At 39.4% G+C, this 50,840-nt stretch overlaps 6 protein-coding genes and 1 pseudogene across 11 annotated transcripts; 5 read left to right on the top strand and 2 right to left on the bottom strand.

The window, feature by feature from the left end:
* The first annotated feature begins 217 nt into the window (after positions 1–217).
* LOC125592561 lies at positions 218–2,888 on the top strand. Its single transcript, XM_048767799.1, has 2 exons — positions 218–1,828; positions 1,935–2,888. The coding sequence occupies exons 1-2, from the start codon at positions 218–220 to the stop codon at positions 2,886–2,888; spliced, it is 2,565 nt and encodes an 854-aa protein (XP_048623756.1).
* Positions 2,889–22,146: 19,258 nt separating this feature from the next.
* Positions 22,147–25,557, top strand: LOC106406525 (annotated as a pseudogene).
* A 261-nt stretch (positions 25,558–25,818) lies between these two features.
* LOC106403051 (probable ADP-ribosylation factor GTPase-activating protein AGD13) lies at positions 25,819–28,214 on the bottom strand. 3 transcript variants are annotated; one of them, XM_013843893.3, is made up of 9 exons: positions 28,076–28,214; positions 27,667–27,744; positions 27,490–27,571; positions 27,274–27,349; positions 27,030–27,193; positions 26,776–26,929; positions 26,561–26,683; positions 26,376–26,471; positions 25,819–26,299 (listed from the first exon to the last, which is right to left on the bottom strand). In XM_013843893.3, exons 2-9 carry the CDS (start codon positions 27,704–27,706, stop codon positions 26,018–26,020), a joined length of 1,017 nt encoding a protein of 338 aa, XP_013699347.2. In that variant the 5' UTR covers positions 27,707–27,744; positions 28,076–28,214; the 3' UTR covers positions 25,819–26,017. The 3 variants fall into 3 exon arrangements, with proteins under 3 accessions (XP_013699347.2, XP_013699348.2, XP_048624214.1); XM_013843894.3 differs by lacking the exon at positions 28,076–28,214 and adding an exon at positions 27,981–28,052; XM_048768257.1 differs by having other exon boundaries at positions 27,667–28,133.
* A 1,842-nt stretch (positions 28,215–30,056) lies between these two features.
* LOC125592822 lies at positions 30,057–32,810 on the top strand. 3 transcript variants are annotated; one of them, XM_048768256.1, is made up of 4 exons: positions 30,057–30,373; positions 30,463–30,561; positions 30,889–31,754; positions 31,834–32,810. In XM_048768256.1, the coding sequence occupies exons 3-4, from the start codon at positions 30,891–30,893 to the stop codon at positions 32,590–32,592; spliced, it is 1,623 nt and encodes a 540-aa protein (XP_048624213.1). In that variant the 5' UTR covers positions 30,057–30,373; positions 30,463–30,561; positions 30,889–30,890; the 3' UTR covers positions 32,593–32,810. The 3 variants fall into 3 exon arrangements, with proteins under 3 accessions (XP_048624213.1, XP_048624212.1, XP_048624211.1); XM_048768255.1 differs by having other exon boundaries at positions 30,057–30,561; XM_048768254.1 differs by having other exon boundaries at positions 30,057–31,754.
* A 2,447-nt stretch (positions 32,811–35,257) lies between these two features.
* Positions 35,258–37,626, bottom strand: LOC125592560. The gene is made up of 2 exons (XM_048767798.1): positions 35,652–37,626; positions 35,258–35,562 (listed from the first exon to the last, which is right to left on the bottom strand). The coding sequence occupies exons 1-2, from the start codon at positions 37,624–37,626 to the stop codon at positions 35,258–35,260; spliced, it is 2,280 nt and encodes a 759-aa protein (XP_048623755.1).
* Positions 37,627–43,792: 6,166 nt separating this feature from the next.
* LOC106404935 (AAA-ATPase At1g43910-like) lies at positions 43,793–46,248 on the top strand. Its single transcript, XM_013845576.3, has 3 exons — positions 43,793–44,462; positions 44,961–45,519; positions 45,615–46,248. Exons 1-3 carry the CDS (start codon positions 44,014–44,016, stop codon positions 46,011–46,013), a joined length of 1,407 nt encoding a protein of 468 aa, XP_013701030.1. The 5' UTR covers positions 43,793–44,013; the 3' UTR covers positions 46,014–46,248.
* A 677-nt stretch (positions 46,249–46,925) lies between these two features.
* On the top strand, positions 46,926–49,413 carry LOC106404726 (uncharacterized protein At3g43530-like). Of its 2 annotated transcripts, XM_013845411.3 has the most exons (5): positions 46,926–47,114; positions 47,612–47,793; positions 48,009–48,707; positions 48,786–48,947; positions 49,036–49,413. In XM_013845411.3, the coding sequence occupies exons 3-5, from the start codon at positions 48,180–48,182 to the stop codon at positions 49,411–49,413; spliced, it is 1,068 nt and encodes a 355-aa protein (XP_013700865.1). In that variant the 5' UTR covers positions 46,926–47,114; positions 47,612–47,793; positions 48,009–48,179. The 2 variants fall into 2 exon arrangements, with proteins under 2 accessions (XP_013700865.1, XP_048624210.1); XM_048768253.1 differs by lacking the exon at positions 46,926–47,114 and having other exon boundaries at positions 47,500–47,793.
* Positions 49,414–50,840: the final 1,427 nt, after the last annotated feature.

The raw sequence follows: 50,840 nt of genomic DNA, 5'->3' as shown, positions 1-50,840 counted from the left end.
GTGGCGCGTCTGCGTCGACTTCACCGATTTGAATAAAGCCTGCCCAAAGGATAGCTACCCTCTTCCCAACATTGACCGTTTAGTCGAGTCTACGGCCGGAAACGAGATGCTGACCTTCATGGACGCCTTCTCTGGATACAATCAAATAATGATGCACCCGGATGATCGCGAGAAGACAGCCTTCATCACAGATAAGTGAACCTACTGCTATAAGGTCATGCCGTTCGGTTTGAAGAACGCCGGAGCAACCTACCAACGACATGTAAACAAGATGTTCGCAGATAAGCTGGGCATCACTATGGAAGTGTACATCGACGACATGTTGGTTAAGTCGCTCCATTCCATTGATCACCTCCGTCATCTTCAAGAATGCTTCGAAACTCTCAACAAATACGGCATGAAGTTGAACCCAGCAAAGTGCACATTCGGAGTCTCTTCAGGCGAATTCCTCGGCTACATAGTCACACAGCGAGGAATCGAGGCAAACCCAAAGCAAATATCCACGGTCCTGAACCTCCCAAGTCCGAGGAACAGTAGAGAAGTACAACGGCTCACTGGCCGGATAGCTGCTCTAAATCGTTTCATCTCCAGATCCACCGACAAGTGCCTCCCCTTCTACGATCTCTTGCGAGGAAATAAGAAGTTCATTTGGGATGAGAAGTGTGAGGATGCATTTACTCAACTCAAGCAATACCTGACAACACCTCCAGTACTCGCTAAGCCGAACGTAGGTGATGTTCTATCTCTCTATGTCGCGGTGTCACAAGCTGTTGTCAGCAGCGTTCTGATAAAGGAAGACCGCGGCGAACAAAAGCCCATTTTTTACACAAGCAGACGCATGACCGGACCAGAGACGCGATACCCGACTCTGGAAAAGATGGCTTTAGCAGTTGTCGAGGCAGCAAGAAAGCTTCGACCGTATTTCCAGTCACATTCAGTGGAGGTACTGACTGATCAACCTCTCCGAACGATACTCCAAAACACCAACAGATCTGGCAGACTCACGAAGTGGGCCATCGAACTCGGCGAGCTCGATATTACCTACAAGAACCGCACAGCGGCGAAGTCCCAAGTCCTCGCGGACTTCCTGGTCGAGTTGGCCCCAGAATTGGAACAAGATCTTATACTCCCAAGCTCAACCTGGACGCTTCACGTCGATGGATCATCGACCAACAAGGGAGCAGGAGCCGGAGTCCAACTACAGTCCCCGACCGGAGAGCTAATCAGGCAGTCTTTTAGCTTTGGCTTTCCCGCGTCAAACAACGAAGCAGAATACGAATCTCTGATCGCCGGACTCCGCTTAGCAAAAGCCGTAAAAGCTAAACGACTAAGCGCCTATTGCGACTCTCAATTAGTCGCCAGTCAGTTCAGCGGCGACTACGATGCCCGCAACGACCGAATGGATGCCTATCTCAAAATAGTGCAAAGCCTGACAGCAGAGTTCGAGTTCTTCGAACTCATCAAAGTTCCCAAAGGCGAAAACGTCTGCGCCGACGCCCTCGCGGCCCTTGGCAGCAAGCTTCGTGATCAAGTTAAACGAACCATCCCGATACATCGTATCGAGAAACCAAGCATCGATATTCCTATCGACCAAACCCTCGTTGCCCCGGTCATCGAACCCGCTACTCCAGATGACGACGGATTTGGTCCTGATTGGAGAACTGAGTTTATCGACTACCTCTCGAAGGGAGAACTCCCAAACGACAAATGGGAAGCTCGCCGACTAAAAACACGCAGCGCCCATTACGTCGTTCTTGACGATGAACTACACCGCTGGACCGCGAGTAAAGTACTCCTAAAATGCATTCATGGCGACGAGACAGCAAGGGTTATGGCAGAGACGCACGAAGGCGCTGGCAGAAATCATTCGGGCGGACGTGCATTAGCAATCAAAGTAAGGAGCTTGGGCTTCTTCTGGCCAACAATGAACGCAGATTGTGAGTCTTACGCGAGAAGCTGCGACAAGTGCCAACGGCACGCACCTAGTATCCATTGTCCAACCGAAATGTTGCGAACAACCTCCATACCCGTTCATGCGATGGGCAATGGACATCATTGGACCACTTCCCTGTTCCCGCCAAAGACGCTTCATCCTTGTCCTCACCGACTACTTTACCAAATGGATCGAAGCTGAAGCATACGCTCAAGTCACGGACAAAGAAGTCCGCGGTTTCGTCTGGAAAAATATTATTTGCCGCCACGGTTTACCTTATGAGATCGTTACCGATAACGGATCGCAGTTCATGTCAGGCAACTTCAAGGAGTTCTGTGGCAGATGGAACATTCGACTAAGCCCCTCCACTCCTCGTTACCCGCAAGGTAATGGCCAGGCAGAATCCTCCAATAAACTCATCATCGATGGCATTAAAAAGCGCATGGATCTGAAAAAGGGTTACTGGGCCGACGAGCTCGATGGGGTCCTATGGAGCCATCGCACAACGCCGCGAGGATCGACTAAATCGACACCTTTCTCCCTCGCCTACGGTGTAGAAGCCATGGCTCCCGCTGAAGTCAACGTTTCAAGCCTCCGACGCTCCAAGATGCCTCAATACGTCGAACTCAACAAGGAAATGCTACTCGACGCCCTTGATGAGATAGAAGAACGACGAGATCAAGCTCTGCTGCGCATCCAGAACTATCAACACCAGATCGAGAGTTACTACAACAAAAGGGTCCGTGCCCGACCTCTGGAACTCGGTGACCTCGTCATGCGCAAGGTGTTTGAAAACACTAAGGAGCTAAACGCCGGTAAACTCGGCGCCAGGTGGGAGGGACCTTATAAAATCATCAAAGTCGTCAAACCCGGAGTATACCGACTTCAAACTTCACGTGGCGAAGAAGTTCCCCGATCATGGAACTCGATGCACCTAAGACGTTTCTACTCCTAGGTGCATCCCAAAAAAAAAAAAAAAAAAAAACCGAGTAGATGCACCCCGTGGTCACTTCTACTCGACCGAGTAAATGCGCCACTCACGGCCACTTTTACTCGGGAAAAACGAACTACGAATGGCTTGATCCTCAACCGAGGTACGTAGGCAGCCTTAAACAGGTCCAGCTGTAACAAAATCAAAGTCAAAATCTTGTTCTTTGTCTCAACTTCTACTGAGTGGATGCCTGTTATCAAACCCAACGGCTCCCGTGTCTCCAGCAGAAGATACGCGGACACTATCGTTCCATTTCCTGGCTATGTCCTGATCAGACACTTAGCCTGAGGACCCAACAGTCGCTAGTCACCTATGCCCAAGGAGCATTGACCGACTAAACGGAGTGAATCTTTAACCTTTCCTCGACTAAACGCGTAATGGACTAGCTACCCAATTACTCGATTGTCATTGAGGAAACGGACGAAAGAACCTTCCACTCTTAGATCCAGTCCCTTGTTTTCGATATAGAACGATGCGCCTAAACGTCGTCTCGATCGAAACGCGACAAGAGCTGAATAAATCCCCTAGCGGTTCGTTTCCTCATCTATTTGCAAAAGCCAAAGGTCGGGAATCTATTGTCTCTAAGCGAACACATCGCGAGACACTAAAGATACTGACATTTACTTTAACAAAGTTTGCAAGTACAGATGAGAAACACAACCCACAAATTTAAAGTCCGGTTAAAACAGCGACTTCCCAAAAAAAAAAAAAATAAATAATAATAAAATCATGTCTAATCGTACAACAACAAGGTCTATCAAGACCACGACAGATAAGAACATAAGTGAAACGTCAAAGAACAGAATCTTGATCGTCAGGACCCTTGGTAGCAGCAGCAGTTGGGTCCTCCGCCCGAGTAGGAATAGAAGCAAGAGAGTCTACAACGGGACGTGGAGGAACATCTGTATCCCCAGCTTCGTAGATCGTCTCCTCCTCAGCGGGACGTGGCAACGACGCCTCCTCGATCCCATCGTTATCCTCCTCCCCATCCTCTCGTCCTTCGGAGGAAGAATCCGAGACGAGCACAGGATCCTCGACACCCGCGTTCTCGGTCTCTCCCTCTTGAACTAGAGTGTCGCCTATCTCGAGGCCGTCCTTTCCAGGAAACCCCTTCAGATTCTCATTCTCTGGGCGCTCGTCAAAACCGCTTCCCACCTGGGACTTGACAGGCTCGGTAGGGATAGACGTGACATCAACAAGTGGTTCCTCTGATGGCTCCTCAACAACTTCGAGCGAGGTAACGAGCCGAGAAGCCGTCTCTGGCCCGATCAAATTTACGTTCGACCCATAGGGATCGAATGACGTTCTGAACCGGTCCTCGGCGAAACGAGAAGGAAGGACCAGCGGAGAAAGTGTAAGGTCATTATCGGACAGCGGCTCTACTCGGAGCTTCATAACCTCCGCCTCGTAAAGTTTCTCCTGCTCAGCAAAGACATCGATCATTTCTTGGGGGATCTCCGTCCCACTCGCCTTTATAACCTCGAGGCACTTCTTCGTTCCCGAAGCTTGACCATACAGGTTCTTCGCCTTCTCAAAAGCCTCCAGACGAGTAAAATGGTCGCGCACGCGATCAAAACGGCGACTTGCCTTCTCAGCCATAGCAGCCTCGACTCTTTCCCTCTCACGAGTAACCTCCAAACCCCGGGAGTCCCTCAAGCGTTGCCTCTCTCTGATTAGTTTGTCTACCGCGGCATCTCTCTCTTCGACTAGCTCGGTCTTCTCCTTCTCCAGGTTCGCAGCCGTTTGCTCCAAATGACTTTTCTCTCGAACGAGCTCTTTCCTCGCCGCGCTGGAAGACTTAAGCTTGCCCTCCAGTTCTTCGAACTTTACTCGAAGAATCTCTTTCTCCTCTGCGGCCTTCTCGTTGGCCTTCTTATGCTCCGCCCTTACTCTCTCGATGACCTTCAACCTCGTCTGGGCAAGCTTCTCCGAAGATCCCAACTGGATCATCGTCTGTTTCAGAGCACTATCGTATTTCTCAACCAGAAAGTTCATACTCCCGTCACTCTGCAAAAACGACAAACACAGACCACGTGAGACGAGTAAACCCGACGAATCGAATAATGAGATAAAGTATGAAGGGTAGCGCAGTTACCCGAGCTCTCGAAGAAGCAGCGTCTATGTATTCATTCCTAAAGTAAAGGTCGTCCAACTGTGGCATCTCCTTCGTCCCACCACGAATTTGGCGCGTCAGCTCCGCGCATCTAAGAGGATTAAGGATTAGGGGGGTCGTCTCGTTGTAGGAAAACTCGACGCGATCGGGGAACTCGATCTTCTTCCTCCTCGCAGTAGAACCCTCTGAACGAGACCCTTTCCTCGCAGACGGATCAGGAATAGATCTCTCACCCGTAACAGGATCACTGCGCCGCGCTGAGACCTCTCTCTCCTTAGGAGGGGTTTCAAGAGAAACGTCTTCTCCCGCGACAACATCGACGAGGCCCGTTTCCGCATCAGAAGGACGCGGCTCTGCCTCGACGGACTTCTTCTTCTTCTTCTTCTTTCTGGAACGATCTTCAGGCGCCGCTTCGGAACGGTCAGACTCGACGGAACCCCTTGTAGCGCCTTCTCGTCCTACTGCCGGCGCCTCGCCGCGATCAATGGAGGAAGTAGCCCCTTCGTAAGGCCTCTTCCTTCCTCTCCCTCCCTTCCTTGCTTCCAAACCCTCGGAGGTTTCGTCGAGAGAAGCGATCTCTTCAAGAGGAAGCTCTTCGGTTGCTTTCCTCCTGGGTTTCTTGCTCTTCTTCTTCTTTTTAGGACTTGAGGCAGGAGGCTCCGCCCCAACGTCTTTGTCGACTAAACCAGGAGCTCCTTCCTTGGAAGCTCGGCCTGCGTCAGAACTGGTCGACCCTTGCACATCGGCAGGAATCGATTTCTTCGAAAGCAATTGCAGCTTCCCCTTCAACAGTGCACTCAAATCCGGCACTCCGTCCATCTTCCTAGCTTCGTCCAGAAGTTTCTGCTGTTTCCGAGTAAAAAGGGACAGACGCGACTTACGGGGCCCGAGCACAACAGGAAGCCTCGATTCCCAATCAGCTGTAAAAAAAAAAGAAGAGAGACTAAGTTGTTGATAGAACTTCTGGGAGAAAGATCGATGAACCCACCTCTAGCAATCCGAGCTTCTTGGCGTCTTATCCACTCTCGACTAAGATCAGGCCAACGAAGATGACTGTGAGCCGCGATCACCTGAGCACTCTCAAAGAATTTCTCCGGGTATGCGATCGTATTCGGGTGACGAACTGCAACAACAAGAAACACGCCGTTAGGATACTCGAATAAGGCATGATAACAACGAACACTATCTACCAAGCGTTTTGTTCCATAGAACGCGGTAGTCGTCCCCAGGTGGCTCCGAGAAGGCATGCTCGTCAGATTTGACGTAAAAATATGAGCGCTGCCAGTCCTTCGTCTTGTTCGGGTGCCCTGACAAGACGTTGTAGCTCGAGCGCATCTTCACTGAGAATATCCCATGTGGCTCCGCCTTCGTAAAAGTTAACTCTTCGAATACTCTCACACTCATCGAAACATCTATCTCCGCTGCCATCACCATTAACATAACCGCGATGCGCAGCGACCCGTTAAGCAACTGACAGATGGCGATGTCCCGACGGAATGCGTACGACGTGATCAGTCGGGGAATTGGAAACCAGAGCTTCGTATGGTCTCCAAAATAAGACTCATAGACACACTGATAGCCAATCGGAGGCGACCAAGGACGCTGTCCCTTGGAAGGAATGATGTATGTAACACCGGCACCTCCACTTCGCCTCAATAAATCCCTCACCGTCTTGTGGGAGGAGCAAGAATCAAAGACATTCCCCCACGACTGAGCCCGCGGGTCACGAAGCAATTCGGACGGGAGTGGGCCGAGTTCTTCGAAGATCCCACCAGGATGATAGATCGTGGGTCGGCAGTCTATCTGGTCGAAAGGAATCTCCCGACTAGCTCGTCTCAAAGACCTTGAGGCTTGGCTAGACGCTTCAGAGCCGCTACCGCTCACGTCACTGCTCCCGACTTCAACGCGATCCGTGCGTTCGTCACGGATCATCTTATGAGCATCAGCGACCAAAAGGCGTTGAGATAGGGTCATATTGTCTAAATCCCGAAGAGCGTCGCGATGAATCAAGTCGAAATCATCCAGCGGGCTGTCAGCTGCCCGTTCATCTCTGGTAGGACTCGGAGAATCTGCGACGCCCTTCCCTTTTTCTTCTCGCGACAAACGACCTCTCAGAGGCATGATCCTGGATTTAGGGGACGACTACAACCGCCGGACGATACCGACAAGCCTCTGTGAGGAGAAACGTACCTAGAGAGAGAAAGTAAAAGTAGAGAGAAGGGAGAGAAAGCGGAATACCTGAACTTGCAGAGAAGAATGACGAAAGCGAAAGGGAGGAGCCTATTTATAGCAAAAACAAGGGCACATCCTCCGAAGCGCAATCATTAGGTCTAAAGAAACCTAAATGGGCCTCAAAGGCCGCCTAAATACCCAAAGGCTTACTCGCGACGGTTCGGTTTCTCGTTCAAACCGATCTCTAAGCGGCCAAACCGAAATTAATCCCTGATTTCGGTCTAAACCGGTTTTCTGACAAAAACCGATGAGATAAGCTTGAGCTCTTATATCGAAGTAATTCGCCTACCGAGTAAAACGTGCCTCCGTGACAAAAACCTCGGCGAGCAAAATAGATCATGAAGAAGTACTACTCTAAGCGACTAGAAACGTCAATAAAGCGGCATGCGACTAAACACGCTAGGACCTGATATACAAACGAACCTGACCCACAAATTCACTGAGATCGTTACGCCGCTCACAAGTGAACTGGGGGAGGGACTTATTGTAGGAGATGGATTACATCCCTCCACAAGGCCCATCGAATAACAGGCCCTAGCCCGGCAAGCTTGACCAGTTTAGTCGGCTTAAGCGGCTAAAGGTGTCGGCTCGACCCAGAGTACTTTTAGCCGATCAGCTAAGCCGACTAAATACGCTCGGCTTATAAAGAACAGTACCAAGGCCCGCATACTCGGCCTTTGACGACAGGGCCCAAAGGACGACACGATTAGGGCATCACAGACGGTTACACTATAAGAGGGGGATGAGGAGACAACGAAAGAGGACTTTTGGACAACACATACAGAAGCGGCTAGATCTAGGGTTTCCTAATCATCTCTTTGATCCTGTTGCTTAAACCTTTGATCTTGTCTCCTTATTTCTCGTCAATCTTGGAACCTCTTGTTTGATTCTAATAAAAGCATCTTTAGTCACCTCATTCCTACGTTCATTATTCTAATCAACCGAATCCTGCATAAACATCGTGGTTGCTACAGAGGGTAGCACAGACAATGAAGTGCAAGAATGGGAGTCTCCAGGCGCCAGATGGTTGAGATGTTATATTGGAATCGCCTGGTGTAAGCACACACTCATCAATTGAGTTTCATGGATTCATAGTAGAAGCTCCTTTTCTAATGCATAGTAGAAGCTCCTTTTCTAATGCTCCGACCGCTACTGAAGCAGAAGCAAATGGTTGGTTATGGGCCACTGAAAGCATGGGAAGCCTGAGGAAAAACAAGATTGTCTTTGGAGTGGAGTCAACAGAGTTGGTAGGTGCTGTTCTCTGACCGCCAGCTTGGCCCTCCTTCAAATGGATCTCACAGAAGATTTGGAGTTTCCTTCATTTTTGGATCTGTGGAAGCTACAACTGACCAACAGAAAGGCAAACAGCCCTGTCGTTTTGATTGCTAAAAGTGTCATCTTTTTTTTTTGGTTAATTAAGGAGCTGGACGTGTGTTTGTCCTTTTGAGTGGATATGATTGAGTTTAATTCTGTTAACTTGATATTGTATGCTTATGGGTTAGTTCCACATTTGAATGAAAATCATTTTTAGTGTGAAAAAAAAAACATCTTAACGTTTTATTAAAAACAAGAAGTCATTTGAGAGGATTTCATTATATACAAAACTCAAAGGAATTTCTAAAAACTCTGGATTTAAACAAAATCTTAGGAGGTGATTAAAAAGGGATTTTAAGAGTTTTGAGATATAAATAATTTTTTTTTTTATGAATTAAACATATAAAATCACGACACTAGAAACCTTTCTATCACGATTAAACAGAAGCTTTCTTAATATCTTAAGAGGCTCATAAGCACACTGAATAATACTCAACATATGACATGACACGTTGTAAGGCAGTGAACACTCATGTCTTCCCTTTGACACGTCCACGTCATTCAAGCTTCAAGTGGAACTACATCAACGAGAGAGCCTCTCTACATAAATAATTCTTCTTCAGCTTCTGAGTTATCACAGTTGAGTACTTGTCCGTTTGAATCATCACCAGATCAAGTAGACAAAATTTTGTTAAAAGAGCAGATCAAAATCATGTCATGGACAAAACGTCTCGGACTAGTGAGAATGGACGGTGGTTGGGGATGACGACGGCCAGGTGATGGCGGCGGCTTAATGGGATCAGAGAGGGTAATAAAGCTACAACTAGTGTTTGTACTTTTTGGCCGACGATAAAACGAAGAGGATGAAATCCTTTTTTTTATTTTTGTGAAATACCATCTCATTAGGTGGTATTTCTTCTAACTGAATTTTGACTACAAATCTTTTTTTAGATAATCCAAAATAATTCTTGATACATATTATTGATGAAATTCCAATTTTCCAATAAGGGAAGATTTAATGAGATTTATACAAATGATAAGTTCAATAAACATGGATTTGTAAAAGGTTTTATAAATACTGAATCCAATAAGGTAAGATTTGCTAAAACACCAGAATTCTATCAAATACCTAATCCAATAAGACTATCTCTAATCCACTTAAGTTAGTTTTCAATATATTAATACTCAATAAATTAACAATCTCTATAAATTAATATTCAATAAATTAATAATCTCTATAAATTAATAATTTTTTTTGGTCTTGAGTTGGGTCAATTCAAAATATTACACGAATCGATAAAATAATAAGATAATATTATTTTTAGAAAATCCTATGTAAATATATGATCCAATTAAAATCATAAATTAATAATATATCTATGTATACATTACATATAAGTGCAAACTAAATGTTATATTGTTGATTTTATATTTACAATGAAAATATCTCTATTTTATCTTAACATTTCAATATATTTTGACAATATTTAGTAAAATTATATCGAAAATCACATATAAGTAATATGAAACATAAATATATAAATCAAGTGATAAAATAAAACAATATGAAAGTCAAATACTCAAATTTATAAAATTTTATTAATGTGTATACGGTAAAATCAAGTATATTTTTATTTTATAAAAAAATAGTTAAAAAAATCTTAAAAAATAGTTTTTTTTAATTAATATTTTTATAAATTATAAAATTTCAAAGTTTCAACATTATTAATTTATAGAGGTTCTACTGTATTCCTTAGTTTAATATAAATATATATATATATATATATATATATATATATATATATATTCTAAATATTAATTTATAGTAGTACTTGAACTATATATTTACAAAAAAATATAGTATTTATAAAAAATATTATTTATTAAATTATGTTAATCTTATCTATCAAAATAGAAGTTACTATGTTGCTTTGCTCTCAAGATTCGGCACGCGTCCCACGCGTCAACTATTGAAGCATCTAGAGAATGGGATCCTTCAACACGACGGAGACAGCTCCTCTGCGAGTCGCATGTCCACCGTCGCCGGATTCATCAATCCTTACCGAGATCCTCTTTCACTTCATCCGACGCCTCAATCAAACCATCCATCATCTTCAGATTATAAACTTGAGATTGACCAAACCGATCCATAAGAAGAATCTTCGTCGGACACCGATCAATCTTATGAATCTATCAATCTTAATCCATTATTTTTTTTATCCTTTCCAATTGAAAATATTTACCCATATGCTGATTCTCCGGCTAACAAGAAGGTAAAGACTTATTTTCTAGGAGAGGAGTTGAAAGCATGTCTTCTGTTGAAGCTAATTCAACTGAAGTTAACCAAGATTTCAATTGACGAATTTGTGAAAGAGGGACACAACGAAACTCCTTTGCCATCCATACTTGTATCAAACTATACAAACAAAATGAAGGCAACTTTATTTAGATCCAACCAAACGAGAGAAGGATAATGAATGAGAATAAAACTAGGTCTCAATGATTTAGAGAAGACTTTCTTATGATACTAAAGGTGCCTTACAATGTATATATACAAACTCGACAACAAGAGAATAGGAAATATACTAAACCGACTTGAAATATATCCTAAATAGATATGGTATATCGTATATTTGCATATATTCCTAATACTCCCCCTCAAGTTGGAGTGTGAAGTCTCTTGACACCCAACTTGGACAGTAACACTTCAAACTGTGGTTTTCCAAGAGCTTTAGTCAAGATGTCAGCGAGCTGATCCTTAGTACGAACATGTTTAGTGGCGATCAAACCAGCAAGGACGGCATCTCGAATACTATGACAGTCTCGTTCTATGTGTTTTGTTCTTTCGTGAAACACTGGATTGGCTGCAATGTATATAGCCGCTTGATTGTCACAAAAGAACGAGACAGGTTTGAGAACTGGAATACCGAGATCCTTAACTAAAGGAACAATCCACTTCATTTCACGAGTAGCTTTAGCCATAGCCCTATATTCGGCTTCAGCTGACGAGTGAGCAACGGTATCTTGTTTCTTGGTCTTCCACGTTACTGGAGAGTCACCGAGAAGGACTACAAATGAGCTCAAAGATCGACGACTAACAGGGCAAGAACTCCAGTCCGCGTCACAGTATATGGAGAGATCAAGATTTTCATCGGAGCTCATGAGTATTCCTTGATCGAGAGAACTTTGAGATATCGAACAACGCGCAATGCAGCCTCCAAATGTCCTTCACGAGGTGACTTCATAAACTGAGACAGAAGATGAATAGAGTAACAAAGTTCAGGGCGAGTCATGGAAAGATAGACAAGACGGCCCACAAGGCGACGATAGATCTTTGGATCAGAAAGTAGAGATGACTGATCGGAAGCGATCTTGTGGTTCTACTCGACTGGTGTGCATGCTGGACGAGCATCCTGGAGATCCATATCATCAATGATATCCATGATATATTTGCGCTGAGATAAGAAGATCCCTTCTTCAGTACGTGCTACTTCTATACCAAGAAAGTATTTGAGCTTACCAAGATCCTTCATGTGAAACTGTTGTCCCAAATACTCTTTAAACTTGGTGAGTTTGTCGAGACTATTACTAGCGATCACTAAATCGTCGACATAGACCAAAACTCGAATCTCAACTGATTCTTTAGTGTATAAGAACAATGAATAGTCGGAGTAAGACTGAACAAAACCGAATTGTAGGAGAGCTTTAGATAACTTGGAGAACCAACACCGTGGAGCCTGTCGAAGGCCATAAATAGATTTCCTGAGACGACATACTTTTGTTGGATCAGAATGAGTAAAGCCTGGAGGTAAACGCATATACACTTCTTCCTCAAGATCACCATGAAGAAATGCGTTATGAACGTCCATTTGGTGAACTTCCCACTTCTTAGCTGCGGCAATACGGAGAAGCATACGAACCGTGCCCATTTTGATAACTGGGGCAAATGTTTCCTCAAAATCTTTGCCTGGAACTTGTTTATTCCCGTTGGCAACTAGACGAGATTTGTGTCGCCGAATTGTACCATCAGGATTGTACTTGATCTTATAAACCCACTGAGAACTCACGGCAGTCTTGCCAGGCGGAAGCGAAGCAATATCCCACGTGCCTTGCTCCTCATGAGCAGTGACTTCTTCTTTCATAGAGTCACACCAAACCTTATGCTTAATGGCGTCATGATATCGCTTAGGTTCAACTCCTGAGATTACAGCTGCTAAGAAAGCTTGATGCGCACTTGAGAAGGCATCAACAGAGATATATGTAGCTAAAGGAGATTGTGTCATACCTGGAGCATTTTCCGAGGACGAAGATGAAGCGCAGACTGGAACGAGATGGGTATCTTCATGACACATGATGTTGTAGTTGACGTAGTCTTTAAGCTTGACAGAGGGAAGACGCACTCGTTGTCCTCTACCTAACACAACCGGATCATTCATGGAGATATCTTGTACTGGCTCAGACCTCTGATCAGTACGTGTTTCAGTACTTGTAACGACTTCTGCAGTAGTTGTAGACCTATCAGCTGGTAGTGCAGAACGAGACTCCGGAGCCTGTGGGCTCTGTGTCTCGGATGTTATCGGTTCAACTCCCACAGTAATATCTGTATTGCCAATGCCATCGCTACTCCCCCTGTCGAGTGAGCTGGGGACAGACTCAAATAACCAATCTGAGTCAGAGTAGTCGAGTGTATTAGTAGGTGGAGCCGGAGACGCAATTCCCTGAACCGGCGACTGTTCTGAAAGAGATGACATAGGAAATGTGTCCTCGTAAAATATGACGTCTCGAGAAATGAAGAACTGTTCCTTGTCGAGATCAAACACCTTCCAACCCTTTTGTCCAAACGGATAACCCATAAATATACACTTACGACTTCGAGAGCCAAACTTGTCTTTGTCACGGGCTCTCAAATGTGTGTAACACAGACTTCCAAAGACTCTAAGATGATCATAACTTGGCTTCTCACCGTACAGTACTTCATATGGTGAAGCACCTCGAAGAACTTGCGTGGGAGTTCGATTTATAAGATGAGTTGCTGTCATGATGGCTTCACCCCAGAACCTCACCGGTAAACTTCCTTGAAATAGTATGGCGCGGGCCACATTAAGTATATGCCGGTGTTTCCTTTCGACACGTCCATTCTGTTGAGGCGTGTCTACACATGACGTCTGATGAATAATCCCACTTTCTCGAAAGAACCTTGCCAAACACATAAACTCTGTTCCATTATCGGATCTCACTGTCTTAACTGTTTTACTGAACTGAGTAGAGGCCATGCTACAAAAATTAGTCAAGATCGTACGAACTTCGGATTTCTCAAGCATGAGATACGTCCATACAGCTCTTGAATGATCATCCACGATTGTTAAAAAATATACAGCACCAGAAGAAGCACGAGTTCTGTATGGACCCCAAACATCACAATGAATCAACGCAAAACACTCATTTGATTTATTGATGCTATCATAAAACACTTCTCTAGTTTGCTTAGCCCTAAAACATGTGTCGCAAGGACTTAGGGCAGCTAGTTTAGTAGACGAAAACATAGGTAAATTAGATAAAACTGAAGATGATGGATGCCCAAGCCTCTGGTGCCAACGAAGTTGATCAGCGGACTTAACAACAGGGGCTGACACACGGTGAACTCTAGCAGCCATGACATCAGTGAAGTAATACACCCCATCTCGTTCCTTACCGGCTCCAATCAGGGTCCTCGTGAAACGATCCTGTAATAGACAAATCGTATCCGTTAGTAATGCGAAACAATTTGTTTGCTTTAACAGTTTTGAGACTGATATCAAGGAACAGTTCAAATTTGGCACAAACAAGACATGATCAAGAGTGATTCGATCAGTTAAGGGAAATGTTCCCGTATGTGTGGCATATGCTTTGTTTCCATCTGCAAAACCAACTGGACATGGCAAAATACTCGTTGTGTTTACAAGAAACGAGATGTCTCCTGTCATGTGATGGGAAGCTCCCGTGTCTAGTATCAAATCACCCAGTTTACTCTTACCAGACAACTTATCGGTGGGAGAGCAAGCTTTCTCGTTGATCATCTGAGTCAACGTTCGCCACTGTTCTGACGTTAGCTCAGGGAAGCTAGACGAGTTGGATGTAGTCGCGTGTGCCTTTGCTCCACTGCCTCTGGATCGATCAGACCCATAATTTCCACGACCACGACCACCTCTGTATGCTCCTCTGTTTCCTCCTCCACTTCTGTTTACTGCACGTTCTTCCCACCAGTCAGGAAAGCCGACTAACTGCCAGCAGTTTGCCTTTTCATGCCCACTACGACCACAGTTTGAACATTGAGGGACGCGATCTCTTCTTCCAGAGTCAGTACGTGAGGCTGCTTGATTAGAGCTTGCCGCACCCGCTTCTTTCTTAACCGTAAACCCGACAGCATTCTGTTGCATCTGTCTCTCTTTGACTGAGTTGAGGCGCTGCTCTTCTCGAATCACCTTAGCATAGATTTCTCCAATATCCAGTGTAGAATCAGAGGATATTATACCTTGACACACTCCTCCAAAACGAGCTTGATCCAATCCCATTACAAACTGGTGGACCTTTTCTTCTTCTCTATCTCTTTCAAACTCTGCAATAGCAGAACACGAACACGAAGGCAGGGGCTTGTACATATCCAGCTCCTCCCAAATCTTGGACAAACGTCCATAGTACTCGATCACAGACGCACCATCTTGTCGGCACACTGCGATCTGTTCTTTCAAGTGATGCACACGAACCTTGTTGCCCACGGAAAACCGTTTTCTAAGGTTCTCCCACAGCTTATGTGCATCTTGAACAAAGGTGACGGTAGAACGGACGCGTGGTTCGATTGAGGTCCGAATCCACCCTACTATCATGGAGTTGACGGAGAGCCAGAGTTCCAGATTTGAATCCGTTGCCAAAGGCTTCGGTATGGTACCCTCGACAAATCCTAGCTTCCGTTTCGCTCGCAGTGCGTTGGTCATCTCACTAGACCATTCGTTGTAGTTCTCTCCTGTTAACGTCACTGACGTAATCATCGCTCCTGGATTGTCGGAGGCATGAAGAGAATATGGAGTTAGACTTCCAGCACTTTTTGTTTGAGAATCTCCGCTTTTGGACACAGCCGAGTCTCCAACATCATCATTAACCATGTTTGCGATGTGTTACACAACCGTTCACACCAAACTTCTTCAACGAGACTACGTACTACGAGTCTCAGACACAAGAGCCAACTGACTCGACTTTGGATTTCGAACTTCGAAACTTTAAGAACAAGTAATAAAACTGAGAACTAGGTCACAGAATTTTGTGCTCTGATACCATGTAAAACTAGGTCTCAATGATTTAGAGAAGACTTTCTTATGATACTAAAGGTGCCTTACAATGTATATATACAAACTCGACAACAAGAGAATAGGAAATATACTAAACCGACTTGAAATATATCCTAAATAGATATGGTATATCGTATATTTGCATATATTCCTAATAGGCTCTGGTTTTGTTGAATATTACACAACAAAATCGTTAAAAAAAAAAAATCGCCAAGCGAAAAACAGAGACCAATCAACAGATTGAGATAGTTACAAACAAAATGAAAGGATGGTAACCGGCGGTGAAGGCCACCAGCCACTGGCATTAATCTTTGACGAAGAAAACTTCTAGAGAGATGTTGGAAAAAATACGGAAGAGAATATATCATATATATAATATGAAAAAAAGGATCTTACAAAGTTGTAATCCTAAAGACAAGGAAGTATTACAGGGAGTATCACAGGTTTTCTAAAACAGAAATTACTCAAACTTAAGTCAAGAAGACAAGAGAGTGCACGTAAACCGGTGATAATTCGAATGTTTCTATTTTATTAATTGATATTGAAAACTGACTTTGTAGATGGAACCAACAATTGAATCATTTGAATAATCAGTGCACGTAACTAAGTTGCTTGAATCGAAATGTGCAGAAGGATTCTTGGATGAGATCGGTTATAATTGGTTCATACCGGTTAGTTCCCTTACGATCGTACGAAAGTTTCATATAAGTGGTAAGAATTTTGTTTTATCACTTGTAAGTCATTGTGTGACTCATTTTGCTGATGAAAAGATCTAAACTATTAATTTATTTTATCTATTATTAACAAGTTATAGTAGAACCAATTAAAAAATTAGTTAATATTACATATTTGATTATTTACGTTAATAATAAAACAACTATAAATTTAATTTTTTTAAATTATAACAATATTTTAATTATAAAAAATCTCTTGAGAAAGAATCTAACAAAATCTTAATAAAATTTTAAATATTTTTATAAAATAACTCATTTAATTAATTTCGTGATTAGTAATATAATATTATTATAAATCAATGTTAATTAAAGTTTTATTCTAAAACAAAAAAATAAAAATTGTAAATTTTTTATAAATTTTATAATTATATTGTTTATTATATAAAAATAGAAATGATTTATGAATTAAATATGAAAATTATATTAAATAGGTAAATTAACAAATTTATTTTTAAAACATTATTTCATCTAAATAAATTATCACTCATCATTAAAATGAGTTAAAATTCGTAAATTATATAATATTTTATTACAAAAATAAATTTTAACATAGGTTAAACTTTTATATGTACAACTATATGTTATCTTTTTATTTATTTTGAAACTATGAGCAATATATTGGTTAAAAAATTTTATATACAAAAATATAATGGTATATAATAACATTTAGTTCATATACTAGTTAAAATATGTTATTAGAAAACTATAAAATATTAATAATTCATTTAAAATATTAATGAAAAAATCAAATTTTAATTATAAATTTATTTTTATTTTAATTATAACAAAATCTGTTGAGAAAAATTTAGAAAACATTACCAAAAGTTCAAAAAAAGTTGTTATAAAATAATGTAAGGAAATTGCCACAAATACCACATTCATAGTACCACTTTTCGTGTTTACACTAATCATTCATAGTACCACTTTTAATGAGGGTAAATTTATACTCATAGGGTTATATAGAGTAAAATATATTATCTTATAATATAGATGTTTGATAATAACGCTTCCGGTGTGAAAACAAAGTTTGTGACGCTGAGATGTGCCCGAACAGGGAAGATCTTAAAGAGAGGGTTAAAAAATATATTTATTCTGATTTCTAGGGCGAAAGGCATTGGAGTACTATTGAAAGAAAGAAAAAAGACTTTTCTAATATGACCTGATTTTTACTTTCCTAGTTTAACTACTACTTTAGTTAAGAGCCCTGTTCTAAAAATCGGCCGCCTAGCCGCCTAGGCGGCCGCCTAGGCGCTACGCGTCACTTTTCCGCTCCGATTTATGCCAAATCGGTTTAAAAATTCGGATATCCGATTTTTTCCGCCTAGACCGCCTAAATGACCGCCTAGCCGCCTAGGCAGCCGCCTAATTTTTTTTTTTTTTTTTTTAAATTTTTTTTTTTAGTTTTAATAATATTTTTATTTGTTTATTTGATCTAAAATTTTATAAATATCATTTATATTCATAATTTTGATGAAAATTACACTATATTAAATTTATATATTCTATTTGTGTGTTTTATACAATCATAAACATGAAAATGTATTAATGTTATACACAATTAAAGATTAACATGTTTTATAACATAGTAAACCATCTAAAAATTCCGCCCTGCATAATTTTCGATTAATCCCCGATTTTTTCTTTAGGCGCTAGGCCCAACCCGACCGCCCGACTAGCGCCTACCGCGTTCCAGAACATGGGTTAAGAGTAGTCATTTTTTTTATTTGTAAATAATACTCTCTCTGTTTCTAAATGTAAGTAGTTTTAGCAAAAATAGTTTGTTTCACAATATAAGTAGTTTACATATTTCAATGCATCTTTTTCATTTATTGGATATTGTGTGACCAATGAAATAATATTAGAATTTTAATAATTGGTTGAATTAATTGGTTAAATGATATATTCTTTTAAATAAAAATTTTCTAAATATTCGTGCTTTTAAGCAAAACTACTTACAATAAAAAACGGAGGGAGTATTATATCAAAAAAATTATAATTTGATGCAGTTTGATGTAATTATACTATTTATATATTAACCTGTTATTTTTTTTTGCTAATTTATTTTAAAATGAAACAACATACTAATTTTTTTAATTTTTTGCATTAGTTTTCTATGAATTATTATTAATTTTATAATATCTTATATATTAAAACAGAAGTCACGACCTTGATTCATGTGTGATTTTTTAAAAAATAGACCTAATGGACCAATTTCTAAAAAGTCATGTTACATTTAATCTTTAATCTTATCATTTAAATTTTGGGACTACCAGAAATTTGTATTGGGCTATCAATAATTGGATTTAAACAATAGATGATTCATTGAATTTATAGATAGTATAAATTAAATAGATATAATTTAATGTTGTAATATTATACCTCCATAAAATTATAAAGATATTTTTTAAATAACAAAATCATATTATATAATAATGATTAATCTTTACTACCTTAAACTAATGAAAATAAATTTTAAACTATATAGTTTATTTTAAAAATTAAACAAAAACTAAATGTTTAATTATTTAATCGATAATACAAATCTATGAAGCGAAAAATTTAATTTTTTAAGAACTTTCTAAATTTGTGAAATGTTACAATATCTTTGAATATGATAATAAAACAATATTTTACTAATCTTTATATATATAGTTACGATTTTAATAATGAAATAATGATCCGAATATATATATATAAGAAGATACAAAAAAATGTGAAAGTTTGAAATAATCTATTCAATGAAAAAATATACCGTAAATTTTTTATGTTTTAAAAATTGATAGACACATATATATTATAATATATACCAATTTAGAATTGAAAACAAAATGTTTATATAAAAATAAATGAAAACAAAAATCTGCGCGGTTGTGCGGATCGAGATCTAGTTTGTTTCCTTAAAAATTGAACTCTCGAAATTTTTATATTTGACTAAACTAAATAGGATAATAAAATATTTAAAAAAATTGTTTTATATAATACATGCTATATATTTCAGTTTATGTTTTTATTTTACCATAAAGAAACAACAACTATTGTAATTAATTAACTTAAATTGATTTTAAATGCAGTGGCAAAATCTGTAAATAAAAAAAAAACCAAAGAAAGTGCTTAATTTATCGTAAATATAATAGCTAAATGTATAAATAAAAGAAAATACTTAATCTGCTATCCATGTTTTCAAACAATTTTCATTTATCTTGTTATCCATATTTTCAAACAGTACCAAAATGTATTTCAGTTTTAATATGATAGATAGATAGATGTTAGAACATATGAAAGTGAAGATTCTATTATGGGTAGTCGAATATTCTTTTTATTAAGATGAGGAAGTTATTTTGCATTGTTAATCTAATTATAATGAATGTTATATTTTTCTAGTGAGAGGTGAATATGCCCAAATTTAAATAACAATTTTTGTTGACAAAAAAGGACATTTTTAAAATAGATAAAAAATACGATTCTAAATTAATAGATTAGATATTGTGTATATATTATTAAGATTTTGTTTTGAGAAATATATTTTTGTTGAAATTAGTGTTAATATCAAATAATTTATGATATAAAATTCTGATAATAATTTTTAATATTCAAACTGCAATCTAGTTGGTTCACATATCATCGGTGTCAGGAAGAGGATCCCCCCGACTCCGTCTCTCGGATCTGAGCGATCTTGGCTCGAGCGGAGGAGACGGACGAAGGATCGGGGCGAGGGCCTAGCGAGGCGAAGACGTGGAGGGTCTGAGTGATTGTGCTGGGGATTGATTCGATCAGCGTTGAGATGACGTGGGGGTTGGTGAGAAGAGGGTAGCGATTGGCGAGGGAGTGTTGGATGGAGAGAGACGGTGGCGCGTGAGAGGCGGGGTCGGAGTGGTGGAGGGCGTAGGAGAGTAAGGGGAAGATCTCGAGATCGTGATCCATCTTTTTATTCTCTGTTTTGTTGGTCAAGGGAGGTCGAGGATCTGGGTTCATGTCTGGTTCGATGTTGGTTGGTGTGGCTGTGACTGATTCGAATCCTTGATCTGGTTCGCGGTGGTGGTTTGAGCCGGTTCAGATATGGGGATTAGATGTTCTTTCGGATCTGGTTTGTAGCTTGTCAATCAATGCTCATGGAGCCCAATGGATTCAGTTCGTCTCTCTCCTCCCTCTTTATCTAGTTAATAGTCAAGTTGTGTTCGTTTGTGGGTTGGTGTTGTCTTGTCTTCTTCGGAGTTCAGCTGTGTGTGAAGCTATATCAACGGGTCATTATATGGCGGGGCTATGTATTCCGGGTATGGCTTTGTCGATGCTGTGCTTTCCGCTAGTCGTAGCTGCGGAACTGTGGGCCTTCTGCTTCTTCTCGTTTTCTCGATCTTTCGGTGGTGTGTGTTTGTCAAAGTCTCTTTTGTGGGGTTCGTCTTTTGGATGGTAAGTTGCTGTGGAGGTATCTACTTGCTTTCTCCTTGCCGTCATGGTGTGGAGTGAGGTTTCAAGACGAAGCAGTGGTTTCGATCTCTGGCTCTTCTCTTGCGAGGAGGTGACCATTCTCTTGCTTGTAGATGGTTGAGTTTGGGTACACGAGTGTCCGCGTGTTTGAGCCGTTGGTCCTTTTTGACGTTATCCCTTCTTGGAGTTTCAAGTCTCGATCTTGTGCTTTGCTCTCGCGAGGATCTGGTTTGTTGTTGTAGATGAGTGGTTAGTAGTTATTGGCTTTATGGTGGCTTTGGTCTTTCGTTCGTTTATGCCGTGACTGTAATCGTGAGTTTGTGGTTTCGACCTGTGGTGGTTTATGGTCCTCTCAAGTTCTGGGTTCTGGGTTCAGCACGTGCTTTTCCATTGTCTTCAGAATGATCGTTTGTCAGTCCTCGCTATGGAGTTTGATTCTGGCTCCTTAAGTTCCTAAGTGTTTCAACTACACCCTCTCTTAGTTTGCTTTAGTTAATTTGGTCTTTTGTTTAATCTCGTGTTTCTTGTTGTCTCCGGGATGTTCGATATGTGAACTCGCCGGCTTAGTCTCCGAAAGGATTGCGATCCTTGCCGGCTTTGCGTTGTACGATCGGTTTCGAAGGTTATAATAAATTCATAGATGACAAAAACAAAAAAAAAACTGTATTTCTCCAAATTTTCTCTAGAAAATATGATATATTTAGTTATTATTTGACACGTGTCCGTGTTATAGCTTCGCCGACTTAGCTTCGTGGTGAACGAGTCTTCTTCATCCTTTAGTATAAATGTAAACCCAAAGACCTCTTCTCTCTCTCACACTCACACTCACAATTTCAGTTTCTCAAAATCCGGAAGAAAAAAAAAACAATCATCTCAAATCGCGAACTACGATCAAGGTAGATATCTGATTTCTTATTACTGTTTCTTCGGTCAGATGTGATCGCGATTGACTCTTCTTATTTGAATTCGATAGATGCGTTGATCTAGGTTTTCGATTAGGGTTTCTTCCAGAATTGCCTTGAACTCGTAGATTTTTTTTGTCCAATTTAGATTATTAATCTTGGGCTTTTGGTGAATAACAGATGCAGATCTTCGTGAAGACAGACCATCACCCTCGAGGTGGAAAGCTCGGACACCATCGACAACGTGAAAGCAAAGATCCAAGACAAGGAGGGTATTCCTCCGGACCAGCAGAGGTTGATCTTTGCCGGTAAGCAGCTTGAAGATGGGCGTACTCTCGCTGACTACAACATCCAAAAGGAGTCAACTTTGCATCTCGTCCTCAGGCTTCGTGGTGGTATGCAAATCTTCGTCAAGACTTTGACGGGAAAGACCATTACTTTGGAGGTTGAGAGTTCGGATACTATTGACAATGTCAAAGCCAAGATTCAAGACAAGGAGGGTATCCCACCAGACCAGCAGAGGTTGATCTTTGCCGGCAAGCAACTTGAAGACGGCAGACTACAACATCCAAAAGGAGTCTACACTTCACTTGGTCTTGCGTCTACGTGGAGGAATGCAGATTTTCGTTCATTTATGTTATTACGATAAAAAATACGATTCTAAATTAATAGATTAGATATTGTGTATATATTATTAAGATTTTGTTTTGAGAAATATATTTTTGTTGAAATTAGTGTTAATATCAAATAATTTATGATATAAAATTCTGATAATAATTTTTAATATTCAAACTGCAATCTAGTTGGTTCACATATCATCGGTGTCAGGAAGAGGATCCCCCCGACTCCGTCTCTCGGATCTGAGCGATCTTGGCTCGAGCGGAGGAGACGGACGAAGGATCGGGGCGAGGGCCTAGCGAGGCGAAGACGTGGAGGGTCTGAGTGATTGTGCTGGGGATTGATTCGATCAGCGTTGAGATGACGTGGGGGTTGGTGAGAAGAGGGTAGCGATTGGCGAGGGAGTGTTGGATGGAGAGAGACGGTGGCGCGTGAGAGGCGGGGTCGGAGTGGTGGAGGGCGTAGGAGAGTAAGGGGAAGATCTCGAGATCGTGATCCATCTTTTTATTCTCTGTTTTGTTGGTCAAGGGAGGTCGAGGATCTGGGTTCATGTCTGGTTCGATGTTGGTTGGTGTGGCTGTGACTGATTCGAATCCTTGATCTGGTTCGCGGTGGTGGTTTGAGCCGGTTCAGATATGGGGATTAGATGTTCTTTCGGATCTGGTTTGTAGCTTGTCAATCAATGCTCATGGAGCCCAATGGATTCAGTTCGTCTCTCTCCTCCCTCTTTATCTAGTTAATAGTCAAGTTGTGTTCGTTTGTGGGTTGGTGTTGTCTTGTCTTCTTCGGAGTTCAGCTGTGTGTGAAGCTATATCAACGGGTCATTATATGGCGGGGCTATGTATTCCGGGTATGGCTTTGTCGATGCTGTGCTTTCCGCTAGTCGTAGCTGCGGAACTGTGGGCCTTCTGCTTCTTCTCGTTTTCTCGATCTTTCGGTGGTGTGTGTTTGTCAAAGTCTCTTTTGTGGGGTTCGTCTTTTGGATGGTAAGTTGCTGTGGAGGTATCTACTTGCTTTCTCCTTGCCGTCATGGTGTGGAGTGAGGTTTCAAGACGAAGCAGTGGTTTCGATCTCTGGCTCTTCTCTTGCGAGGAGGTGACCATTCTCTTGCTTGTAGATGGTTGAGTTTGGGTACACGAGTGTCCGCGTGTTTGAGCCGTTGGTCCTTTTTGACGTTATCCCTTCTTGGAGTTTCAAGTCTCGATCTTGTGCTTTGCTCTCGCGAGGATCTGGTTTGTTGTTGTAGATGAGTGGTTAGTAGTTATTGGCTTTATGGTGGCTTTGGTCTTTCGTTCGTTTATGCCGTGACTGTAATCGTGAGTTTGTGGTTTCGACCTGTGGTGGTTTATGGTCCTCTCAAGTTCTGGGTTCTGGGTTCAGCACGTGCTTTTCCATTGTCTTCAGAATGATCGTTTGTCAGTCCTCGCTATGGAGTTTGATTCTGGCTCCTTAAGTTCCTAAGTGTTTCAACTACACCCTCTCTTAGTTTGCTTTAGTTAATTTGGTCTTTTGTTTAATCTCGTGTTTCTTGTTGTCTCCGGGATGTTCGATATGTGAACTCGCCGGCTTAGTCTCCGAAAGGATTGCGATCCTTGCCGGCTTTGCGTTGTACGATCGGTTTCGAAGGTTATAATAAATTCATAGATGACAAAAACAAAAAAAAAACTGTATTTCTCCAAATTTTCTCTAGAAAATATGATATATTTAGTTATTATTTGACACGTGTCCGTGTTATAGCTTCGCCGACTTAGCTTCGTGGTGAACGAGTCTTCTTCATCCTTTAGTATAAATGTAAACCCAAAGACCTCTTCTCTCTCTCACACTCACACTCACAATTTCAGTTTCTCAAAATCCGGAAGAAAAAAAAAACAATCATCTCAAATCGCGAACTACGATCAAGGTAGATATCTGATTTCTTATTACTGTTTCTTCGGTCAGATGTGATCGCGATTGACTCTTCTTATTTGAATTCGATAGATGCGTTGATCTAGGTTTTCGATTAGGGTTTCTTCCAGAATTGCCTTGAACTCGTAGATTTTTTTTGTCCAATTTAGATTATTAATCTTGGGCTTTTGGTGAATAACAGATGCAGATCTTCGTGAAGACAGACCATCACCCTCGAGGTGGAAAGCTCGGACACCATCGACAACGTGAAAGCAAAGATCCAAGACAAGGAGGGTATTCCTCCGGACCAGCAGAGGTTGATCTTTGCCGGTAAGCAGCTTGAAGATGGGCGTACTCTCGCTGACTACAACATCCAAAAGGAGTCAACTTTGCATCTCGTCCTCAGGCTTCGTGGTGGTATGCAAATCTTCGTCAAGACTTTGACGGGAAAGACCATTACTTTGGAGGTTGAGAGTTCGGATACTATTGACAATGTCAAAGCCAAGATTCAAGACAAGGAGGGTATCCCACCAGACCAGCAGAGGTTGATCTTTGCCGGCAAGCAACTTGAAGACGGCAGACTACAACATCCAAAAGGAGTCTACACTTCACTTGGTCTTGCGTCTACGTGGAGGAATGCAGATTTTCGTTAAGACATTGACTGGGAAGACCATTACTCTAGAGGTGGAGAGCTCCGACACCATTGACAATGTTAAGGCTAAGATCCAGGATAAGGAAGGCATTCCTCCGGACCAGCAGCGTCTCATCTTCGCTGGAAAGCAACTTGAAGACGGCAGAACATTGGCAGTGGCAGACTACAACATCCAGAAAGAGTCGACCCTTCACTTGGTGCTGCGTCTCCGTGGTGGTTTCTAAAAACTTTGCGTCTCTGTTATGGTTTTAAAAGTCTTGATGTTTCGTTTACTGATGATAACTATGTTTGCGTTGTGATCTCTCCTTTCGTTTTAAAGACAAACAAAATTTAACTATTGGAATGTGTGGTCTTTTGCATTTTTATCCTCGTATGTTTCTTCAATTCTTATATGATTGCTAGTTTGTTAGTGGCATCAGGGGGAGAATGGTTCGACTTATTCATGATTCACGTGTTTTCTTTGCTTGAAAGACCATTGGTACCATCTTAGTTCGAACTCTTGTTCCACCGCTTGTCTCGGTATCGAGTAGGATGTGTTGTAAAAAATTTGAAATTAGCTATAATGTCTTTTTTTATCTCTTAGTGATTGTTTGATAATTAGCAGCAGATAGTTTTGGTAGTGTACTTCTCAAAACTCATGTCTCAGGTGATTCTTTAGCTCCTATAATTGGTTTTTTCCAGTTCAAGAGTTGCTCATATTCAATCAATAGTTTGTTTTAAGTCCCATCAAAATGCGTAACTCTGTAAGATATCAAGAGACAGAGTATTACAAACAAACACTTTCCTGTGAAAAGAAATCAGAGATACCAAAAATGTTCCAAGAAAAGAACAAAAGAATGTATTGCAAACTGTATAAAGTGTTCATATAAAATGGAATCTACTGCGTTATTGTTAGTATTATTGGTCAAGTGGCAGCCATTCCATTTCCAGCTCTAACTCTCCAGACTCTACATTCTGAAGCTTGATCTGAACCTCCTGCTTCACTTTCCCATCAACAATGTTAATGATGCTGTCATCTATTAGCGGATTATCATGCGACTTCAGCCATTTCCCAATCTGCATGTCCCCAAACATCTCAGGATCCCCAAATGCCATTGCAGATGTTATCAGAGGCTGGATGTCAAGTTCAGCTTCTCCCATTATGTCATCAGCAGAGAATGTATCATAATCATACACTTGCTGCCATCACACACAAACCCATAAGATATATAACAGATAGCAACATCTGAGGTGGTGCTTAGGATAATAGGCTTACCAATTTAACTGGACCATAGCTCTCAGGCACAGACAGCATGAGTTCTTGATTCCATACCGGATTCAAGTTACTATTCACAACTGTTGTTTGAAGTTTCTGAACAATCAACGAAGATCTTAAAGATACACAAAAGGCCATAGATGCAGAGTAGTAAACAATAAACAGTCAAAAAGAGATAAACTTACTTGCTTCCCAAGATTCAAGACAACATAAGGATCACTTGACATCATGTCTCTGATTGCTAAGTTAGTACCTTTCTTGACAGTCACCTTCAACAATCCAATAAACTCTACCATTCCTTCCTCAAACTATCAAAAATGTATATAAATCTCATCAAGAAGATTATATCAAGAAAGAAACTGTTTTAAGAAAACCGATTGCAAGTTATTAGAAGTTTTACAATCTTCTTTGATGATGAATTTGTGCGAAAACTATCCATGAATTTTGTAGAAAGACTTGAGCTAAGAAAAGATGGCGGTTTCTTTGTTGAGGTAGTTTTCCCTGATGTTATCCTCAAACTTGGTTTCAGAAATTCTTGGAGTTCATACTTTGACCTAAACAAAAAAAAGAAAAAAAAAAGATTTCAAGATCTTTGAGGAACTAACTCATCAAGAAACAAAGATAAGACTTTGTCTTCTTGTAGAATAAGCTTGCCTGATGAATCTCAAACGCTGGTCATGACTAACATCAGGACCAGGCTTAGAGCTGCCTTCAGGTACAAAAGCTTCGTAGATTGAATTAGCAGAAGCATTTCCTCCTATTTCAATCATGGAGTCGACTTCCTCATCTGACCAGTCATCTAGTGTCACAGACAAGACCTGGATAAAACCAAAAACTATATACATATGAGTACACACAACAAAGAAGAGATTCATATATACATAAAAGCTAATATCACCTTTGAGATGTGAGTGCCGAGGCTTCTGTGCACACCGCAACATTTTAAGCAAATGAACACTCCGATATTTGCTGATCTGATAAAGAATTAAACACAAAGATGCATAACTAAAGACACAAGCACATATAAACTTGATTAGACATGACAAATGGCTTTAAAAGGTTTAATAGCATTCAATGTTGAAACCGAAGGAGGCTTGAGGGTTGATGAACTTACGCCCATTTAGGATCAGGAGCGCCACAGTCAGCACAGACTCGGTTATCAGGCTGGTTCAAAAGGTCTCTTATTCTCCTCTTACCTGTTAAACACGCAACCTAATCATCAGAAACCTAAATATCATTTTATCATTACCTAGAGAACATGTAAAATCAAGAAACTAATATTGTTCATTACCTGAGCCAGGCTTACCGAGTCCGGCTGAATAATTGCTCATTGCTCTTCTAAGAAACAAGAATCATCAACACAAAGATCCTTACATTTGAATAAACCCAAAACAAAACAACTCTTATCAGGCACATATTTGTTGAAATATTTTCTTAAGGGTAATCAAATATATTTACGATTAAACACGTAATAAAAAGTCAATGTAGATGATCATCCGTATATGTATTTTCAATTCCCACACGTATTGGAAAAGAGAAAAAAACGATCGTTTAACATTCCTGAAAACATTTCAATGCAAGAAAACTCTGAACAGGACAACGTACAGAGAGTGGATTAGGGATTTCAATGATCCTAAACATGAAACAAAAACACATATACAAAATTGAGAGATAGAGAGAATTTTTTTTGGTGTTCTTACAATCTTTGGGAAAGAGAAGATAAGATGAGATAAAAAGGAAAAAAAGAGAAGGGGAATGGTGACTATATGCAGATGACGAATACGTGCTGACTTTTATTTTTATTTTAAAATAGTTTCCCTTTTTTAATCAATAAATTAGAACAAATTGTTAATTTAAGAAAAAAAGCAGAAAAAAAAATTATTTCCAATTGTTTCTGGTTCAAAGGTTTTCGTCTCCCCATTTTTTTTAAATAAAATGTCGAAATCAAAGAGAGAAACACCTGTTGATCCGGACCACATATTGTTACCAAAAATCATAACAAATCACTTTCATTTGGCGGTCAATTTTTTCTCCAAAAGTAATGTAGCTGATAGGCCTGCGACTTTGGTTTACCAAACCGAGAGACTTTTTTGGTTGACCAAAGTTTTCTAGAGAATTACTGAAATTAATATAATTAAATTTGGTCAAAATTCAAAAAAATAATAATTAAATTTGGTTCAGTTTTTGGATCAATTTTGGTTTTGAATTTGATACCAAATTTTGTTTTGAAAGTTTTGTTAAATTTAGTTTTTTTATTAAATCCAGATATTGATGAAAATGGTGTAGTTTCGATATAAACCAATCTGAATAATTTTGGTTAGAAATAATTGAAAATACAGTTAATCAATCGTTGAACTGTATCTGTAAGTGAATTGATTTTTTTGGAATATTACGGATTGGTTCAACCTAAATAACCAAACTATAACTAAAAACCAATAATTTTGGTTCCGTTCGTTTAGTTCGCTTTGGTTTCACACTGCAGGCCTAGTAGCTGATATTGTAAACTGTTTTCAAAAGTTTAAGTAACTGCTAATTTTAATCGGTCCATACAGTCACAACAAAAAGCATTTAGCAATGTGGGTGGTACAAACATTAAATTGTCTCTCTCAATATCAGTTTCCGTAGGAAATCACGAATTCATCTCGAATCTTCCATTTCCAGAATTAGCAACTGGAAAATTTGCTCAAAAAATGAATAAATAAAAGAAAAAAAACTTGCTCACCAAATTTTATTTTATTTTTGTGTTATAAAATGTGGAAATCAAAGGGAGAAACAGCTGTTGATCAGGACTACATTTTGTCACCAAAAATAATAACAAATCACTTTCATTTGGTAGTCAATATTTCTCTAAAGTAATGTAGCTGATAGGCCTGCGACTTTGGTTAACTAAACCGAGAGACTTTTTTGGTTAACCAAAGTTTTCAAGAGGATTAACAAAACAAACCAAATAAAATTTAGTTCATTTTTGGATTAAACTTGATTTTTAATTAAGTAATCGAAAATAGGAGTAGGTAAAAAAACGAACCCAAAATTCAAACTAAACCGACCCAAAAGATAAATTCAAACAAACCAAATTCGCATAAATGGTCTTGTTTTATAGTATCTCAGATTTTAGGTTTTATCCAAATCTGAACATGTATTTGAAGACCCAAAACATTCAAAAACTCAATAAATCATACCAAACTCAAACTTAATCATAAATAAGTATCCAGAAAATTAATCCTAATTAATACTTAAAATAAATATCCATTAGATGAATTTATATTTTTTAATTTGGTTAAATACTAATACTTTTACATTTTGATAATTTCGTTTAAATTTTAATTATAAGTAAGTATGATTTTGAAGTTTAAACAGTGTTCTTTTATTTTTAAACTTGAAATAAAGTTTCTTACATTACTAGTTAATTTTAACTTGTTAATTTATGTTTCACTATTTTTATTAACCATTGAACCATGTCATCAAGCATTTCTTAGTGTAAGTTGTTTAAATTTGCCAGATTTGTGAACTAAAATTTGTGTATTTTCAATAACAAACAAGTATTTTGATAACTAAAAACTGGATTAGAACCAAACCTAAATTTAAAATAGATTTAACCGGTTTGAAATATGTTATTATTTCTGAACCAAATCTCAACTAAACTCTAAAAATATCTGAATAGACTAAAGAGAAAATTGGAAAATAAAGACATTTTATACTTTGATTTGTGAGAATAGGACTTTTTGAAAATTCTTTAGGTAAGTAGGATTTATAATTTTTTAAATACCATATTGCCCTCAAATTAGCATAGTTAAAATTTATATAATTAATATTAATATTTTGAAATATATTTAACCACTTTTAAAAAACAAAAAAAACAAAAAGTAAAAACAGAAATTAAAAATAAAAGAAAAACAATAAAAAAAGTAGAAACAAAAATTGATTTATCCTAGAGATTAACGAACCTCTCTCTTATTTTCTCCGCCGAAAGCTTGAAGCTCCTCCAATGGCGATTTTGGGTAAGAACAAAGCCAAATCGTTTCTTCACTCTTTAACTTTCATTTTTCATCTCTAATCTAGTTATTTTCGTCTTTCTCTTTGTTATCAGCCTGAAGAATTGGAGATTTGTTCTTACTCTACGACATCGTCGGACGCTCTTCTTCTTCTTCCACCATCAATTTCATCAACTTCTCACGTTTCTAAGAAGGTGAGTTTGCGATTACTTGTTTTGATTCTCTTAACCGTAGATTTCTTAAAGTTTCTCATCACCTAAATCCGATTTCTCTTATTTCTTAATCTAAATTACTTGAATGGGTTGATTAATCTCCTTATACATTACGCAATTCATGCATGTTATTGTTTGGGTGTTTTGATTTTAGTTTCTTATCTTCGATTTTGGTCCTTTTTTGAAAGAGGGAAAATTGACAAATAGATTCGTTTTTGTTGTTTTCCGATTCAAAGGTTTGGTTTTTTGTCAAATCTTCTTCTTTTTTTGTTTGTGCTCTGATTATAAACTTCTTTTCTGTGATTGTAGGTATGTCTGAGGAGTTACCAAAGCGGTTGTTTAAGCCGGGTGAAGAGACCGAAGTGCATCAGATCAATAACAACTGCAAGATGGTACGCTATTTCAAAAGATTGATGGAGTGGTTGCCAAAGGAGTTGGAGACAGTGAAGAAAGATCCTGTTTTTGCTCAGATTTTTAAGCTGTTCGATAATGGTTTGGGATTCTCGGCGAGAGTGATACACGGCTTCTTGTGTAGGGAGCTGTTGACTTACAAAGATCATGAGCTCTGGTTTGTCTTTGCGAGAAGACCTCTCCGATTTTCATTGCTTGAGTTCCACGCAGTTACCGGGCTTCAGTGCGATACTAGTCTCTCACTTAAGGAGTTGGTTGACTGGGATGATGATGGTGGTTTCTGGAGCTTAGTGATCAGGACAAATAAGGGGATTTCTATTTTCGAGCTGTGGGAACATCACAGGGCAGCTGTTAAGAAGTGGAGTAATGCTGATCGAATCAGGCTGGTGTATCTTTGCATCATTGTTTGTATGGTTTGCGGGAGAGATGAGAAGGCACCTATCCCCATCAAGTACGTGAAGTTGGTGATGGATCTTGAGCAGGTTCGAAACTACCCTTGGGGAGTTGCTTCTTTTGACCTTCTATGCGAGTCAATAGCTGAAAAACGAGATAAACTGAAGGAGAATCCAAAGAGTTACGTGTTAGATGGCTTCACCTACGGTCTTCAGATATGGGCTATGGAAGCAATACCAAAGCTTGGAAAGCTCTGTGGAAGAAAACTGAACAAAAGTTTTAAGAACGGTCCTAGATGTGTAAACTGGATGGGAGCTGCAAAGATTTCGTACGAGGAGCTCAACAAGTTGGAGAACATCTTAACACCCAAGGTAAATATTTATTTTAACAAGTAGAAAAACAAACAAATGTTTGTATTAATGATTGACTCTTTTCACCTTTCTTGTGTAGGATGACATATATCCATACATCTCGTGGACTGGGAATTATACAGTGTGTGAAAGTCTTCAATTTAGCAGACGAGATGAGGTGGAGGATGATAGAGTCAAGCTTCTCATGCATATGATAATGAAGCAGTTTGACTTCAGTGGTCATAATTGGGAGTACGAAGAGACACCGGTCTTTTCTTTTGGGGTTGATAACAAAGAAGGTGAGAAGGAGAAAGTAGCTACGCATGAGGGAGAAGGTGGGAGTGATGAAGAGCCTAACGACAAGGATGGTGAAGGTGGGAGCGATGAAGCAAGTGGGAGCGATGAGGAGTTTCAAACTCCAAAAGGATCAGCAACCATAAGGGCGAGAGATACAAAGGGAAAGAAGAGGCTCCCTGATCGTGGAATGGAAAAAAGGAAGCATAAGGTCCTACATACTAGACCACAACAGGCGCCCTTTGATGAAGATATGAAGACTTTTGTGACGCAGTTGTTTCAGCAAGGTTTTGCTGCGATGGAAGAGAGGCTAGAGAAAAAGATGGATGAAAAATTTGAGGGAGTGCAGTCTGAGCTTAAAAATTCCCGTGGGGATTCAACCGTCCAAGCTGAGCATGGAGATCCATCTGCGAGCAAGACAGCGCCTAGCCACCCATCGCCTAGCAAGCTAGCGCCTAGCAAGCCAGCGCATAGCAACCCATCGCCTAGGAAGCCATCTCCTACGAAGCCATCGCCTAGCAAGCCATCTCCGAGGAGGTCCAAACGCTTGGTAAACAAGCACTAGTCTTCATAACTCTCTGCAATGTGTCTTAACTTCTTTTAGTGTTAGTTTCATGTGTTTATCGGTCTTGTGATGTGTTTTGCATTGTCTCGTTTTGGAAGTGTGTTTGGTTTGTAATTGTTGTTCAAAATCAGGCTTAATTATGTATCTGCATTATGATGTGTGTTTTGTTATGTGAACTATGTGTAAGATATTTATATGAATTTTATTAGTTTATAAAATCATGTTTTTTATGAATTCCTTGTGTGTGCTTAATAACTGGTTTTTTATGAATTGCTTGTGTATTTTGAATCTGATTTTTGTTTAAATTGCTTGTGTGTTTTGAATCAGGGTTTTTTATGAATTGCTTGTGTACTTTGAAACAGGATGTAAATTTCAGTCAAGCGGATGATATGGACGAACCAATAGGTACGCAAAGCCTTGAAGGACTTTCTCAAGCCTCGTACGTACCCGATTTTGATCCATCACAGACCAATAACGACAACGATGCAAGTGATTGGTGGACTCCAATGACTAATGTCCGGAAACTACGAAAAGGTGGATCAAAGCAATCAAATGCACCTGTAACATCGGCAAAGTGGGATAGATGGACTGGAGGACCAAGCAAGAAGCTTCAGCTTAGTGACTCACCAATGGCAGCTGACGGTTCTCCACAGGCGTCACTGTATTATTTCACCGAAGAATCGTGGGATAGATTCACGAAATGGTCTACGAATCCAACAGCTTTGAGGATTGGTCCCTCTGTCTTTAATTTGACCTTTGCACAGAGAATAGTTTGTGCTGGAAAATGGCTTGGAAACGAGGTATTATTTTCTTAACATATATTTGTAACATATATTTGATTGTGCATTGGGTAATTGTCCATGTGAATATTCAGGAAATGGATGCGATGATGTATATATGGCGAGAGAAAACATCTTTGAGGCGTTGGAATATAGACCGTGTTGCTTTCATGAACGCCATGTTCTGCCTCCAGATCGAGAAAGAATACGAGAAGTGTAAAGACGACAAAAGAGGCTACGTAGTACCCGATCTTCTTCTTGCTTATGGGAGAGGAGAGCTTCCATCTCATGGGCGGACTAATAGAGTTTGGGGTGTCGATGTTGATCGTCTCTACTTTCCTCTGTTTGTCAATGGTAATTATCCATGCTTCCTCTACACGTCTCCGTTATTCAAGTATTTTTTTTAACAAAATAAGTGATGTCCGTTGCAGGTAATCATTGGGTTGCTGTATGCGTCAACATGATTGAGAAGAAAGTGGAAGTCTATGATTGCAATCGGGGAAGGAATAGGCAATACGTAGAGAAGTTTGCTTGTATGATTCCTAGAATTGTCAAGGCAGTTGGTCCACCAAAGAGCAAATTACTCCTTACATCCTATTCGATTGTAGATATGCCTATGCAGACAAGATTGAACAAGTCTTGTGCTGATTGCGGGGCATTCGCACTCAAACACTTGGAGTGCATCCTTCTTGGTCTCGACCTCAGTTTAGTGGAAGACGGAATAATGCCTGGTTGCCGACAGAAAATTGCTTATGATATATGGGAGGCTGCCCATGATCCCATTTTAATCCAGCTTATGGCACAACACATCCCTTCGGATTTTGAGAGTTCTACTTTTTATGACCTTGAAGAAGACTGATTATGTGTGTTTGTTTAGGTTTTACCAGGAATGTTGTGACAATACTCTATTTTAGAGTTTTCTAGAAATTATGTGACATGACACTATTTTAGTTTACTAGTTATTTGTGGTTTGATTTTGCATGAAATATTTACAACTAAAATATCCAATTACACTAAACCACTAAACTTATCAATCTTTACCCTAAACCACTAATGAACCCAATATTTACCCTAAAGCCTAAATGAACCCTATACATAAGAACCATATTTTGACCTAATGCCTTTTCTTCCTCATTCTTTCACGACAAAGAGAAATCAAGGGGAGAGAACTTGGTAGATCAACTCAATCATGTCTTCGGTCGGTTCTTCTGTCGATTCAAGATATCAGCACACCAAACAAAGGGGAATTCCGAAAAGATGCAATTGCGGCAAGGAAGTGCATCTTTTCACTTCAACAACTGTCAAAAATCCGGGAAGATTGTTCCATTGTTGTCCGATGGGATCTGAGATGGTTAGTCTGTATTCATATAACCTTCACGCACAGTCCAATCTAACTGTTTGTTGATGTTAATGATGAAGGACAAAACTCACTTGTTCAAATGGACTGATAAGTCAGTTGTTGAGGAAATTGAAGACTTTCAGGATCTGTTTGATGTGCTGCTAGTGGACAATTCCGAGTTTCAAAAATCAGTACGAGCTTCTGAGACAATGCTGAAACGACATAAGAGTAGACTTGAAGAGATGGAAGATGCAATTGCTCGTTCTGAAGAAAATTCCATCAAATGCATTAGAGAGTTAAGGATCATCAAAGCTTTGTTTGTGTGTTGTTTTGCTATGGTCTTCATGTACCTTACCTATGCATGATGTTCAATTTCTTGTTCTGTTTTTTTCTAAATAAATGTTAGACTATGTTCTTTGATGTTTTTGCTGATTTGCATCGAATATAACAAAAAAAATTGGAAAAATCAAACTGTCAATAGGAAGATTCGATTTGTCTCAACAATGTTGTAAGCAAACAGCAAATAACAGAGAACACACACAACAATCTAGATAGGTTTATCACATGTTCCTCTCTTGTGTCCCTCCATACCACACCGGCTGCACTTGTGCTTTTTCTTCTTTGTTGATCCTTGAGAAGATCTAATCTTGTCTTCTACTGTTTCATACCTTCTCTTTACTGGTCTACCAGCACTCTTTCTTGACTCTGGTGGTAAGATCTTCGCAAGTTTAACCTCATCTGGGACATTCCATTCAGCCTCTGGAACTGGTATGGGATTAATGGATTCCGCGTAGGCAGCTCTCCACGCTGCAGTGCTATAGACGCCATCAGTAAATCGGTGTACTTCCATACCTGTGTCAAAAAAAAGACCGACCAATGTCTAAACACTGCAAAATGCTGGAATATATAGGTACCAAGATAATGTTTATATACTTCCATACCTCGAGAATATATTGCAGGAATAGCGTGTCTGCATGGAATTTTTCCTAAATCAAATTTCCCACATGTGCATGTTCTGGTTTCCAGATCAACATGACAATCATATATGTCTCCTTTAACAAGTGATCTGAAGTTGTCAACCTTCTGAACCTGAAACCCTCGAGCCTTCACGATTCTCCTATCAATCTTTTTCTCCACCTTATCGGTTAAAGGATCAATATGTTTGGAGCTTAACATGCGACGCTCATAGAACCATCGGGTCATCATTTCTCTTATACTATCTAGCAAAGGAATTACTGGAAATTGTCTAGGAGATCTCAGAGCTGAATTAATCGACTCGGCTGGGTTATTGGTCCTGATGTCATACCTGGATCCAGGGAAGAGAGAACGAGCCCATTTTCTCACATCAGCCTCCTGTAGATATCGTCCAAGTGCCGGACTGATATCAACAATTTCTGTGAAACGTTCCTGAAATTCACTATACCTATATGTGTTTGAAGCCTTCTCGACCAAAGCAGTGAACCCCTTTGTCCTGAAGAATTTAACCACATTGGTCAGCAAGTGGTGTATACAAATTCCGTGCTTTGATCGTGGGTAGACATCCCTGATTGCTTTAGCAATTGACGCATGTCTATCTGACACAAAAGCTAAGTCTTTACTATCAGGAATAACCACACTCAACTGTCTGAAGAACCACTCCCATGATTCTTCATTCTCTGAATCAGCAACTCCAAATGCAATTGGATACAAGTTGGAGTTACCATCTACAGCTGTAGCAACAAGTAGAACTCCTTTATATTTATTTTTCAGAAAAGTTCCATCAACAACAATCACCCTACGCATATGACTGTGAAATCCTCTAACTGATTGCCCAAACGACATAAATAGATACATGAATCTACCATCCTTCTTAGTTTCATAGTGAGTGTGTGTACCAGGATTAACTTCTTTAATCATATGCAAATATTTTGGTATCTTTGCATAACTTTCGTCTGGTATACCTCTAACAGCTGCAATTGCATACTCACGAGCTTCCCAAGCGTGCCAATAAGTAATTTCGCAGCTATGTTCTAGCCTCATAAACTGAATGATGTCGTTTGCTTTGGGGCCATCATTGGCATCATCAAATCGATGTTGTATCAGCTTTCCAATAGTTCTTGCCGACGCCGTTTTTCCGAAGTTGCTTTTCTTTGAAGGAGCACATGAGTGTATACCCACACACTTATTGATCATGAAATATGTAGACCCATCAACACATTCCGCACGCACAGTCCAGTTGCACGTATTATCCTTACATCGTATAGACCACCACTTTTTCGTTGATTTGGTAACAAGGAAATCGTAATTATTCTTCATCGCCCAAATTTCCATTGTTGCCTTTAGGACACGTTTACTTCGGAAAAGTTGATCTTTCTTCACGAAATCTGTGTTCACAGCTCGGCTTTCCTTTTCACTATCGCCATACTTTTCACTCTTTGAACCAGCATGACCAGAACCATCCTCAACGACATGATTCTTCCTTTTATCACAACACTTTTTTGATGGTTCTGCAAAATCTCCCAGATTTATGTCAGGAACTTCACCTTCCTCAACATTACTTGAATCACACGGTTCCTTATTGAGATCGATATTGACTCGTTCCTTTTCCTTTACACCAGTACCAGTACCAGAGAACGTGACACACAAGGTTGTAGAGGAACCCTTCTTTGCGTAGCCCACAAAGTTACACACTTGTCGATCATTACTGATACTAATGGGAGGATTTCCTCTTTGATTGACCATCTCATAACTGAACTCGACATTAACCAAATTAGGGTCGACCCCATAATCTTCACACACCATGATCTTGAGTTCCTCCAGTAAAGCAGTAGTTTCTAATGTCACCATTCGACCACGCCTTTGTTTGTCTGCCAAGAAACTCCACTCGTCACTGAAACTTGACATCCATACACCAGATTTAACGTAGATTAGAACCATCTTGTGTTGGTTGATAGAAGAGATTTTTGTCGATGAAGAAGAGAGAGGAACAAGGAACGAGGGAGATAGAGATCGTGTGAAGAGAAAAGGGAGAAAATCGTGGGGGGGGGGAGATATTTAGGAAATATTTAGTTAGGATATATTTAGGAAATATATGATCACAAATTTGGAAGTTTCCATTTTTACTTTATTTGGCAAGAATATACATCATACGTAAGGCAGAAATATGTAGAGAGAATGGAAACTACATTCTGCCTTAGGCAGAAATATGTAGAGAGAATGGAAACTACATTCTGCCTTAGGCTATTATATAGTAAAAGGCAGAACAAGGTATGACTTGTAAAAAAGAAAAGGTATTTCACTTACTCTAGGATAGAACTTGTAAAAAAGCCGTAGGTAGACTGAAGATATCAAGATAGAATATTACGACAAAAAATCTAGCTAAGGTAAACTATTGAAGAAAGTGTAGTTTATATTTTCTATCCAAGGTAAACCTATGTACAATACTTTATATTCGATTTGTAGACTACGTAGATGGCTAGAATAAGTATTCTGTTATAGCTTTGATATTAAATAAAACATAGTTCCACAATTTTTAAAAATTAAATTTAAACATAAAAGTATAAATACTTTGGTTTCTAATGATTCTACATTTTTTTATATTTTTTTACCTAAGTTTACTATTTTTTCCACAACACAAGGGCAAAACCAGTCCAAAACGACCAAAGTCTTATTTTGACAAACAAACTTCGAAAGTGTCTTGTTTTTCCAATTCTCCCTAGACTAAATTTCATACTCACTCTAAAGCACCAAATTCCGATTAAACACCTGAACGGCCATACCTAATTAAAAATAACTATTTTCTGAAAATTTGGTTAAAAGGATTAAATTTAGGTTTATTTGTTAAATTTGGATATGATTAAAATAGCTTAATTTTGATATAAACAAAACTAAATTTTGGTATAACTCAGTATAGTAATAATTGAAAACTAGAACTTGAACCGCGATTTAACTTGTGTTCAACGTAAACTTATAAACCGCTGGTTTTATAATAAAAGTCCCATGTATATTTTTTATGTTTTGCAATTTACGTATAGAGTTGAATATATTATTTTATAATATAGATGTCTGATAATAAATTTTTTATTTGTACATAATATAATATTATTAATTTTATAACTTGATGAAATTTGATGTAATATAAGAAAATGTTATCTCCATTTAATACATGCAATTTAATTAATATTCGTACAATATTAATAATGGTCAATATATGAATATTGATTTGGTTAGATAAGCTTCAGAATTGTAATTAATTAATTTAAATTGATTTTAATGTAGTGGCAAAATCTGTAAATAAAAATAAATGCAAAAAAAAGAAGTGTTTAATTTATTGTGAATGCAATGAGTAAATGTATAAATAAAAGAAAATACTAAAAACACTGTTATCTATGTTTCCAAATATTTTTTTATTTATATTGTTATCTATGTTACCAAACAACATCAAAAAATATTTCAGTTTTAATAATATAGATACGGTTAATTGTCAATCCAGCTGAATTTAACCGAATTAGTTTTTATTAAATCACAAGGTTTGATAAGAAGTCCTTCTCTTATTTAATATCAAAAGCTCAATCACAAAGTCACACACTTATCTCATCACACGATATGTCTATTTATATCACATAGACAATATCCTATTCCTAGTTGATAAGCCTCAATATTATGATCATTATCCAAAACACACAAATCATAATTCAACTAGGAAAACATATAACTTGTCTCTTAGGGTTTCTTCAAGCTATAACTCCAACATACTCCCCCTTAAGCTTGAACTCACTCACATCCTTAATTCCAATCAAACTTCTCATTTGCACGAACTTAGTCCTTCCAAGCGGCTTGGTCAGTATGTCAGCTTTCTGCTCACTGCCAGGTACATGCTCAACCTCAACCAGTTCATTCTCAACGCATTCTCGTATAAAATGGAACCTCCTATGTATGTGTTTACTTCGGCCGTGAAACACAGGATTCCTTGCAAGTTGTATCGCAGATTTGTTGTCAACTCTAATGATCACCCGTATGCAAACTTCATTCATGACTTCACTCAGAAACTCTTCAAGCCACACGGCTTGTTTTGCAGCTTCAGTAGCCGCCATAAACTCTGCTTCACAACTCGACAAAGCCACTATCTCTTGCTTAGTAGAACACCAGGTTATAGGACTGTTTCCCAAATAAAAAATATGTCCACTCGTGCTCTTACCATCATCTTTATCCAGGTTATGTGAGCTGTCACTGTAACCAACCAGTTTCACATCTTTTTCCCGATAGAATCGTAGTCCAAGATTACATGTGCCCCGTAAGTACCTCAAAACTTGTTTCAATGCGGCTCCATGAGATTCTCTTGGCTCCTGCATATACCTGCTCAGTACACCAACACTGAAGGAGAGGTCTGGTCGTGTGTGTAGCAAATAACGCAGACAGCCAATACTGCGACGGTAAGCCTTCTCGTCAACTCTCTTCTCATCTGATGCTTTAGACAGGCTTGAGTTCATCTCCATAGGTATGTGTGTAGGGTTACACGAAGCCATGCCTGTTTCCTCTAGTATCTTGAGTGCATATCGGTTTTTCTTTAAGGTAATTCCATTTTCTCCTTGACAAACTTCTATACCCAAGTAGTAAGTCAACATCCCAAGATCACTCATCTCAAATTTGGTGGCCATCTCTTGCTTAAATCCTTCTATCAGTTCAAGTGATGATCCCGTAACCAGCAGGTCATCTACGTATACGAACACAAGAAGAATATTATTGCATACTTCCTTACGATAAAGCGATGGCTCCTTCAAGCATCGATGGAACTTCAGACCTCGCACTAATATGCGATTTAACTTCAGATTCCAAGCTCTTGGTGCTTGACGCAGTCCATAAAGAGCCTTCTTAAGTTTGTATACCTTGCTCTCTTGGCCTTTGACAATAAACCCTTGTGGCTGACTCACATATACTTCTTCTCTCAGGTCACCATGAAGGAACGCGGTTTTGACATCTAGATGATGTATCATCCAACCTTTTGAAGCAGCTAACCCAATAATCAGGCGTATGGTCTCAATACGAGCCACAGGAGCGAAGACCTCATCATAATCAATGCCGTGTTTTTGCACATACCCTTTTGCCACCAAACGAGCCTTGAATTTATTGATGCTTCCATCTGCGTTTCGCTTGACCTTAAAGACCCACTTGAGACCAATCGGCTTGGCTCCTATAGGTAAGTCAACGAGGTCCCAAGTTTTATTTTCTTCTATCGAAGTGATCTCGTCTTTACATGCATCTACCCATACCTTTAGCCTTGATGCTTCATCATAATCCCACGGTTCTTCATTTACTATCATCAAGAGCCGTTCACTTTCGATCTCACACAACAAAATGTAGTCCTCAAGGTAGGCGGGTTTAGTACTTACACGCTGTGATCTCCTTGGTTGTTGATGATCATCTTCTTCAGAGCCTTCATCATGAGCTGATTCACTGTCGTTCTCCTCTTCTGCTGTCGTTTCATTATCATCACCGACTGCATTGTTTTCACTTTCATCAGTATTGCCATTCGATCCAAGGTTCACAATAAATTCCCCAGGCTCTGTGTGCTCTGTTTCATCTTTCTCGTACCAGTTCCATTCCTTTTCCTCAGTGAAGTGGACATCACGGCTTACACGTATCTTCTTTGTACTAGGGTCGAGTAAGCGATATGCTTTTGACCCTGGTTCTGTTCCCAAGTGAACCAGTTTTCTTGATCTATCATCAAGTTTTCTCCTTCCTGGTGCTTCTGTTCTCGCATAGCACACGCATCCAAACACCTTTATATGGCTAACATTTGGCTTTCGAGATCGTAGCATCTCGTATGGAGTCTTGCCATCCAAAGTCTTTGTCGCTAGTCGATTGATCAGGTACGTGGAGTGTCTCACAGCTTCTCCCCATAGCTCGTTTGGAACACTCATATGCTTCAACAAACTCCTTGTCATCTCCAGAAGCGTGCGGTTGCGTCTCTCAACAACGCCATTCTGTTGAGGGGAGTACGGTGCTGTTAAGTGTCGTTGAATGCCATTAGTTTCACAGTAGACACTGAACTCTTGAGATATAAACTCTCCCCCCCTGTCTGTTCTCAACATCTTGATTTGGTTTTCTGTTTCTAGCTCGATCATCCTTTTGAAGGATTTAAACTTCTCGAATGCCTCACTTTTTTCTCTTAGTAACACGGTCCACATATACCGAGTATGATCATCAATAAACACCAGTACATATCTCTTCTGAGCAGGTGTTGACGGTGATATTGGACCACACAAGTCTCCATGAATCAGCTCAAGTGGACTCGATGCACGGAAGTTTGTTGTTTTTGGGAAAGGTTTTCTTGCCTGATTTCCAAGTAAGCAGGACTCACAGGTTTCTTTCTTGATCGTAACATTCGGTAATCCATCAACAAAATCCCTTTTCACCATTAGCTTCAGTGTTTGGAGATTAACATGTCCAAGTCGAGCATGCCACAAGCTTGACTCCGTTGCAGATTTTATTTGCAGACATTGAACTGTATCAACAGACAAAACTACCTTGTAGAGCCGACTTGGCGATCGTGTAGTCTGGACCATGAGATCTCCACGTTTATCAAACAAGCTAAGTGTGTTGTTTTTCATACGAACCTCACAACCTACCTCAGTAGCTTGCCCCAAGCTTATGATATTGCTCTTTAGGCCAGGGATGTAGTAAACATTGCTCAAGATTTTCTTCTCTCCTCCTTCGAAAACAAAGCGTATAGAACCTTTACCTCTTATATCAATTCGAGAATCGTCACCAAACCTTACTTTCCCGGTCACAGTTTCATCAAGTTTGATAAAAAACAATCGTTCTCCACACATATGGTTTGAAGCTCCATTGTCAAGGTACCATACCTTCTCTGTATCATGACTAGATTCAAATATAGAAGGATTTACCTTCCTCTCATTGAGATAAACTATCTCATGTACCATTAATTCATCATCTTCCTCAGTGTCATCATCATTTTTTTTTTCAACATTCTCTTGGACTTGCAGCAGTTTATCTGGACAATCACTAGCATAGTGACCCTGTTTGTCACAGCTGAAGCAAGTTATATGAGAATTATCTCTGCCTCGTCCTTGCTTATATGCATCTCTTTGCGCAGAGAACGTTCCAGAACGGCCACGGCCTCTACCTCTCCATGTAGAACGTCCGCCACGTCCCCTGCCTCTGCCATATGAATCAGAGATTGCGTACATCAGTTTGTCCTTGTCATCTTGTGCGCTTTCTTCTTCATCTTCTTCATTGATCCTCTCTTCAAAGGCTTTTAACCGTCCAACAATATCCTCAAAAGTTGTTGTGTTGAGATCCAGAAACTGTTCTAGAGAAGCAACCATGTGGATATAGCTCTTCCTAGGTAAGCTTTTAAGAAATTTCTTAACAAGCTTTGTCTCTTCCATTATCATTCCCAAAGATGCAGCCTTTGATGAGATTTCCGATAGTTTACCAGAGAATGTATCAATAGTATCTTCATCTTTCATCTTTAGTTTATCAAACTCTACCATTAGGGTTTGGAGTCTAGCCTCCTTTACCCTTTCAGCCCCAACATACCTAGCTTTTATTGCCTCCCATATTTCCTTAGCTGTCGACATGTCGCCAACTTGGAGTGTCAACACTTCAGGTATAGATTGGCATATGAGTACCATAGCTAGGTTATTTTTCTTCTCGTCTTTGTTTCCCGGATCAATTGTTTCCCATACTTCATTAACCTTAAGTGCGAGCTTCATTCTCATGGACCAGACGGTATAGTTTGAAGAAGTTAACATTGGATATTTGATGGAGGATGTTCCAATACCTTTAGTCGCAATTGTTTCTTCTTTTACATCTGCCATGATTGTTGAACTTAGATCTCAAGCTTTAAACCCTTAAGGCTCTGATACCACGTATTAAATCACAAGGTTTGATAAGAAGTCCTTCTCCTATTGCTGATCGGTGTAACTTAAGATAACCAAACTATAACTGAAAACCAAAAATTCTTGGTCCGGTTAGCTCGGTTCGGTTTAAATCGCAGGCTTAGTAACTGTCTACTGATACTGCAAGCTGTTTTCAAAACTTAATTACATGCTAATGTTCAATTGGTTCGTACAGTCACAACAACAGTATTTAACAATGTGGTTACAAATTAAAACTAATAAATCAATTTCCTTAAGAGGAAAGCCCAACTGTATCTCTCGAATGTTCCATTTCTACAATTAGAAGCTAGTAAACTTGCTCACCAATTTTTTCCTCTCTTTAAAACACACAACACACACACACATCACTTGCTTAATCATCACATTATCTTCATCACCACCTGAAACTGGTTTAACAACAATGGCGCCCACTACATTCTTCACTCAAAGGATCCCTTCAGTTTCTGAGATCTTCTCGATGTACACATCTCTCTCTGCTTTCATGATCCTCTTCCGAACCATCCTCAACGAGATCATCCCGACCAAAGTCCGTGACTTTATCGTGTCAAGATTCAGAGACTTCTTCTCTTCTTACTTCAACCCGAACTTCACATTCATCATCGAGGAACGGTGCGATTACGTCACGAACCAGACGTTCCGTGCCGCCGAGACTTACTTGCCGACCCTTCTCTCCGGAATCTCCACCGGAAGTCTCCTCGTCCATTCTAGCAACCTCAAGAACCCGTTGGCTAAGCCCAAGTTCGGAATCCCTGTAAAAGCCAAGATCTTGGATGACTTCGAAGGGATCTCTCTCGAGTGGACTCTTCTGTCGGAAAGAAACGACAATCCTCACCAGAGCCTACCAAAACGGTAACTTTTCTTAACATAAACCCCAAAGTTTAAGAATGTCATAAAACAAACCCTAAAGTTTAAGGATGTTAGAAAAAGAGACCCTAAAGTTTCGCGATTTATCATTCACCTGAGTCTAACTAAGTTTTCTAGTTCTTTATGTTCTGTAATAAAAGTCGTAGCTTTTGACATTAATTTTCAACTTTTATTAACATAAACCCCAAAGTTTAAGAATGTTAGAAATGAAACCCTAAAGTTTAAGGATGTTAGAAAAAACCTCTAAAGTTTTGTGATTTATTATTCAACTAAGTTTTCTGTTCTTTTATGTTCTGTAATAAGTTGTAGCTTTTGACATTAGTTTGCAACTTTTCTTAACATAAATCCCAAATTTAAAGGATGTTAGAAAGGAAACCTTAAAGTTTTGTGATTAATCATTCACCCAAGTCTAACTAAGTTTTATCTTCAGTAATAACTCGTTGTTTTCTTACATTAATTTGTAAATATTTGATGGGGTTTCAGGTACTTTCATTTGACATGTAAGAAGGAGTTTAGGGACAAGATCATGTCAGAGTACTTCACATACATTGCAAAATCATCCTTGAAGATACTGACAAGCAGAGACAATCTCAAGATCCATACTTACGATCCAAACGATCATTCATGGGAATCAGCAATCTTCCAACACCACACGACGTTTGAAACCCTAGCAATGGAGCCTGACGCCAAGAACACTTTGATGCGTGACCTAGACGCTTTCTCCAATGGAAAGGACTTTTTCAAAACCGTGGGACGAGCTTGGAAACGCGGTTACCTTCTTTACGGTCCCCCTGGGACAGGGAAGTCATCTCTTGTCGCCGCTATTGCTAACCACATGAACTATAATATCTATGATCTTCAGCTTCAGAGCGTTCAAGACGATGCAATGCTTAGACAGATTCTTACTAGAACCGAGAACCGGTCGATTCTTCTCATTGAAGATCTTGACTGCAGTGGAGCGGATGCTTCTTGTAGAAAAGAGAATAAAGATGAAGGAGAAGATGGTGAGAATCAGGCCAAGAACAACAAGAAGGATCCTAAGGTTTTATAATGAGTATATACATTCACTATAATATGCAGATAAAGTATTTCTCATTTGTGTGTTCTGATTCTTGATTTTTTCTTTGTGGTTTTTAGGTATCTTTGTCTGGTCTGCTGAACTTTGTAGACGGGTTATGGTCAAGCTGTGTAGAGGAACGGATCATAGTCTTCACCACGAACCATAAGGAGAAACTGGATCCAGCATTGCTGAGGCCAGGAAGAATGGATGTTCATATACTCATGGATTACTGTACGCCTAATGTTTTCAAGAAGCTCGCTGCAATGTATCTTGATTATGTCGAAGAGCATGATCTGTTTGAGCCTATTGAGAAGATGTTCCGTGAGGTGAAAGCAACTCCAGCTGAGGTCATAGAGCAGCTTATGGTGAGCAAGGATCCTGATGTTGCGCTTAAGGGGCTCATGGGGTTTCTTGAAAGCAAGAAGATGATTAGAGAGAGTGAAGAATCTGAACCAAAAGAAGCAGATGAGGAATGAAGCTTGAAGGATCCATGGAAGTACTTTAGTACTAATTATGTAGTTAATAACTAAGAAGTAACTGAAGTTTAGTGACTGATGGATCCATGGAAGCGGTAATTAAGTCCCTCAATTGTCACAGTTTCATATTTGGGAATGAGGTTTTAGTAAAAAGGACCTAAAGCTATTTTAAGATCTGACTGTAGCTACATACCCAGTGTCTTCATTCAAGATGCAAATTGGTCTCTTGTCACTAGCTTAGCTGCATCTATGCAAGTAAAAGAAATTATAGTTTTCAGAATCAGCTATGATCAGTAACAAAAATATAGACTTTTGGTGACCTTTGTTTAAAGAACATAATTACAGGAAATAACACCCACAGTAGAAAGTTTATAACTTGTTTGTATAAATATAAGAAAATGAAAGAAATGCCTTCTATGATTAGAACTTAAGTAAAATAATCTCGATAAACTGGATTAGTGTTGATAATGAATGTAATGATTAAAAGAATGACTTCTCAATTTTATGTGCTTATAGACTTTGTTCAGCGTAACTGTGTAAGTGTGCCTTTATGTCTCGTAAGCCTCTGGTTGATGGTTCATCCCAGCTTTGATTTATTCTATTAGGCTCCACTATTTCGCATAGTCGGCTGCACGTGCCACACCTAAGTTTTTGGACCACATGTCATTGGACCATGAGTCATTATCTGACTGGTTCAACCTTTTCTTAATTCGGTCTTGATTGGTCGGAGGTTAACTCCATATATCCCATACCCCGTTGAAAACCTGTATTCTCCCCTTAATAAAAAATATTTTTTTATTATTTTTAAATGAAAAAAGTGGCTAAAAACAAGAGTATCCTTAACAAAATCATCTAATTACTTAACCTGGCCAGAGATATACGACATATCCAAACCAATTCGGATCTAAAACGGTTCCTAAATCTAAACGCTCCCGTTTCAATACTTCCTCTCATTTCTGGCAAATAGACTCTCTCTCTTTTTCTCGCGACAGAAACTACGACAAACCCTAGAATTTCTATCCTCTTCGTTTCTTTTTCTTTCTCTGTAATAATTGAGCCTCCATCTTCCGTATCGACAAGAGATCGACATCTTTCATCTTGGTAAGTAATTTATTCTGGTTGTTTCGTCGTATTTTGTATTTGGATTAGATAAAAATTGGGGAAAACTTGTAGGTTGTACACGAAACTAAGGTGTTATCTTTAGTAAGTGAGTTTGTGTTATGAAATTGGGGGAAAACACAGTGAAATCTTTGATTTGGTATATGTTATGATAAAAAAATATTTTAGACTCTTATTTTGGATCAAATTGTTGCGATTTTGTGGTTTTTTTACTGGATAAGTTAAATCTAATTGGTGAGATGCCTTGTTGAAACAAAAACTATGAAATAGGGACAAAATGTATATGAAACAAGTAAGTATTCAATTAGAGAGAATGTTGGGTTGAATGTTTGATATGTGAAACCGAATTGGGGGATTGAGTCTTTGAACGTTTGAGCATATATAGATTGAAAGGGACTTGGAGATTTATTAATTGAGTGAATGATATTAAGATTATGCAAATTAATGATTCTCGTTCTTGGTTGGTATTGGATTTTCAGAGGATCAAGATAATGGGAGGCCGTAAGAAGCGCAGACAGAAAAATCAGAGTAATCAGAAAAAGGAACGACCACAAGAGCAAGAAAAAACATTGATCCTGTAGTAGAAGAGCATGTAGAAGAGCATATTGTAGAAGAGCTTTCAGACGGGAACTCAAGTGATGATCTATCTGCTCCATCTGAGGTAAAATATTATTTTCGTATTAGTTGAATAAAGTGTTACTTCTCGTGTATTGGGTTTAGTTGAATAAAATGTCATTGGTCGTGTATTAATTGTATGACTAGTTCTACTAGGACATAATTGTATTACTGGTGTAAATAGTTTTACTAGTACATAATTGTATTGTTGTTGTGAGTAGCAGGAATAAAAATATTTTGTTGGTTTTATTTGCTTTGCAGGAATCCCAACCACTGCCACCTTGTGATCTCTACTTCAAGAACATCGAATACACCAAGACGTGTAAGATACAGAGCAAGTGCTCTGTGACCAACACGGTGGATGTCATCAAAGAGCTTAAGAATGAGTTGGCCTGGTTTGAAAGGCACCCTCAGTTTAGCCATTTTTTCCACATGCCTCGACAAGAATACTTGAAGCTGCAGGGTATGTGGATGCTTCTACTGCGCACTATTCCCTTAGCCGAAGAAGAGGACACAACTTGGTTTGCAGTTAATGTAGTACCCATCCGGTATTCCATGAGAGAGCATGCACTCATCTCAGGATTGGACTGCCGTGATTACCCGCCTAACTATAAGAAGTTGGGAAGTTTTGAGTTTGTAGATAGGCATTTCCAGTCACATAAGGAGATCACAATGAATTCTGTGAAGACGAAGTTGCTGAGTATGAGATCGTGTGGGGATCGACTCAAGATGGCCGTGCTATTCTTCCTAGGCACGATTCTCAGAGGGAATCGAAGGTATAATGGACGCATGGACACTTTCATATTAAGAGTCGTCAATGATTTGGAAGTTTGTGAAACTTTTCCTTGGGGTCGCTTGACATTTGAAGATGCCATCCATTCGATTAATAAAGTGATGAAGCATCTCAAGGGGAAACCTAAAAGTAGTGTCAACTTCCCTGGATTCATAGTTCCTTTAGAGGTAACTTATTCTTAACTTATTCTTTAGAGGTAAATTTTACTTGTTGTATGATTGGGCTTTGACAAATTCTTTATGTAGGTTCTGGCGTTTGAGTGTATTCCAGCTCTGAATGCAAGATATAGAGAACAAGTACCAGGCTGTATGAGTAACTGTCCGAGGATGTGTAAGAAGCAATTCATAAGTAACAATATGAAGGGTTATCCACTTGAGGACTTGTACGAGACTGTTGGAGAAACTATGGTAAATAAACTCTGTCAGTTCTCCTATTTTTATTAGGTTAGTGGGATAAAATTTTGTGCAAATGATATTGTTTTGATTTATATTTCAGACAATCAAAAGTTTTCTGCTTCCTACTCTGGATGAAGAAACTCTCATGGCGCGAATAGTGGAAGACGAGCTAGAGTATGATAAGGAAGATGGACCAAGTAACATGTGGAGCGCATGGCTTACTATAAAAGGGAAGCCTATCTGGTGGAAGGAGCTCTATGAGTTAGATGTGGCTGCAAGAGAGTTTCCTAAGAAGAAAGACAAAGGGAAAGTGTCTGAGGAAGCATCCTCCTCTAATGATGGGTTGGAGAACGTTTTGAAAGGGTTTGAAGAGAGGTTGATGGCTTCCTTAACTGAAGTGAATGTGAAGGTGGAGACAATGGGGAAGCGGCTTGATGGCATTGAAAAAAAGCCAACATGTTTTAAAAGAGAAAGCTAAGAAGATGAAAGCAACAGAGAAGAGGCTGAGTGCAATTAATTCAAAATTGCCAATATTTTTTAAGAAAGAGGGGTAAGAAGCAAGATGTAATGGCCACACAGCTTGATGCCATTGAGAAAGGCCAAGGTGTCATGAAAAAAAAAGTTAGGAGGATGGCAAGGAAACTGAAAGAGAAGGTTTTTGACAACCAAGACATGGGTTTTAACAGTCAGGGCATGGATTTTGACAGGGATTTTAACAGAAAGAATTCTGAGGAAGCGAAAGAGGAAAAAAAGGCTCAGACAGATGACGCGGAAATGGTTGATGCAACACAAGAACATGAAACCGAGGCAAAGATCAATACAAACAATGAACCTGAGGAGGAGAAAACCTCTGAAGCCGAGGCTCAATTTGAAGAAGGCAAAGATGTTGAACAAGAAACTGAAGGGAAAGATGTTCAAGAAGAAGGTGAAGGGAAAGATGATCACGAAGAGATCAGTCAGGCTCCGGTTGAGGCAGAGATCAATGAGGCTCGGGTTGGAGAAGAACCTGAGGGGAAAGAGGTTCAAGAAGAAGGTGAAGGGAAAGATGATCAAGAAGAGATCAGTGAGGCTCCGGTTGAGGCAGAAATCAATGAGGCTCGGATTGGAGAAGAACCTGAGGACGCTGAGAAAATAGAGAAAGAATATGAGAAAGAACCCAAGGAGGAAGAGTGTAGGAAATACACGGAGGAAGAGAAAGCAGGGTGGATTCTTACCATTTTCAAAAGCTATGATGGATTTTTTCCATTTTTGAGAGCTCGTGTTGCGGATCCGAGGGATGGAACCGATGGAACTGCTCATGCTTTTATTGTGAATCAGATGGCTGGAACTCCTCCTGCTTCTGTTGTGGATCAGATGGATGAAACTACTCCTGCTCCAGTTGTGGGTACACCACCACGTGGTAGGACTAAGGCAATGGCTGCGAGGAAAGGATTACATACACCACCACGTGGTAGGAAAAATGCTGATAATCCACAGAAGTTTACAACGCCACCACCGGAAAAAGAGTACGTTTACCATCACAGTGGCTTTCCTCTCCTTTCATGGAAGGGAATACTGATGAGATTGAAGGACCGAAGAAGAAGCCTAAAACCAAGGCTTAGAAAGACTATTGGTTAAAAATATTTTGATGTTTAATATTAACTCGGCATTGTAATGAACTTATGTAGGATGATTTGTTTAAACTTATGCTTTGTTTATGTGAAACCTTGGAAGTTTTAAGTTTTTTATTTTGGACTTGTATGATTGAGTTGTAACAGGTTTGGACCACTAGTAATACAAGATATTACCATGCCTAAAAATCTAAATTTGTACTACTAGGTTTATTAGGTATTACTAAGGATCAATCAACACTTTCAAATAAAATTGACACACATACAAAACGTGTAACACATGTGCAAAACGTGT

The sequence above is a fragment of the Brassica napus genome, chromosome C9, assembly GCF_020379485.1.
Source record: "Brassica napus cultivar Da-Ae chromosome C9, Da-Ae, whole genome shotgun sequence".
Taxonomy (NCBI): Eukaryota; Viridiplantae; Streptophyta; class Magnoliopsida; order Brassicales; family Brassicaceae; genus Brassica; species Brassica napus.
Note: the sequence above shows the minus strand (reverse complement) of the source record. Positions and strands in the feature narration are given on the sequence as shown.

Bases quoted from the DNA above. Each gene is read 5' to 3' on its own strand.
- LOC106404935 (XM_013845576.3), top strand. From the start codon at position 44,014: ATGGCGCCCACTACATTCTTCACTCAAAGGATCCCTTCAGTTTCTGAG. The intron at 44,463-44,960 runs GTAACTTTTCTT...ATGGGGTTTCAG, and splicing joins CACCAGAGCCTACCAAAACG to GTACTTTCATTTGACATGTA. The intron at 45,520-45,614 runs GTTTTATAATGA...TGTGGTTTTTAG, and splicing joins ACAACAAGAAGGATCCTAAG to GTATCTTTGTCTGGTCTGCT.
- LOC125592561 (XM_048767799.1), top strand. From the start codon at position 218: ATGCCGTTCGGTTTGAAGAACGCCGGAGCAACCTACCAACGACATGTA. The intron at 1,829-1,934 runs GTTATGGCAGAG...CAATGAACGCAG, and splicing joins ATGGCGACGAGACAGCAAGG to ATTGTGAGTCTTACGCGAGA.
- LOC125592560 (XM_048767798.1), bottom strand. From the start codon at position 37,626: ATGGTTCTAATCTACGTTAAATCTGGTGTATGGATGTCAAGTTTCAGT. The intron at 35,563-35,651 runs GTATGGAAGTAT...TTTTTGACACAG, and splicing joins TCCTGCAATATATTCTCGAG to GTATGGAAGTACACCGATTT.
- LOC125592822 (XM_048768256.1), top strand. From the start codon at position 30,891: ATGTCTGAGGAGTTACCAAAGCGGTTGTTTAAGCCGGGTGAAGAGACC. The intron at 31,755-31,833 runs GTAAATATTTAT...TTTCTTGTGTAG, and splicing joins AGAACATCTTAACACCCAAG to GATGACATATATCCATACAT.
- LOC106403051 (XM_013843893.3), bottom strand. From the start codon at position 27,706: ATGAGCAATTATTCAGCCGGACTCGGTAAGCCTGGCTCAG. The intron at 27,572-27,666 runs GTAATGAACAAT...CGTGTTTAACAG, and splicing joins ACTCGGTAAGCCTGGCTCAG to GTAAGAGGAGAATAAGAGAC. The intron at 27,350-27,489 runs GTAAGTTCATCA...ATTCTTTATCAG, and splicing joins GCTCCTGATCCTAAATGGGC to ATCAGCAAATATCGGAGTGT.
- LOC106404726 (XM_013845411.3), top strand. From the start codon at position 48,180: ATGCCTCGACAAGAATACTTGAAGCTGCAGGGTATGTGGATGCTTCTA. The intron at 48,708-48,785 runs GTAACTTATTCT...TTCTTTATGTAG, and splicing joins GATTCATAGTTCCTTTAGAG to GTTCTGGCGTTTGAGTGTAT. The intron at 48,948-49,035 runs GTAAATAAACTC...TTTATATTTCAG, and splicing joins AGACTGTTGGAGAAACTATG to ACAATCAAAAGTTTTCTGCT.